Source organism: Castanea sativa, chromosome 12 (assembly GCF_040712315.1).
Source record: "Castanea sativa cultivar Marrone di Chiusa Pesio chromosome 12, ASM4071231v1".
Classification (NCBI taxonomy): Eukaryota; Viridiplantae; Streptophyta; class Magnoliopsida; order Fagales; family Fagaceae; genus Castanea; species Castanea sativa.
In genome coordinates, this window is record NC_134024.1 from 41,428,459 (window position 1) to 41,500,547 (window position 72,089).

The window sequence follows — 72,089 nt, forward strand, 5'->3', positions numbered from 1 at the left end:
TCTCAAAAAAAAATGTATTTATTATAATGGTTTTCATAATATTCCTCATTGTATATTTAGTGCTTTGGATCTTTTCATTAAATTGAAGCTTCCACGGCTAACGACCAGCTTAAGTATAAGTTATTTTATGTCATTATGAGGTTCTTACCTCTAAGCTATGGTATTAAATGCGATTAATTTTTTTTTTTTTTTTTTTTGAGAAATAGACTTGAAACAGGCCAAATTATTTTATTGCTAAGAAATCCAAAACACAAACCTTATGAATATCAGGAGGAATGGACTCTACCCAAACTAAAAGGGGAAAAGAAAGTCTCACTCTCTGGGCTAGAGCATGTGTAAGAGCATTGCCTTACCAACGTGTATGAAAGAAAGAGAAGAATTGAAAAGAACTAACTGAAAACATGATATCTTTAATTAAATGACCCACCGATAAATAGTGAAAGCACTGATTTTTAATCGCCAAAATTGATGATTCTGAATCTCCTTCCAAAATTGAGTCGTAGAAATCAAGTTCATGAAGAAAATGGACTACCCTTCTCAAATTTTGTTTATTTTTAATGTTTCATGTTTAGCCTTTATTTCTTTCTCAAAAAAAAAAAAAAAAAAGTCTAGCCTTTATTTTCTTCTCAAAAAAAAAAAAAAGCCTTTTTTTTTATGTTAATGAAGGACTTGAATAGATTAAAACGCTGAAAAATCATGTGATTATGATCATCAAGGACGGAACAATGATGTGAACTTGGGGGAAGCCAAAGCATATGATCCGAAGAAAAAAAAATTCTAGATAACTTTGATTAAATTGATAATTCAATAAACATATATTTATGAAAATTAATATGATAATGCAAGAGTGATTTCTTCATGTTGATATGATAATCCAATAGTATTTATGGACATAATCCGGATCATACTCTAACAAACTACAAAAAATGAGGGCTATAGCCGCGTTTATAAAACGCAGCTATAGACCCTAAAAATGTGGCTATGGTCTCATTTGGTCTATAGCTACATTTTCTATAACTGCATTTATATGCACGGCCTATTCACCGCGACTTTAGGTCCAACAGGTATATAACCATGTTTTTTTAAACGTGGCTATAAACGGAGATTTATAGCTGCGTTTTTGGAAACACAGCTATAGGCTGAGACCTATAGCTGCGTTTTTAAAAACGCGACTATAGGGTGAGACCTATAGCAACGTTTTTAAAAACACGACTATAGACTATGTTTGGGCTGCATTTAAAAACACAGTTGTAGGTACAGTTTTGGTTGCATTTTAAAACCATGGCTAAAGCCTCCTATAGCTACATTTTAAAAACGTGGATAAAGCCTCCTATAGGGTTTTTGTCTATAGATTTTTTTTTTTCCTTGCTAAATCACAAATTCATACCCAAATTGAAAACCAAAATGCAAGCATTCAAAGCCAAATACAAAATAGATAATTTACATAAGTATTCAAGGTTTTTGAAATGAAAAATTGAATTTCATTGCCAAAATTTTGCAAGTTCCCAACAAAAAATATATCAACTTGCAAGTTCCACTGACAAAAAATTTTGCAAGTTCTCATGCATCACAAAAGATCCTATACATCACAAAACGATCAACTTCTTTTATTTCAGGTTTAATTTTTTTTTTTTTTTTTTTTTTTTTTACAAATTTTCAAAAATTGGGATTTAACATTAGCTATTGATTTACTAATTAATTTGGAATAGTGGTATCCTAGAACAAGATTATTTCTTTGAATCTCTAGGGATTTTTCACTTGAAAATGGCTAGTAAGAAATGAGACAAACCTTGACTTTTGAATATTCATTTTTAATTGGAGAAAAAAATACTGTTTCACAACTTTGGAATAGTGGTATCCCCAATTATGCGTTTTTTGAATATATATATATAGACACACACACACACATGTTAGGAAAACTTGGTCCCTATCATTTACATCGTATTTTAAATTAGTCCCTATCCTTTCAATTTGTCATTTTGGTCCTACCCCTTCAGTGCCGTATCAATTTAGCCATTGTCAGTATCTTTTAGATGTAAATTGTTGAGGTGGCAAATGACCAAAACAAAAAAATTAGTTTATTGCCACATTAACAGAAGCTAATTTTTTATTTTGGTCGTTGGTCATATCAGCAATTTTCATCTAAAAGAAAATGGCAGGGACTAAATTGACACAACATTGAAATCTTAAAGACCAAATTTATTCAATTGAAATGTTACGAACCAAATTGAAATATGGTGTAAATAATAGAAACCAAATACGTAGTTTACCTAAAAATGTCATAAAAATATGTTACCAAACACATTTTTTTACATTATGAGCATTCAAACCTTTTAATGCCATGTCAATTGAGACATTTTTGTTATCTCTAGGATGTAAATTGCTAATATGACAAATGGCCAAAACAAAAAATTAGTTTATTGCCACATTGTAGAGACCTCATTTTGCACCCCGTTAATAAATTTTTGTCCCCGGCCCCAATGATGAGCTTGACATATGTCAACCAAGGGTAATTAAAGAGTTCACAATAATTTGGAAGTCATCACAACTCAAAAGTGCTCAAATCGCTTTGAAAATGATATTTACTCACTCTTTTAACCATAACATTTTATCCACAAAGTATTTTTAAGTACTATTTGTTTCATTGGAAAGTAGACATCCTAAACTTCAACTTGAATACAAATTTTGTCTAATTGGAATTTATATTGTGTAAGTTATGACCGTTTGAAGTTAGGTAATCAAAACTATCAGGAATTAGAGTATGCGTACGCATGAATCAAGTGTGTGTGCGCACCCTCAAAAGATGCATACGCACACACATTTTCTAGGTAGTGTAACTTCAATATTAAGAGCCTAAAACATCAATGTTTGATGTGGGCCAACCTCTAGACCCTTGGGAACATCCAAGACCATTAAAAATCCCCGGAAACCCTGATTTTAAGATATAAATACTCATCTTATGTCTGCAATCAAAACCCTAGCTAGGAAGAGTTATTTTTTGGCCTACATCTTCTCTAAAACCCTATTTTCTCTTTTCAAAGCCCTAACACAACAACTAAGCACTTTTTTACAAATAAAAAATCTCTTTTTAGTTAGTTCTAGGGGGCATAAAGTTTGTTTTCCAAATTGTTTTCTAAAACCTTTTCAAAACCTTTTGTTCTTGAGTTGTGATTACTAACAATTTCTTGAGCTGTAAGCACTGAGGGGTTGACTAAACAACTTCAAATCTGTGATTCCAAAGCAAGGTGAGTCTCTTTTCCATGATTTCCCACTTTGCTACATAGGATTCACATGATTCTTTGTTTGATGTTATCTTAAGAGTTCTTATCATATTTGATTGCTGTTATTATCTTTTTGATATGTTCTAATTTGATTTTAGGTTATTTATAATCTGTTCTTGTTGCTCTTGGTTTGTTATTTTAGTTTTATGTAAAGTTTAACATGTTTATTTATTTGATGCAGCTTATTACCTATTGATTTATTTCATGTTTATTTGTTTATGTAGATGCTTTGTGTTTTTGTTTTGGGTTAGTTTAGTTTTTAGGGTTTCTAACATACTTGTTTGATCTCATATGTTATATCTTTGTTTGATTAAATCTTTAAAAATATAATTTTTTGAATTTGTGCTTAAGTATGTGTACGCATCATCAAGTATGTGTGTGCATAGTTTAACTATGCTTACGCATAGTTGAGTATGCGTACGCACCCTGAATCTAGATTAGGGCAAAAATCTTGTTTTTATTATTTCAATAATTTTTTTCTTATGTTATTTGATTCTATTGGACTCTATATAGGTTAATTAATTGTGTTTAATTATTTTCCATGTTTGTTTGAGTATTTTTGCCATGTTTAGTTTATTTGATTTTTTTTCCTTGTGTGTTTTATTTAATTGTCAACTTGCCATGTTTAATTTATTTGTTTCCTTTTATATTGTGATCTTTAATATGATGTGTATGTTATTTTCTTAAGTGCATGATGTAGGTTTAGATTAAGAATTAGGGTTCTATGAATAAACTCTTTAATTAAATATGGTCTAGCAACACATAATGGAGGCCAGCCCACAAGCTGGACGGTCTTGGGTGCCTAACACCTGCCCAAGCTATACCAAACTCTGGACCCTTAATCAAGTATGTGGACCCTTAATCAAGTATGTGGACCCATGTATGTAAGTGATTGGCCCAAATGGCCCAATATGGTTCCTAGACCTAATTTAGGTGGCGACTCCACTTTCTCCGCCACCATCCACTCAACCGTGGCATACTCCCTCACACCAACACACATCAACAAAAACTTTTTTCTTTTTTTTTTTTGCCGTTAGCCATGTCAGCAATTTACATCTAAGAGATAATCGCAGTGACTAAATTGACATGGCACTAAAAGGTAAGAGACCAAATTCGCACAATTGAAAGATCATGAACCAAATTGAAATATGGTATAAATGATAAAGAACCAAATACGTAGTTGACCCAAAAATGTTATAAAAACATGTTACCAAACACTTCTTCTTCTTCTTTTTTTTTTTTTTTTTTTTTTGTATTATGACCACTCAAACTTTTTAGTGTTGTGTCAATTTAGTCATTTTCATTATCTTTTGGATGTAAATTGCTGACATGACAAACGGCCAAAATAAAAAATTAGTTTATTACTACATCTACGGAAACTAATTTTTTATTTTTGTCATTAGCCATGTCAACAATTTCCATCCAAGAGATAATGGCAGGGAATAAATTGACTTGACATTGAAAGGTTAGGGTCCAAATTTACACAATTGAAAGGTTATGAACCAAATTGAAATCTGGTGTAAAGGATAAGGACCAAATACGTAGTTTACTCAAAAATATTATAAAAACATGTTATCAAACACATTTTTTTGCATTATGAGTACTCAAAAGACATGTTTTTCGTACACTTTGAAATCACAATTTTGCCATTGTTTTGAAAACAAAAGCCACAATACTATTGAAAATGTTTTACTTTCTATTGTTAAGCTTTAAAAAGTATCTTTTTTTTATCCATAAACTATTGGAAAAAGTTCTTTTTCATCCCTATTTTTATTCCTAAATTATTATTTAAAAAAAAAACTCTTTTACAAAGTTTAAGGATTGAAAAGGAACTTTTTAAAGTTTTATGAAAAAAATTGTAAATCATAGGACCAAAATACTGTTTTTTAAAAATAAAAAAATAAAACTAATCTATATATATTAATAACCAAAAATTTGAGAAAATCCAATTAAATTTCAAATTGGAATTCAGCTAGAATCTAATTTTTCCCCATGTGTCTCATCTAATCTAAACCAAGTTAGTTAATTCAGTGTAGAAAATGAGGAATCCAATATAAATAAACTTAGGTGATATATATATATATTTTAAAACCAAATTTTAGAGAAAATTTGATTAGAATCAAAATTAGATTTTGCTTTTGTTAGCTTTCCAAATAAATTAAATTGTTTAGATTTTTGCTGGTATTTTTTTTTTTTTGAATTAATGAGTATATTTTTTTTATTTAGATATTTTGCATGTGACAATCGGAAAATGATAGTGAATTGATATTGTATATGTAGTGCCCAATAGTGATTTTCAAAATTATATACATAAAAGCAAAGCAATGAAAAACTTAGTGTAACCAATATTATTAAAATTGTAAGAAAAACTCAAACTAACATTAATAACACCACTACAATTCATTATTCATGTGCGTAAGTAGCAGTTACATATTACTTTCCATAATAAAAGAAACTAAATGCAACCCAAAACCTCATATTTGATTCCTTTCCACCGAAATCAAAAAACAAAACACAAATCCATTACCAAAAATACGCCATCAAAATTTCCAAAAAACAAAAATTTTTACAAACCGATTACTGAAAACACAAACCAACCCATAACCCAAATGCTCTTAAGTCCTCAACTAACTTTTTATATTTGCGTAGGCCCAATTCACTGATGTTGGGAAATTTAGACTCTGGTTGATAGAATTAACAAGTTTTAAGACAAAATTGTAAATAAGATCTCTTATGAATAGTCCTTGGCTAAAGAATCAAACATCAAAATCATGCGCACAATGGATAGTAAATAACACAAGATATGATGATTCAAGAAAACCAATAAAACAAACTAATTTCACTAGTTATAAACTTGGGAGGAAAGCTTACTAAAATAAAATCCTCTATAGTGAAGATAAGTTTAAAATCTAATACAAAATTTTGTTCCTAGACTCTGCAATTCCAGTAGATGACCTTACAGTAAAAACTTTATACCACATTAGAACTTCTAAACTCTTCAACAATTTTATAGATAATGCACTTGCAATCACAACCAAAACCTTCAACTTACTGTAAGAACTTATTGAAGGTTTTCTTCATAATAGCAAGTTTGTGATGATTGCTATGGCTTTAGCATTTTCTCCAAATGAAATTCAAATTTACTTTAAAACTCTTTGGTATGGTGAAATTGAGAGAACTTGCTTACAAAATCCCTAGCCACACAAATGAAGTTTTTCTTTCTCTAAAAAGCCTTCTAATATATGGTTTATAAAATCCTTTAAATATTGATTTAAATGGATCTCAAATCAGGCTTCAAACAGATAAGTTATAGGCTTTTCCGCGTTGCTGATTTTTGCTGAAAATGCAAAACTAAATAGATCAAGAGTTATCGAGCCAGCTATTGAGATTTACAAAAGGTGGCCTAAATGGATTTGGATAGATTGAGAGGTATTGAGGAGGTATCAATCTAGCTATCAAGATACACGTTGGAAATACACTTTTCACGAGTTTTTCTAAAGCAGACTTTGAGTCTTCAACTTGATTTTCAATTACAACTTTAAGTTACATCAAAACTCAATAAAAGACACATAATTTGGCATGGTTTGACATTTGGCACAAAAAGCTATAAAGTTTCACTAAGGAAACATAAAGATGATCAAAGGGGCACAAAGAATCCATAGACAAACATGAATAAATGACAACAAGAAGTTATGGATAGTAAGGTGACAACATATGCAAAATTTGAATGACACACACATGGAATGCAATCAAATAAAACTCCCCGTATAAAGAGCAAGGGTGGTAAAAACAACTTTCTCCCATTTAAAAAATTGTTAGGACATATGTGTTTCATGTTAGGAACATATGTCATCATGTATTGGCTAATCCTTTGACAAAACACACTTTTCTTATAATTGGGTAGATCTAGGATATGTTTAATACTTCAAAGAACAAGATTTCAAGTCTTGTATTGAAGCCATGCAAATTTGTCCAAGAAACAAGTGAAGAAGTGTTGGTTCATTAAAGCTCAACAGCTACTCAACAGATACTTTCTATCGAGCCTCGACAACTGCTTGACAAATACTATCTATCGAGAATTACGAAATCAGAATTTTCAGATCTGATTTTTCACTCATACTGACATGTATGTAACATCCCAGTCAATCAGATTGAAAAAAAAAAAAAGAAAAAAAAGAAAGTAAAAGTCATTTTTTTTTTAAGTGGACCACATGTGCCCCCCCCCCCTAACCCCCTTCCCCACCACTCATTTCACCCTCCTCTTTTCTCTCTTTTGGCTGGCTCTCTCTTTTCTTTCTTTCATCTTCTTTCTCTTCTCTTTACTTAAACACACACACTCACTTCCACACTCACCCACCGAACTCCACTCCAAATCACACCATCTCACCATCATTTTTCTAGCAAGATCACCGGAAAAATTCTTAGGAACCCCTAAACATCTTCATCCTTTTATTTGAGGTCAAAATTTCTAATCTCTTTGATGGGTTTTACACTTTTGCTTGAGGTTATTTATATCGAAGTTTTAATAATGATACCTATGTGATTTATGAGCATTAGAAGTGATATTTCTGTGTTTTCATGTATGAGTTTTGTAATGGTGGAATTATTTGATGAGTGGGTATATAATATGTGCTAATAATGACTACTTAAGGTTTATGTATGGTGAAAAATTTAGGGGTTTTAAGTTATAACATGTGATGGTTGGTAAATTTAATTTTTCCTTTGCCATTAGGTTTATTTGGAGTTAGTTGAAATCCTAAATCTCTCGTCTTGGAGGATATTTTGATTTTTTCATGGGTTTCTTAATGATGTAATGTAAATTTTATGGAAGCTAATTGTAATATTGGAGATGATATTAAATGGGTTAACTTAATAAATTGGAGTTGATGCATTGTGAATCAATTTGTTGAGAAACTTTGGAAGTGGTATATATTATTATTGATGGGGTTAAATGCTAGGCTTACCTAATTAAGTGCTTATTTGGCAATTCCTAAATTGTAACTAGATACAATTTCAAACTCTATGCTTATTGTGATAGGTTTACTTGATATTGTTTAGGTTCTAGCTAATTTCCTTGGACCTTGGAGAATTAGGATTTTGTAGTTGCAAGGTAAGTAGCTTCTTAATCGGATTTTTTGGAAAATAACTATGTTTCATAAATGATGTTTTTGGGTCAAACACATTTTGAAAAATTATATATGGATATATGTTTTCTTAAAAGGTTATGTTGAGACCCTATTATATATTATTATATATGCAAATGCATCATATTTGGTTACATTTGGGGAAATTCATGAATTGTTGACATGGAAATTATGAGCATTTTGTATTTAATCTTTGATAAGGAAATTATGAATTTTATGGTTTCTTAGAAAATCTAAAGATACTTGTCTTGTTATTGGGAAATTGATAGAAAATCTTTTTGATAAAAATGAAGTTGAAAACCTTACAAACTTTTTGGAAGTTAGATTATTTAAGGTTTTCCTGAAATTATCTAGATATAAATTATGTATTTGAAAGTAATGTAACCTGTGAGTTTTATGTGGTTTTAACACCATGCAATCTTTGATTATCCGGTGATCATCCGATTTGGTTTCCGTAATCTTTGTGATAACGGAATCAAATCCAAGTCAGTGTCTTTTTACTTTGGATGACGTGTTCTTCCCTGCTGTCCATTGGGGGAAGAGGCTCCTAGATTGTGTGTGGGTGATGCTGCTGCCCATGGGGCTAAGAGACCACATGCAAAAGAGGGCCTATTTGACGTGCTCTCTCTGCTGCTGATGGGGGGGAGAAAAACTTTAAGAGTATGAGTGAGGCTGCTGTCCATGGAGCCAAGAGTCAGCATACCAAAGAAGACAATATCATGCCAATTGTGAATGGGGGGATCCCCTTACCTATCTATGTGGTAGTGTGGTATATTTGTGATAATTTACCTTATGTTAAATATTATGGTTTTGAAAATTATATTGTTGGTGCTCACAGATTATAGTATATAGTTTCAAGGTATTTACTTTGAGAAACTTTATGTTTCATTATTTAATCATTCTTGTCATATTATTTTTACTGAAGATGAAACTTGCATTTCTCCCATCCCCATTAATTATGCTACTTACTGGATCTTGTCTCATTCCATTAATTTATAAACTTTTTAGAGTAGACAACAATCTTTTGAGACAACTTTTTGGTGGCTAACAATGGTTAGACTAACAACTGATGGAGGCTGAACTTTTTTAATGGAGACATTAAATGATGTACATCTTAGAATAGGCTTAACTCATTCTTTTGTATATTATAGTGGCTGTGACTTTATTACCACTAATGGAACAATCTGATGATATATAATTATTTATTTAGACCTCTATTCTTTTATGACCATTGGTCCTTGTAATTATTGCTTAGAGCTTTGACTTACTTTAAGAGTATACTCAATGGAATTATTATGATAATTCTTGGTGTTGGTACTTGATATGATTTTTGTGGATTGGATTGTCAAAAAGGAAAAAAATCTACAGGTATTTTAAGACTTTTTTCTCATGCTTTAGACCCTTTGGGGTTTGAGGCGTGACATGTATGTGTAAGGTTTCTTTTCTCACAATCCTAGACATTTATAAATCTTATTTTAAAGGCCGCCATATAAGAGAATACAAGGAGAACATATGTAAAAGGTAACTGATGCCTTATTCTCTCTGAAAGAAGCTACTGCGTCTTTGCGCCTTAGGGTTTTGTAACCAAGTGCTTCATAATCTTCATTGTTGATGAAGTGAAGAACTTTGCAGCCAACATCTTCTTCAAGTTGGTGAGTTAGTCACATACTGAGATTCGTGCATCAAAAGGGTGTTGTTCATATATTGAAGAGTTTAGAGGTTCTGAAGCGATAGAAGGTTTCTGTTGTAAGTTCATCTACGGGGATTGTTGAGTCTAGAGACAAAAGATTTGTACTAGATTTGAAACTTCTCTTCACTATAGTAAATTGCTTTTCGAGTAGGTTTCTTCCCAGGTTTTTTACTGTGAAATTAGTTTGTTTCATTAATTTTCCTAGGTCATCTTATCTTGTCTTATTTAATTTTTTGTTGTGCATGATATTGATGTTTGTTTGTTTTAACAAGTTTTATACATAATAAATCTAATTAACAACTTGGGTTTAAAACTTGTTAATTCTATCAATCGGGATCTAAATTTTCCAACAAAAATGACAAAACAATTGTTGGAGAAAAGTATTTTGAGAAGATAAAAAAAAATAAAAAAAATTGAAATTGCATTTAGAACACCAATATTCTCTCTTTCATTATTTGCAAAGCTTGACACTATGTGACCCATGTTCACATGCATGTAAACACATTCATGCATGCTCACTTAAAACTATAAAATATAGTTTGCAATGAAATAAAAATTCACACATTCAAGAGATTTTCATGTGTTAAAGTGTCTTGTAAACTTACATGAACCTCAAAAGTAGAGGAAAAAAAAAAGGAGTAAGAAAACAAACATTAACAAAATTCCAAGCAATCAAAGAGTATTCTCCTTTTCTTTTACATGGAGGTTTTCTTTGCATTTGCATATAATTTTTATCCACCCTATCTCTCCAAAAAAAATTATTTTCTTTTTCCAACCTATATCTCTCCAATAAGCATGATTTTCTTTTCCGTAGATTTTCATATCTCACTATTTAAAATAGAACTAAGATGTGAGAAGGACATAGATTTTCTTCCTTTCCATCTAACACTGCATAATAATCATATAGCAGCATTAGTTTTACTCATCCAGGCCTTCCACTTTGCATCTCAAGGTACCATGAGTTGTCTCTAGAGATCAATATATAGTACTCTGGAATACTTTTATGTGGCAAAGTATACGTTGGTTTTTACCTTTTCTTGTTACAGATGATATCAAAAAATTCACCTTCACGTTACCTTTTCTAGTATATTCTGTGCGGGATGAGGGGGATTAAACACACTCAAAAAAATAATCAGGTGCTTAAAGAGTTCTAGACACCTACCTAATTTTTTTTTTTCTAAAGTTAACTCAAACATATTCTCATGTTCATGTTACCACATTGAAGTGAAGTTTATGTTCTTATTCTTTCCTTCTTTTACTCATGTGAGAAACAAATATGCTCTTCTCTACTTCCTTTCCCCCTCTTAATTAAATTAACAAGAAAACACTAGCTAGTTTGGGTTTCGTGGGCACGCACTCCATCCACCGCATCCTCTCCGCTTGGCCTGAACCCAACACCTTCCTCGCTTTTCTTGACACTATATGTGCTTTGCTTTTCTTTTTTCTTTTTAAATTACATTATTTTTCATTTCATGGATTCAAATTTAAATCTCTCTCTCATAGACTTATATCTCATTGGATTCAAGTTTAAATTTGAATCCCATAAATGGAAGAAGATGAGTTCTTGTTCTAAGATTTTTTTTTTTTTTTTTTTTTTTTCAATCGTTATTAGGTTAGGCACGTTCAACCTTCTAAAAAAAGAAAAAAAAAAAAAGAAAAAAAAAAGGTTAGGCACGTTCAATGTGTTGTGTATAAATTTTTTTGGGTATCACACGTTAATTATTTCAGGATGAGTTGTAAACTTCTAAAGCTAAAAGCACTTGTTTTTCGTATAAGGTTTAGGGAATAGACTTGGGTTTAATGTTTATGTTACTTACAGTAGTTTTTCTTCCAAAAAAAAAAAAAAAAAACAGGTCTTCTATAACCACACGATTAGTCATAATTTGCTGGGATTGACTCGGTGTTAAAAAATTCACAATTATATTTAGATTCATTGCTTTTGCTACATCCCTCACCGTCCACCACGATGGAGTCTTGGAAAAGATGTTGTCAGAAGTTGGGTCCAACTTCAACGTATTGTTTTCTCTTTTTTTGGACTTTTAAAGTATTATGAGATTTGATTGTGAGTTGTTCTTTTATACTTTCTGGTAGCATATATTTTGGAATTGGGCTTGGTGTTAAATTCACATAAGGGAAAGATTTCAATGTACTTGTAATCACTTGATCTTGATTAGTGGATTTTTGAGAGTAGTGACCTATAATTCATTTGGTAGAGTTTTTGCTATTTGGAGGTTTTTCCCATTATTCAACAAATAATTGTGTCAAACTTCATTTCTGTTGTACTCTAGATTAAAATTGTGATTTATTAATGCCTCCATGATATTGTATTTAATTTAACCTAATTAATCAACTTGGGTAAATTAATTGAGGTCAATCTATAACCTAACAAAAACTAACATTTAATTTTAGAGTAAAAAATGAATTGAAGTTGTGGGTAATGGTTGGAAGTTGTGAAGAGACTCAATTAATCCTAATAGTCCATTTTTAGAAAGATACCTAATTAGATAATAATTTGGCATAATTGAATTGTAGACCATTTCCTTAAAAAATTGATTTAGGAAAATGGAAAGATTGGAAGTTGTAAAGATGCTCTATTAATCTCTAATAATCCACTTCTTTTTCTTATAAAAACATGATAATTTAACATAATTGATCTAAAGACCATTACCTAAAAAATATATAATTCCAAAAGAGAAAGGTACATAGTTAGATAAAATCTATATATATATATATATATATATATATATATTAATAGGCAAAGCTAAGAGAAAGTTCAATTAGAATTTCAAATTATATCTTAATTTTGTGCCATGTGTCCTAAATTATTTATTTTTAGAGAGAGTTTTGTTTCTTAATTCTATAATCAAATGTGGGAACCACATCATAAATATTCATACAAGTGAGTTATTGAGTACAAAAACCAAAGATTCAAGAATAAATGAATTGTATAGAAAAAAGTACTTCACAATAACAAAAGTTAAGAAGTAATAAATAAATAAAAATAGACATAGACAGTTTACATTTTATTAATAATATTTTTAGAATACTTGTTAAAGAGTTAACAAAATATAAGAATAGTCCCTAAAAAAAAACAAAATATAAAAATAACTGTTAATAGTATTTAAATTATATATATAGAAATAATAATAATATGCATATTATTATATATTTTTAAGTGTATCCATGTTTATGCATGTGGTTACAAGCTAGTTTGACATAAATGATGACAACAAATGTAAATTAAACTAACTTTAAAGCCATTAACTAAAAAATATGCAATATTGATGACAAAAAATGTGAATTAAAGTGATTTAAAGCCATTTAACTAAAAAATATGTAATATTAATGACAATAAATGTGAACTAAAGTGACTTTCAAGCCATTAACTAAAAAATATGTAATATAGAAGACACATGGCAAAGAAATTAATAAGTACCAATAAATGTTTGTTACATGGTGTTATCTTTCCATATCATTACAAATAGATGGAGGGAATTACAAAAAACTGCATGTGTTATTGTTTTATGCATTGTCAAAAGGACGTGTTAACATAGTGTGTATCTTCTAATTTGAAGATTAAACTTTTATAATATATTATAAACAGATACTGATTTTTGTACAACTAAGAGAAAGCTTGGGTCCTTCAAAAAAAGAAAAAAGGATTGCCAACACTTTAATACCTCGTAGCTTTGGTTCACTGTTAAAGCATTAACTAAAAGGACATTGCTCTAAATTATAAGAACCGCACTTCGTATATTACTAGGAAAATTTGTCCACGTTTTAATTATAATTGTTTTCAGTGGGAAGAAATTAAGTAATCCTAAGTACTTGTTTGGGAGGAAAGGAAGGAATGGAATTGATAATTTTAAAATATTCTTTCATTTCCTTGTTTGAGAGTTTTAATGAAAGGGAATGAAAAATTTATTTACTTATTTGAGAGTTTAAGTGAGGGAAAATGTAATTGGTAGAGAATAATACTCGTTAGTCTTGATTTTCCCAAATTTTCAAATTTACATCACCTCAAAATTGTGAGGAATTGGAGGGAATGACATTATATTTAATGAATTTTTTTATTAAAACTCTTAAACTACCCTTATATATTTAGTCATCTATTTTTAAATTAATAGTCTAATAGTAATATTGTCATAAAATGATTTTATTTTTTTTCTCTCTATATTACTCCCAAACAAGATTACTTACCTCCCATTCCTTTCCATTCTTTTATTTTAGAACATCCAAATAATGTTATTTAATATCATTCCATTCATTTTTTTTTTCTATTCATTTCTCGTACATAAATACATTATATTTCATTTCATTCTCTTTCATTCCCTTATAAACTTCCAAACAAAGCCTTAATACGTCTATGAATCTAAAATATTTGTGTTTATATAAGAACAAGAACAGTATATATGAAACCCTAGTAGCCACAAACGAGAAAACATATTCATTAGTTGAGAGCAGAGCAATATCGTCGCTGTAGCCATGGCTGTTGTTTTCAATCTCTTACTTCTTTCTTGCATTACTTTGCTATGCTTCACTACTAGTATTACATCCTTAGCCACCGCTAGTCCCACCATCACAAAACCTAAGCGGTTGGTCACCAAACTCATTCACCATAACTCGATTTACTCCCCATACTATAACCCTAAGGACACCATAGCAGATCGAGCTAGACATGCTATAGACAGTTCAAATGCTCATTTATACTACATATGGAAGGAGATTCAAGGGTTTCTCTAGACACAGATGATGTGCGCTCTAGTGTTATTGCTGAGACTAAGCATCAAGGATTTATGGCAAATATATCCATTGGTTCACCTCCTATTCCACAACTCCTAATTATGGACACAGGTAGTAGTGTATCGTGGACTCAGTGTCAGGCGCCCTACACTCACTGTTTTACCCAAGCTCTTCCAATTTTTAATCCACCCCAGTCAGCCACGTATAGATTATTACCTTGTTCGTCTCCCATTTGCCATCAAGCTCCTAGTATGATTTGTCTAGCTTCACGCTGTGAATACGAACTACGATACGGCGATGGCACCATTGTATCTGGGTATTTGGGCACTGAAAAGATGACCTTTGAGACTTCTTATGAAGGAATAACGTCCGTACCCAATTTAGTTTTTGGTTGTGCAACTAACGTGGGTGGTAACTTGGGTAGTTTGGGTGGCCAAACTAGCGGAGTACTTGGTCTTGGTGCTAAGATGACATCATTGGTGAATCAACTGGGTTCTAAATTCTCCTACTGCTTTGGTCCTACATGGGATCTTCAATATAGTCATAATCAATTGATTGTTGGAGATGGAGCAGTAATAGAAGGCCCTTCTACCCCAATTACAATTTTTGGTAGCTATTATTATGTAACTTTAGATAGCTTCACTACTACTATTTCACCTCAAGTGTTTAAAGTGACTAAACAGGGCACAGGTGGAGTCGTTATTGATTCAGGTGCAACACTTACTTATCTACCAAAAGCTGCATATGATCCATTAAAAGATGAAGTACTAAGCTTGATGGATGACTTGGTACTTTTCTTTAGTCTTCCGTATTCCGATTGCCCGCGAAAGTTTTTATTTTATTGGATTTCTAAATTTTGATAGATCCAATATGTCGGAACGCTCAATTCATGTCCCTGCTTCTGGGGGGGTTATTGATCGGGACCTTGTTGGGTTTCCAGTAGTTACCTTTACCTTCGCAAATGGGGTTGACTTGGCTTTAGATGTAAAGAGCTTTTTTGCCCCGGCAGGTCCACACAAGTTTTGCATGGCTGTGGCTCCGGGTACTGCCGCCAACTTGACATTAATTATAGTGTTGGCTCAACAAAGTTATAATATTGCCTATGACCTTCCTAGGAATATGCATGGTTTCCATACAGCTGATTGACTGTGCACTCTTAGAGGGAGAAGTTACTTCCATTTTTACATTTTCGAAAGTTTCTAATAATTAGATCTTATTTTTCTTTATTTTTTATATTTGGGGAGTTGGTAACTTTTTTTTTTTTTTTGGAAAGAAGGTTGTTGATTCCATTAAAGAGAAGCCAAATCAGCTAGGAGTATAGCATTGAGGTGTGGAGGAACATCCTCCATCCACACCAAAAAACCTGGCTACAAAATTGCTTGTATAGTGTGTGTAAGAGAAGCTAAGTGCTTGAAATGTCCCTGCAATCATCTTTGCTTCATAAATCAAATTAATTACCATAGGTGGCCAAAGATAAAAAGAAGAGTACGTGAAGAGGATGAAGATAAAAGAGTTTTAGTAGTAGTGAGACACAACGTCTTGTTCGTTGTAGCGAGTCCAAATTAAATGTTAAATTTTTATGGTAGTTTGTTGAGACTGATGTGTGAGCTTTTTGTGGGTTTTTAGCTACATTTTTAACCTCACGCTAGTTTGTTGAGGCTAATGTGGATGCTCTTAGACGAAAGGAAGTACCTACTAATCTTCCATTCTAAATATTCCTTACTTCTCTTGGCATATACTCCATCCCAAGAACTAAGTGAGTTAAGTTTAGAGGGTGTCCAACTTGGAATCTAACATTTACTTTTAAAGGAAAAAATGAATTGAAGTTGTGGGAAATGTTTGGAAGTTGGAAAGAGACTCAATTAATACCAATAGTCAATTTTTTAGAAAGATACATAATTAGATAATAATTTGGCATAATTGAAATGTAGACCATTACCTAAAAAAAATTAATTTATGAAAATGGAAAGATTGGAAGTTGTATAGAGGCTCAATTAATCTCTAATAATCCACTGCTTTTTTCTTCTAAAACATGATAATTTAACATAATTGATGTACCATTACCTAAAGAAATATAATTCAAAAAATAAAAAGATACCACTGCACACTCTTGGAACAATGGTCACTCCACAACTAAAAGTACTTATGGGGTGCTGGGGGGGGGGGGGAAGGGCCAGAATTTAAGTCTCCATGAGGGAGTTTCACAAACATATACACTTAGATTAAGCTAGAGTAGAATTTCTACCTTATATCAAAAACAAAAGTTATATAGTTAGATAAATTTTGACATAAATGATGACAACAAATATGGATTAAAGTGACATTGAAGCCATTAACTAAAAAATAAGTAGTATTGATGACAAAAAATTTGAATTAAAGTGACTTTAAAGCCATTAAAGTGATATTATGGTAGACCTAGATGAAAACTAATAAGAAGTTGGTCATATTAACTGTTTGTAAAAATATTGTAAAATAGTTTATGGTTGTAACACTACTCTTAAAAAATATGGTAATAATAATATATTAAGGTTTGTAACCAAAATAGTAATTTAATTATTACATTTTTTTCCTACTTCCTCACCTCAAATATTGTTAACTAAAAATTATGGGTTTTTTTTTTCCTGCTTCTTCACCTTAATTTTACTTTTTGAAGAGGATAAAAAAGTAAGTGATGGACACATCTGAACAAATAGGACAGCATTGGGCTGGTGGGCTGGTAAAGAACGGGTCCACCGTGTACGGATACTTAGTGGACAGTTATAAAAGCCACGTGGCCTTGATCGGGTTTGTTTAGTTTACAAGGACTCATAAATGGAGATGACTTGCGTCTCACGAGTAACTCTAAGAATCCCAATACGAGTAGAACTCTAATTAAGAAGGATTCTGTAATATATGCCATTGATGATGATCTTTCCTATAAGGAAAAGATCTCTAAAGAATACAGAATACCCAAAAGGTGGTACTCTCCTAGAAGGAAAGAATCTCTTGGCCAAGGCACGATGTCAACCCTACGCCACTATAAATACCTCAAAGCTCTCACAAATCAAGGTACGTACAATTCATCCTAGGTCTGGCACTCTAGAGTTGTGAAAAATTCTAACTTAACCTTCAGAGGGTTTTTGACCGGCACCACACCGGTGCTCTCTGTTAGGTTTTCAATTTTTATTATGTAGGTATTTTTTCAAGCTTGTGAGGACCGTATGACTAATAGGTGATTTTTTCATCATCATCAGTTGGCGCTGTCTGTGGGGAAGATTGATTGCTGAAACAAGCCATACATATCGCTTCCCTAACAAAAGTTGCATGGTACTCACTCATTCGATGGCAACAACCAACTATAATCAGGGTAACAAACCACATGCCACGGCCTTGGAGAGGCAAGTCCAAACCCTCGCAGCAGCAGTGGAGTGCCTAACCAAGCAAAATCATGATTTGGAGGAGCAATTGCGATAAAAGAATGCAGGCCCTGGTACGTAGGAGGAAGACCAAGAAGGAACATGCGTTGAAAGGAGAAACCAAGAAGGACCTGAGGGTAGCAACGCTCCAAGCAGACCAGAGCGGCAAGACACAAGCCGGCCATCCATGACTAATACTCTCCCACCTCACATAGTCGTCGAGATACAGATGATGAGGGAACGGATGGACATTATGATGAACGCCCTCAGAGGACGAGTATCCAGCGACCTCGATGACCTAGTCCAGCAAACTAATTCGCCATTCACAGCACCCGTCAGTTCATGCCCTCTTCCCCCAAAATTTCGCATGCCTTAGGTGAAAAGTTATGATGGGTCCAAGGACCCCTTAGACCACTTGGAATCTTTCAAGACCATAATGCACCTTTAAGGTTAATCAGACGAGATCATGTGCAGAGCTTTCCCCACTACACTGAAGAAACCCATGAGGATCTGGTACAGCAGACTGCCGCCCAATTCCATTGGCATTTTCAAGGAGTTAAGCGCTCAATTCGCGTCACACTTTATCGGAGGTCACAGGTATAAGAAATCCATCGCGTGTTTGATGAACATTAGGCAACGGGAAGACGAGACGCTAAGATCTTACATAGCTCGCTTTAATAAGGAATCTCTCTCAATAGATGAAGCAGACAACAAAATACTCGTGGCGGCGTTCACCAACAGGTTACGGAAGGGTAAGTTCCTATTTTCTCTATATAAGAACGATCCAAAAACTATGTTAGAAGTACTTTACAAGGCAACCAAATATATGAACATGGAAGACGCACCACTGGCCCGAGAAGAGAAGCCTAGAAAAAGGGATAGACAGGAAGATACACGACTGGACAAAGGATGGAAGATGGCCAAGACCCAAGAACAGCAGGATGACAGACGCTCCAAACCACCCACGGGGAAATTTACTAACTTCACGCCGCTGATAGCCCAGGACGATCAAATGCTGATGCAAATTAAGGACGAAGGAGCCTTAACTTTCCCTAGCAAACTGAAAGGAGATCCTAACAAAAGGTTAAGGGATAAATATTGCCATTTTCATAGTGATAACGGCCACGATACGGCTGACTGCTATGACCTGAAGCAAAAAATTGAAGCTCTTATTAGGCAAGGAAAGCTGCAAAGGTTCGTCAGCAAGGATAAGACAGACCCACCATGAGACCTGGTTCCCCGATGGGAAAACGAGAGCCTAAGACCACCGATAGGAGACATAAGCAACGTTTTTAAAAACGCGATGCTGTCCTATTTGTTCAGATGTGTCCATCACTTACTTTTTTATCCTCTTCAAAAAGTAAAATTAAGGTGAAGAAGCAGGAAAAAAAAAACCATTATTTTTAGTTAACATAATATATTAGGAAAAAAAAATGTAATAATTAAATTACTATTTTGGTTACAAACCTTAATATATTATTATTACCATATTTTTTAAGAGTAGTGTTACAATCATAAACTATTTTACAATATTTTTACAAACAGTTGATATGACCAAGTTCTTATTAGTTTTCATCTAGGCCTACCATAATATCACTTTAATGGCTTTAAAGTCACTTTAATTCAAATTTTTTGTCATCAATACTACTTATTTTTAGTTAATGGCTTTAATGTCACTTTAATCCACATTTGTTGTCATCATTTATGTCAAAATTTATCTAACTATATAACTTTTGTTTTGATATAAGGTAGAAATTCTACTTTAGCTTAATTTAAGTGTATATGTTTGTGAAACTCTCTCATGGAGACTTAAATCCTGGCTCTTCCCCCCCCTCCCAACACCCCATAAGTACTTTTAGTTGTGGAGTGACCATTGCTCCAAGAGTGTGCAATGGTATCTTTCTATTTTTTGAATTATATTTCTTTAAGTAATGGTACATCAATTATGTTAAATTATCATGTTTTAGGTAATGGTCTACAATTCAATTATGCCAAATTATTATCTAATTATGTATCTTTCTAAAAAATTGACTATTGGTATTAATTGAGTCTCTTTCCAACTTCCAAACATTTCCCACAACTTCAATTCATTTTTTCCTTTAAAATTAAATGTTAGATTCCAAGTTGAACACCCTCTAAACTTAACTCACTTAGTTCTTGGGATAGAGTATATGCCAAGAGAAGTAAGGAATATTTAGAATGGAAGATTAGTAGGTACTTCCTTTCGTCTAGGAGCATCCACATTAGCCTCAACAAACTAGCGTGAGGTTAAAAATGTAGCTAAAACCCCACAAAAAGCTCACGCATCAGTCTCAACAAACTACCATAAAAATTTAACATTTAATTTTAACTTGCTACAACCAACGAGACATTGTGTCTCACTACTACTAAAACTCTTTTATCTTCCTCCTCTCCACGTACTCTTCTTTTTATTTTTGGCCACCTATGGTAATTAATTTGATTTATGAAGCAAAGATGATTGCAGGGACATTTCAAGCACTTAGCTTCTCTTACACACACTGTACAAGCAATTTTGTAGCCAGGTTTTTTGGTGTGGATGGAGGATGTTCCTCCACACCTCAATGCTATACTCCTAGCTGATTTGGCTTCTCTTTAATGGAATCAACAACCTTCTTTCCAAAAAAAAAAAAGTTACCAACTCCCCCCAAATATAAAAAATGAAGAAAAATAAGATATTATTATTAGAAACTTTCGAAAATTTAAAAATGTAAGTAACTTCTCACTCTAAGAGTGCACAGTCAATCAGTTGTATGGAAACCATGCATATTCCTAGGAAGGTCATAGGCAATATTATAACTTTGTTGAGCCAATACTATAATTAATGTCAAGTTGGCGGCAGTACTCGGAGCCACAGCCATGCAAAATTTGGGTGGACCTGCCGGGGCAAAAAAGCTCTTTACATCTAAAGCCAAGTCAACCGCATTTGCGAAGGTAAAGGTAACTACTGGAAACCCAACAAGGTCCCGATCAATAACCCCCCCAGAAGCAAGGACATGAATTGAGCGTTCCGACATATTGTACCAAGTCATCCATCGAGCTTAGTACTTCATCTTTTAATGGATCATATGCAGCTTTTGGTAGATAAGTAAGTGTTGCACCTGAATCAATAACGACTCCACCTGTGCCCTCTTTAGTCACTTTAAACACTTGAGGTGAAATATCTAGCTTTTTCTCACCCACGCTGATGCTATCGAAAGTTACATAATAATAGCTACCAAAAATTGTAATTGGGGTAGAAGGGCCTTCTATTACTGCTCCATCTCCAACAATCAATTGATTATGACTATATTGAAGATCCCATATAGGACCAAAGCAGTAGGAGAATTTAGAACCCAGTTGATTCACCAATGATGTCATCTTAGCACCAAGACCAAGTACTCCGCTAGTTTGACCACCCAAACTACCCAAGTTACCACCCACGTTAGTTGCACAACCAAAAACTAAATTGGGTACGGACGTTATTCCTTCATAAGAAGTCTCAAAGGTCATCTTTTCAGTGCCCATATACCCAGATACAATGGTGCCATCGCCGTATCGTAGTTCGAATTCACAGCGTGAAGCTAGACAAATCATACTAGGAGCTTGATGGCAAATGGGAGACGAACAAGGTAATAATCTATACGTGGCTGACTGGGGTGGATTAAAAATTGGAAGAGCTTGGGTAAAACAGTGAGTGCAGGGCTGACACTGAGTCCACGATACACTACTACCTGTGTCCATAATTAGGAGTTGTGGAATAGGAGGTGAACCAATGGATATATTTGCCATAAATCCTTGATGCTTAGTCTCAGCAATAACACTAGAGCACACATCATCTGTGTCTAGAGAAACCCTTGAATCTCCTTCCATATGTAGTATAAACGAGCATTTGAACTGTCTATAGCATGTCTAGCTCGATCTGCTATGGTGTCCTTAGGGTTATAGTATGGGGAGTAAATCGAGTTTTGGTGAATGAGTTTGGTGACCAACCGCTTAGGTTTTGTGATGGTGGGACTAGCGGTGGCTAAGGATGTAATACTAGTAGTGAAGCATAGCAAAGTGATGCAAGAAAGAAGTAAGAGATTGAAAACAACAGCCATGGCTACAGCGACGATATTGCTCTGCTCTCAACTAATGAATATGTTTTCTCCTTTGTGGCTACTAGGGTTTCATATATACTGTTCTTGTTCTTATATAAACACAAATATTTTAGATTCATAGATGTATTAAGGCTTTGTTTGGAAGTTTATAAGGAAATGAAAGAGAATGAAATGAAATATAATGTATTTATGTACGAGAAATGAATGGAAAAAAAATATGAACGGAATGAAATTAAATAGCATTATTTGGATGTTCTAAAATGAAAGAATGGAAAGGAATGGGAGGTAAGTAACCTTGTTTGGGAGTAATCTAGAGGGAAAAAAAATAAAATTATTTTATGACAATATTACTATTAGACTCTTAATTTAAAAATAAATGGCTAAATATATAAGGGTAATTTGAGAGTTTTAATAAAAAAAATTCATTAAATATAATGTTATTCCCTCCAATTCCTCACAATTTTGAGGTGATGTAAATTTGAAAATTTGGGAAAATCAAGAGTAACGAGTATTATTCTCTACCAATTACATTTTTCCCCACTTAAACTCTCACATAAGCAAATAAACTTTTCATTCCCTTCATTAAAACTCCCAAACAAGGAAATGAAATAATATTTTAAAATTATCAATTCCATACCTTTCTTTCCTCCCAAACAAGTACTTAGGATTACTTAATTTCTTCCCACTGAAAATAATTATAATTAAAACATGGACAAATTTTCCTAGTAATATACGAAGTGCGGTTCTTATAATTTAGAGCAATATCCTTTTAGTTAATGCTTTAACAGTGAACAAAAGCTACGAGGTATTAAAGTGTTGGCAATCCTTTTTCCTTTTTTATTTCTTTTTTTGAAGGACCCAAGCTTTCTCTTAGTTGTACAAAAATTAGTATCTGTTTATAATATATTATAAAAGTTTAATCTTCAAATTAGAAGATACACACTATGTTAACACATGTCCTTTTGACAATGCATAAAACAATAACACATGCAGTCTTTTGTAATTTCCTCCATCTATTTGTAATGATATGGAAAGATAACACCATGTAACAAACATTTATTGGTACTTATTAATTTCTTTGCCATGTGTCTTCTATATTACATATTTTTTAGTTAATGGCTTGAAAGTCACTTTAGTTCACATTTGTTGTCATTAATACTACATATTTTTTAGTTAAATGGCTTTAAATCACTTTAATTCACATTTTTTGTCATCAATATTGCATATTTTTTAGAGTCACTTTAATTCACATTTGTTGTCATCATTTATGTCAAACTAGCTTGTAACCACATGCATAAGCATGGATACACTTAAAGATATACAATAATATGCATATTATTATTATTATTATTATTATTATTATTATTATTATTATTTCTATATATATAATTTAAATACTATTGATAGTCATTTTTATATTTTGTTAACTCTTTAAAAAATATTGTAAAAATATTATTGGGTATAAAATGTAAACTATCTATGTCTATTTTTATTTATTTATTACTTCTTAACTTTTGTTATTGTGAAGTACTTTTTTCTATACAATTCATTTATTCTTGAATCTTTGGTTTTTGTACTCAATAATTCACTTGTATGAATATTTATGATGTGGTTCCCACATTTGATTCTAGAATTAAGAAACAAAACTCTCTCTAAAAATAAATAATTTAGGACACATGACGCAAAATTGAAATCTAATTTGAAATTCTGATTGAACTTTCTCTTAACTTTGCCTATTAATATATATATATATATATATATATATATATATATATATATAGATTTTATCTAACTATATACCTTTCTCTTTTTTGAATTATATTTTTTTTAGGTAATGGTCTTTAGATCAATTATGTTAAATTATCATGTTTTTATAAGAAAAAGAAGTGGATTATTAGAGATTAATAGAGCATCTTTACAACTTCCAATCTTTCCATTTTCCTAAATCAATTTTTTTAAGGAAATGGTCTACAATTCAATTATGCCAAATTATTATCTAATTAGGTATCTTTCTAAAAATGGACTATTAGGATTAATTGAGTCTCTTTACAACTTCCAACCATTACCCACAACTTCAATTCATTTTTTACTCTAAAATTAAATGTTAGTTTTTGTTAGGTTATAGATTGACCTCAGTTAATTTACCCAAGTTGATTAATTAAGTTAAATTAAATACAATATCATGGAGGCATTAATAAATCACAATTCTAATCTAGAGTGCAACGGAAATGAAGTTTGACACAATTATTTGTTAAATAATGGGAAAAACCTTCAAATAGCAAAAACTCTACCAAATGAATTATAGGTCACTACTCTCAAAAATCCGCTAATCAAGATCAAGTGATTACAAGTACATTGAAATCTTTCCCTTCTGTTAATTTAACACCAAGCCCAATTCCAAAATATATGCTACCAGAAAGTATAAAGGAACAACTCACAATCAAATCTCATAATACTTTAAAAGTCCAAAAAAAGAGAAAACAATAAGTTGAAGTTGGACCCAACTTCTGACAACAAATTTTCCAAAACTCCATCGTGGTGGACGGTGAGGGATGTAGAAAAAGCAATGAATCTAAATATAATTGTGAATTTTTTAACACCGAGTCAATTCCAGCAAATTATGACTAATAGTGTGGTTATAGAAGACCTGTTTTTTTTTTTTTTTTTTAGAAGAAAAACTACTTTAAGTAACATAAACATTAAACCCAAGTCTATTCCCTAAACCTTATACGAAAAACAAGTGCTTTTAGCTTTAGAAGTTTACAACTCATCCTGAAATAATTAACGTGTGATACCCAAAAAAATTTATACACAACATATTGAACGTGCCTAACCTTTTTTTTTTTTTTAGAAGGTTGAACGTGCCTAACCTAATAACGATTGAAAAAAAAAAAAAAAAAAAAAAATCTTAGAACAAGAACTCATCATCTTCCATTTACGGGATTCAAATTTAAACTTGAATCCAATGAGATATAAGTCTATGAGAGAGAGATTTAAATTCGAATCCGTGAAATGAAAAATAATGTAATTTAAAAAGAAAAAAGAAAAGCAAAGCACATATAGTGTCAAGAAAAGCGAGGAAGGTGTTGGGTTCAGGCCAAGCGGAGAGGATGCGGTGGATGGAGTGCGTGCCCACGAAACCCAAACTAGCTAGTGTTTTCTTGTTAATTTAATTAAGAGGGGGAAAGGAAGTAGAGAAGAGCATATTTGTTTCTCACATGAGTAAAAGAAGGAAAGAATAAGAACATAAACTTCACTTCAATGTGGTAACATGAACATGAGAATATGTTTGAGTTAACTTTAGAAAAACTAAAATTAGGTAGGTGTCTAGAACTCTTTAAGCACCTGATTATTTTTTTGAGTGTGTTTAATCCCCCTCATCCCGCACAGAATATACTAGAAAAGGTAACGTGAAGGTGAATTTTTTGATATCATCTGTAACAAGAAAAGGTAAAATCCAACGCATACTTTGCCACATAAAAGTATTCTAGAGTACTATATATTGATCTCTAGAGACAACTCATGGTACCTTGAGATGCAAAGTGGAAGGCCTGGATGACTAATGCTGCTATATGATTATTATGCAGTGTTAGATGGAAAGGAAGAAAATCTACGTCCTTCTCACATCTTAGTTCTATTTTAAATAGTGAGATATGAAAATCTACGGAAAAGAAAATCATGCTTATTGGAGATATAGGTTGGAAAAAGAAAATAATTTTTTTTGGAGAGATAGGGTGGATAAAAATTATATGCAAATGCAAAGAAAACCTCCATGTAAAAGAAAAGGAGAATACTCTTTGATTGCTTGGAATTTTGTTAATGTTTATTTTCTAACTCTTTTTTTTTTCTCTACTTTTTAGGTTGATGTAAGTTTACAAGACACTTTAACACATGAAAATCTCTTGAATGCGTGAATTATATTTCATTGAAAACTATATTTTATAGTTTTAAGTGAGCATGCATGAATGTGTTTACATGCATTTGAACATGGGTCACATAGTGTCAAGCTTTGCAAATAATGAAAGAGAGAATATTGGTGTTCTAAATGCAATTTCATTTTTTTTTTTTTTATCTTCTCAAAATACACTACAACAAAATGTAACTACAGTGACGAATTTTAGTGAGGAAAAGTTTTTCGTCGCAAAAAAGTACCATATAGCGACGAAATTTATATTTCGTCGCTATTTATAAAAAAATGGCTGACCTTTAGCGACGAAATATGGATTTCGTCGCTATAGGGATGCTGAATTAGTGGCGCGGATCAAAAGGGCTGGCGCGAAACCAAAATGGATCTATAGCGACGACTTTGTTCGTCGCTAAAAGTTCTACTCTTTTGCGACGAAAAACTTTCGTCGCTAAAGGTGCTGGTAATTATGCTTTTAGTGACGAAATAGTTTTCGTCGCTGAAGGTGACAATTAGCGACGAAATAATTTCGTCGCTAAAAAGAAATACCCAAAATTTGTGTGGAGCAATAGTGACGAAACTAAATTCGTCACTAAAGGCGATAAATAGTGACGAAATATAATTTCGTCACTATAGAGGTGGCTGAATTAGGGGCGCCAATTGGAAATGTAGGCGCGAAACAAGTGGAGCTACAGCGACGAATATATTGCGTCACTAAAAGTAATAGTTTTTGCGACGAAAAAATTCGTCGCTAAAGGTGCTGCTGTCATACTTTTAGTGACGAAATAATTTTCGTCGCTGAAGAATAGAATTAGCGACGAAAAGTGTTCGTCACTGAAAACAAAGCATGATTTAGCGACGAAAATATGCGACGAAAATAGAATCGTCGCTAAAGCTAATATATAGTGACGAAATGGAATTCGTCGCTATAGCTATCATATATATTCTTCTTTAGCTCTCTTTGTTTTCCTCACATATTCAACATTACCCAACTCATTCAGCATTACCCATTGATACCCATTCCCTCACACCAATACCCACTGATACCCATTCCCTCACAACCCAAATCTCACCTTCAGCGACGCTCCAGAACCGGCGACGCTCCAGAACCGGTGACGCTCCAGAACCGGCGACGCTCCAGCACCGGCGAAACATCGCGACGGTTCGCATCGCGTCGCGACGCTCCAGCCCGGTGATGGTTCGCGTCGCGACGCTCTAGCGCCGATTCGCGACGCTCCAGCGCCGATTCGCGACGCTCCAGCGCCGATTCGCGACGCTCCAGCACCGGTTCGCGTCGCCGATTTGCAACGATCCTGCGACCGCGACGGTTAGCGTCGCGACGGTTTGCCGATTCACAACGATCAGCGGCTCCCGTGACGCTTCAGCGACTTCCGGCGACGCTTCAGCGACTCCCGGCGACGCTCCCGCGACGAAACCGGCGACCCTTCGGCTTCCGTCTCCATAGGTAATTTCCTGTTCTTTTTTATTTTATTTTTTGGATTTTTGTCATTTATTTTTTATTTTCTTTTCTGGGTTTCTTTTTTTATTTTCTGCTCTATTTTTTTTTTCTTGAATCCCCTTTGAGCCGTGTAAGTTCTTTCTTTTCTTATGTTCTGTTTGGTTCCTGGGAAAAAAAAAACATATTTATTAAGTTTAGGTTCCAAGATTTGAAATTTTGAATTCTCAAACTGCTTAAGCCGCCAAACAGAGAGAAAGTTGTTAATGTGTTTGTTTGAGTGGATTAATTCTATTCAGTATTGTAGAAACTAATTCATAAATTTGAAATTCACAGTTAGTTAATCCATCATTTTTAAACCTTGCTTTAGTTTTTTTTTAATATTTTTAGATAGAGATTTTATTAATTGATTATTTAAATTTAAGTTGCGGGTTGACTATTTAGAATGAGAGACACTGAGCATTTCCACTGCTATGTTGACAAGTCTTATATTCTAACTGTGTTCATAGTAACTTAATTTTTTGGTTATTGGGTGTGGAAAATTTGTCAATTATCGTTAAATAACGAATCTTTCTTTTCCAATTGAATAACACACGTCTAATTTCTTGCTAAGATCAATGGTTTGTATGTGTTAATATAATATTATTGCTACTATATATAGTTGCTATTAGAATTTTCAAAATGACCTTAATTAATTTGAATCTTCAAGTACCGGTTGTAAGTTGCAAGCATTGTATTAAAGTGATTGTATTCTGTTGGTGGTTGGGATTTATTTTATCAATGTGTGTATTTGAGTTCATAATGATGTGTGTATTTGGGTTTATTTTTTTGGGGGTTTTTGGTTTTTGCAGACTAAGGATAGAATTTACCTTGTTTTGGAGTATTGTGATGGTGGTGACCTTGCGGCTTATATTAATAAACATGGAAAAGTTTCCGAGGCCATCGCTAGACATTTTATGAGGCAATTGGGTATTTATGATCACCCTTGCATTTACTTTTTTGGCTCTTGAATTACAATCAAGTTCATGTTGTTTTTATTTTTTTTTTAAATGTTTAGGCGATTGGGTATGTGCATGACCTTAGAGATACATAAAGTTAACGATTTTAGTCTGTGTAAAAACGTAATCAAATTAATGTCTTTAATGATTAAGCTCGTGGGGTATTTTTAGAAGTGTCAATTTTTAATAGTCTACATGTTAGTTGTTACTTCCCATGTTTACCTTTGTTGCATGTGTTTACAAAATAGAAGAAGTTTGGACTTTTAATTGTTCAATTTTGTTTGTCTTCTTTTGCAGCGGCAGGAATGCAGGTGCTTCAAGAAAAACACCTCATTCACAGAGATTTGAAACCTCAGGTATTTATGCTTCTCCTCAAACTGGAATTTTGAAGATAAGCTTAGATGATTGATATGATGTTATACTTTGAAGTCATATGTAGACCATGTAACCATGAGTGCCTTTGTGCTGGACATGTATGTTTGTCAGAAATTAGAATGCTATGCTGATGATTCATATCGTAATTAATTTGTGGGACTCTCGTGCACTTTTGTTTAGGACAGTTTTTGCACGTGCATGGCTTCTGTTTTATGGTTAACTACTACTAGAGGAGTACCTGTTCTCCTTTCCACTATATTATCCTCTCTTTTTTTGGGTGTTTGTGCATTTAGTTATTTGAAAGTGAAGGGGGATCTTTGAATGAAGTGAACTTAATAATCAATTGGTATTTAATAGAGATGTTTTGGAAGTGCCAATGTTGTTAGGGGAATTATTGCGTCAAAATATTTTGTCTTATAGGTTGAGTTTTAAGTAGTTTAGCTTATTTAATTACTTTTTGCACCTATAGTTTCAATCAACTGAACTACTTCTCATTTTTTTTCCTTCAATCTTACTATTTAACTCTAAATTCTAATAGTAATGAAATTGGGCTGAATGTTACATTGTCTAAACTCAATGACATGCCACCTGTATGTGATTCAGAGAAGCTACAACTGGTATGTATTCAAAAGACGTGCTATGCATCATGAGTTCAATTTATTGTTTTCACCAAAGAGAAGTTATCATTAGGGACTCAATTTTGTTATGTCTTCCAGTTATGACGTTATTTATTTATTTTATTTCTCCTTTACAGGCTAAATATACATTGTTTGCAATAATTTTGGATTTTTTCTGAAAGTTGTAAGCTTAGCTTGAGCAAAGTAAGTAAATTTTAGTTAAAAACTTATAAACTCTATACTTGTGATGTTGGAAATTGGATTTATGGTGGGTTTTTTTGTTGGAGCAAGCGGGTGGCTTGCATGGTGTGATAAGGTGGTTTAAATTCACATTGGGAGTGTTTTTAGTTTCTTGCAAATGTGAATGGAATTTGTTGATTAGATGTGATGAATAATGCTTCAATTGATTTCAATACTTGTAAACACTCTATACTTGTGATGTTTGTGATTGGTTTTGTGGTGGGTTGTTATGTTGAAGCAAGCGGGTGGCTTGCATGGTGTTATAAGGTGGTTTAAATTCATATTGGGAGTGTTTTTTTAATTCTTGCAAATGTGAATGAGTATTGTTAATTAGATGTGATGAATATTACTTTATTAGATTCCAATACTTGTAAACTCTATAGTTGTGATGTTGGAAATTGGATTTGTGGTGGGTTTTTGTGTTGGAGCAAGCGGGTGGCTTGCATGGTGTGATAAGGTGGTTTAAATTCACATTGGGAGTGTTTTTAGTTTCTTGCAAATGTGAATGGAATTTGTTGATTAGATGTGATGAATAATACTTTGATTGATTTCAATACTTGTAAACACTCTATACTTGTGATGTTTGTGATTGGTTTTGTGGTGGGTGGTTATGTTGAAGCAAGCGGGTGGCTTGCTTGGTGTTATAAGGTGGTTTAAATTCATATTGGGAGTGTTTTTTCAATTCTTGCAAATGTGAATGAGTATTGTTAATTAGATGTGATGAATATTACTTTATTAGATTCCATTACTTTATTAGATTCCAATACTTGTAAACTTTATACTTGTGATGCTGAAAATTGGATTTGTGGTGGGTTTTTGTGTTGGAGCAAGCGGGTGGCTTGCATGGTGTGATAAGGTGGTTTAATTTCATATTGGGAGTGTTTAAGTATTAATATAGATTTATGCATTCATGAATGAGATAGAATTTTATCTAAGTAGCTTATAGACTTAGATGTTAGAATACATTATGAATAAGTTGTCCTTATTTTACTAAAGTAGCATTCACTTTGCAATTGTAGTCGAACATGGATAAAAGTTGGATGACAATTGGTAAGACACCGGATGGCAGATTAAGTCGTCCATATATTGAAGGGGTCAATGCATTTCTTAATTTTGCAAGAGCGGTTGTGGATTGTAGTGGTAATATTCCGTGCCCGTGTATTCACTGTGTGAATTGCTATCGACAATCTCTTCAAACTGTGCGTATACATTTACTTCATCGTGGGATTATGCAATCTTACATTAATTGGTATAATCATGGAGAACCACGTGTATTAAACGAGAACATTCATGATAATGAAATGTCGGATGATGATCATATGGATGGTATCGATGCCTTGGTAGGTGATCAAATTAGAGGGGACTCATTGATGGGAAATGGACTAATAAGGATTGGCTGGTAAGTTATTTATGCGTATATTTTTATTATCCAATGTTTACTATATTATGTTGTCAAATGATTAACTTAATACTTAGATGAAGTTAATGTATATTGTTTTATTCATGATTTATTAAGTATCTTGAATGTTTTGTATTAGGAAAAATCAAGAAAGAACTCTGAAAATAGGAAGAAAACTTCAGGCAAACATAGATGCGGGACAAAGGCACTTGCTGTTAGGGTTGATGAGGAGGTGAATGTTTTTTTTCATTTCCTTAAACCTCGATATATTACATGTTGTGATTAATTAACTATATCTATCTAACTCTCGAATGTTAATTAATCAGACAAATAATAATGGCGGTCAAGTTCCTGAATTGGCAAAAATCTTCAAAGATGTTCATTTCAATCCAAATACGAATATGTGGATACACCATGAGGATGAAGTGACATATGTATGTGTAGCATTCCATCCCTATCATTCCATTTCTATCATGTTTGTAAAGCTATAACATATGTAGTATTAATGTTGTGATTGTTTGTTTCTTTCTCTCTTTTAAATGATAGGAAACTATTCTCAAAGTGCAAGAGGATCATTGTCAAGATCCTAATGCAATTCCCCTTACACAAGAGGAGATTTCAAACTTGGTTTTTAAGAAGAAGTCCGGTATTGTAAAAGGACTTGGCATGAGACCTTCTTCTTCTCTAGTAACCACCGCTTCATCTAATTCCTCGGTGGAGTATATCCAACGGCTAGAAAATGAGATAATTGAGCTCAAAGAGGCAAGAGCTAGGGACCAAGAGGAGCGAGTTAGGGACCAAGAGGAGCGAGTTAGGGAGCGAGCTAGGGAGCAAGAGGCACGAGCTAAGGAGCAAGAGGCACGAGCTAAGCAAGAAGAGGTCCAACAGAATATTCTTAACTTTTTGAGGAGCAAGGGTTATGATGATGCTCTTACCTATGGGGGTGGTTCATCTTCAAGTTAAAACACTTATTGGTTAGTACTTTATATTACATTTGAAAATCTATATTTGCTTTCTACAACTTATAAATTAGGAGTTGTGATTTTAATTCATTGGTGTGGCTACTCTTAATGCATTGTTAGAAATGTTTCTTATAACATAGTTAATGTTTTTACTTTAAGATTTTAATGTAGTATTGTTTTTATATTTGTGCAGATTTCTTATTGGTGGCTTTTAGGAGATTTACTTTTGGCATTACTTGAAGACATATGAGGACATCTTTCATTAGTTCAAACGCATGATTATGCTACACTTTTTGTATTGTTATAAAACATCTTGAGTTATTGTATGTATTGCAAACTTTTATTGTATGGAAGTTGTTTGAATTGGATGCTTCTTTTATTTTTTACTTGTGGAATGTATAGATCTTTTTTTATAAATGTGTTGTTCAAATTTGAGGTTTTAATAATGTAATGACAGGTTACAGGTTAATATCAAAGCTATGAAAAAAATAAAAACAGGAAATAAGTTTTAGGGACGAATTTTTTCGTCACAAATATTGCAACAAAAAATTGTTTTAGTGACGAAATATTTCGTCACTAAATGTAGCAAAATTTTTTAAGAAATGGTTTTAGTGACGAAAATTTTCGTCACTATATGTGCCTAGATTTTCTTAAAAATAGTTTTAGTGACGAATTTTTTCGTCGCTATATGTACCCGAAAATAGTTTTAGTGACGAAATTATTCGTCACTAAATATCAATTTAATAAACTGAAGTGTTTTTAGTGACGAAATATTTTCGTCACTGAATAGTGTTTTTAGCGAGGAAAACATTTAGCGACGAAATATTTTCGTCGCTAAAAGTTTTTTCTTTTTAAAACAAATCAGACTTTTAGTGACGAAAATTTTCGTCGCTAGGACTTTTAGCGACGGGGTTTCAGCGACGAAATGAGTTTCGTCACTAAAAGTCCGATTTCGTCGCTAAAGGTTCTTAGTGACGAAAAACTAGACTTTTAGTGACGAATTTTTTCCTCACTAAAAATACATTTTGTTGTAGTGATACTTTTCTCCAACAATTGTTTTGTCATTTTTGTTGGAAAATTTAGATCCCGATTGATAGAATTAACAAGTTTTAAACCCAAGTTGTCAATTAGATTTATTATGTATAAAACTTGTTAAAACAAACAAACATCAATATCATGTCAATATCATGCACAACAAAAAATTAAATAAGACAAGATAAGATGACCTAGGAAAACTAATGAAACAAACTAATTTCACAGTAAAAAACCTGGGAAGAAACCTTCCCGAAAAGCAATTCACTATAGTAAAGAGAAGTTTCAAATCTAGTACAAAACTTTTGTCTCTAGACTCAACAATCCCCATAGATGAACTTACAGCAGAAATCTTCTACCGCTTCAGAATCTCTGAACTCTTTAATATATGAACGCTACACTTTTGATGCACGAATCCCAGTATGTGACTAACACATCAACAATGAAGATTAAAAAGCACTTGGTTACAAAACCCTAAAGCGCAAAAATGCAGTAGCTTCTTTCAGAGAGAATAAGGCATCGGTCACCTTTTACATATGTTCTCCTTGTATTCTTTTATGTGACGGCCTTTAAAATAAGACTTATATATGTCTAGAATTGTGAGAAAAGAAACCTTACACATACATGTCACGCCCCTAACCCTAAAGGGTCCAAAGCATGAGAAAAATGTCTTAAAGTACCTGTAGATTTTTTTCCTTTTTGACAATTCAATCCACAAAAATCATATCAAGTACCAACATCAAGAATTATCATAATAATTCCATTGAGTATACTCTTAAAGTAAGTCAAAGCTCTAAGCAATAATTACAAGGACCATTGGTCACAAAAGAATAGAGGTCTGAATAAATAATTATATATCATCAGCTTGTCCCATTAGTGGGAATAAAGTCACAACCACTATAATATACAAAAGAATGAGTTAAGCCTATTCTAAGATGTACATCATTTAATGTCTCCATTAAAAAAGTTCAGCCTCCATCAGTAGTTAGTCTAACCATTGTTAGCCACCAAAAAGTTGTCTCAAAATATTGTTGCCTACTCTAAAAAGTTTATAAATTAATGGAATGAGACAGGACCCAGTAAGTAGCATAATTAATGGGGGTAGGAGAAATGCAAGTTTCATCTTCAGTAATAATAATATGACAAGAATGATTAAATAATGAAACACAAAATTTCTCAAAGTAAATACCTTGAAACTATATACTATAATCTGTGAGCACCAACAATATAATTTTCAAAACCATAATATCTAACATAAGGTAAATTATCACAAATATACCACACTACCACATAGATAGGTAAGAGGATCCACCCATTCACAACTGGCATGATATTGTCTTCTCTGGTATGCTGACTCTTGGCCCCATGGACAGCAGCCTCACCCATACCCTCAAGGTTTTTCTCTCCCCCCATCGACAGCAGAGAGAGCGCGTCAAATAGGACCTCTCTTGCATGTAGTCTCTTGGCCCCATGGGCAACAACATCACCCACACACAATCTAGGAGCCTCTTCCCCTTATGGGCATCAGGGAAGAATGCGTCATCCAAAGTGAAAGGGCATTGACCTGGTTTTGATTCCGTTATCACAAAGACTACGAAAACCAAATCGGGTGATCACCGGGTAATCACAGATTGCATGGTGTTAAAACCACATAAAACTCACAGGTTACATTACTTTCAAATACATAATTTATATTTAGGTAATTTCAGGAAAACTTTAAATCTCAATAGCTGGCTCGATAACTCTTGATCTATTTAGTTTTGCATTTTCAGCAAAAATCAGCAACGCGGAAAAGCCTATAACTTATTTGTTTGAAGCCTAATTTGAGATCCATTTAAATCAATATTGAAAGGATTTTATAAACCATATATTAGAAGGCTTTTTAGAGAGAGAAAAACTTCATTTGTGTGGCTAGGGATTTTGTAAGCAAGTTTTCTCAATTTCACCATACCAAAGAGTTTTAAAGTAAATATGAATTTCATTTGGAGAAAATGCTGAAGCCATAGCAATCATCACAAACTTGCTATTATGAAGAAAACCTTCAATAAGTTCTTAGAGTAAGTTGAAGGTTCTGGTTGTGATTGCAAGTGCATTATCTATAAAAATATTGAAGAGTTTAGAAGTTTTAATGTGGTATAAAGTTTTTACTGTAAGGTCATCTACTGGGATTGCAGAGTCTAGGGACAAAATTTTGTACTAGATTTTAAACTTATCTTCACTATAGAGGATTTTATTTTAGTAAGGTTTCCTCCCAAGTTTATAACTAGTGAAATTAGTTTGTTTTATTGGTTTTCTTGAATCATCATATCTTGTGTTATTTCCTATCCATTGTGCGCATGATTTTGATGTTTGATTCTTTAGCCAAGGACTATTCATAAGAGATCTTATTTACAATTTTGTCTTAAAACTTGTTAATTCTATCAACTAGAGTCTAAAGTTCCCAACATCAGTGAATCGGGCCTACGCAAATATAAAAAGTTAGTTGAGGACTTAAGGGCATTTGGGTTATGGGTTTTGTTTGGTTTGTGTTTTCAATAATCGGTTTGTAAAAATTTTTGTTTTTTGGAAATTTTGATGGCATATTTTTGGTAATGGATTTGTGTTTTGTTTTTTTGATTTCCGTTGAAGGGAATCAAATATGAGATTTTGGGTTGCATTTAGTTTCTTTTATTATGGAAAGTAATATGTAACTGCTACTTACGCACATGAATAATGAATTGTAGTGGTGTTATTAATGTTAGTTTGAGTTATTAAATGTATAGGACATTAGTTCGACAAGGACATTTGAAGGTATTAAAATGAGTTTTTCTTACAATTTTAATAATATTGGTTACACCAAGTTTTTCATTACTTTGCTTTTATGTATATAATTTTGAAAATCACTATTGGGCACTACATATACAATATTAATTCACTATCATTGTCCGATTGCCACATGCAAAATATCTAAATAAAAAAATATACTCATTAATTCAAAAAAAAAAATACCAGCAAAAATCTAAACAATTTAATTTATTTGGAAAGCTAACAAAAGCAAAATCTAATTTTGATTCTAATCAAATTTTCTCTAAACTTTGGTTATATATATATATATATATATATATATATATATATATATATATATCACCTAAGCTTATTTATATTGGATTCCTCATTTTCTATACTGAATTAACTAACTTAGTTCAGATTAGATGAAACACATGAGGCAAAATTAGATTCTAGTTGAATTCCAATTTGAAATTTAATTGAATTTTCTCAAAGTTTTGGTTATTAATATATAGATTAGTTTTTTTTTTTTTTTTAAAAACAGTATTTTGGTCCTATGATTTACAATTTTTTTTCATGAACTTTAAAAAGTTCCTTTTCAATCCTTAAACTTTGTAAAAGATTTTTTTTTTTCTTAATAATAATTTAGGAATAAAAATAGGGATGAAAAAGAAATTTTTCCAATAGTTTATGGATAAAAAAAAGATACCTTTTAAAGCTTAACAATAGAAAGTAAAACATTTTCAATAGTATTGTGGTTTTTGTTTTCAAAACAATGGCAAAATTGTGATTTCAAAGTGTACTAAAAACATGTCTTTTGAGTACTCATAATGCAAAAAAATGTGTTTGATAACATGTTTTTATAATATTTTTGAGTAGAGTAAACTACGTATTTGGTCCTTATCCTTTACACAATATTTCAATTTGGTTCATAACCTTTCAATTGTATAAATTTGGACCCTAACCTTTCAGTGCCATGTCAATTTATTCCCTGCCATTATCTCTTGGATGGCAATTGTTGACATGGCTAATGACAAACATAAAAAATTAGTTTCCGTAGATGTAGTAATAAACTAATTTTTTATTTTGGCTGTTTGTCATGTTAGTAATTTACATCCAAAAGATAATGAAAATGACTAAATTGACACAGCACTGAAAAGTTTGAGTAGTCATAATACCAAAAAAAAAAAAAGTGTTTGGTAACATGTTTTTATAACATTTTTGGGTAAACTACGTATTTGGTTCTTTATCATTTATACCATATTTCAATTTGGTTCATGATCTTTCAATTGTGCGAATTTGGTCTCTTACCTTTTAGTGCCATGTCAATTTAGTCACTGCGATTATCTCTTAGATGTAAATTGCTGACATGGCTAACGGCAAAAAAAAAAAAGAAAAAAGTTTCTGTTGATGTGTGTTGGTGTGAGGGAGTATGCCACGGTTGAGTGGATGGTGGCGGAGAAAGTGGAGTCGCCACCTAAATTAGGTCTAGGAACCATATTGGGCCATTTGGGCCAATCACTTACATACATGGGTCCACATACTTGATTAAGGGTCCAGAGTTTGGTATAGCTTGGGCAGGTGTTAGGCACCCAAGACCGTCCAGCTTGTGGGCTGGCCTCCATTATGTGTTGCTAGACCATATTTAATTAAAGAGTTTATTCATAGAACCCTAATTCTTAATCTAAACCTACATCATGCACTTAAGAAAATAACATACACATCATATTAAAGATCACAATATAAAAGGAAACAAATAAATTAAACATGGCAAGTTGACAATTAAATAAAACACACAAGGAAAAAAATCAAATAAACTAAACATGGCAAAAATACTCAAACAAACATGGAAAATAATTAAACACAATTAATTAACCTATATAGAGTCCAATAGAATCAAATAACATAAGAAAAAAAATTATTGAAATAATAAAAACAAGATTTTTTCCCTAATCTAGATTTAGGGTGCGTACGCATACTCAACTATGCGTAAGCATAGTTAAACTATGCACACACATACTTGATGATGCGTACACATACTTAAGCACAAATTCAAAAAATTATATTTTTAAAGATTTAATCAAACAAAGATATAACATATGAGATCAAACAAGTATGTTAGAAACCCTAAAAACTAAACTAACCCAAAACAAAAACACAAAGCATCTACATAAACAAATAAACATGAAATAAATCAATAAGTAATAAGCTGCATCAAATAAATAAACATGTTAAACTTTACATAAAACTAAAACAACAAACCAAGAGCAACAAGAACAGATTATAACAACCTAAAATCAAATTAGAACATATCAAAAAGATAATAACAGCTATCAAATATGATAAGAACTCTTAAGATAACATCAAACAAAGAATCATGTGAATCCTATGTAGCAAAGTGGGAAATCATGGAAAAGAGACTCACCTTGCTTTGGAATCACAGATTTGAAGTTGTTTAGTCAACCCCTCAGTGCTTACAGCTCAAGAAATTGTTAGTAATCACAACTCAAGAACAAAAGGTTTTGAAAAGGTTTTAGAAAACAATTTGGAAAACAAATCTATGCCCCCTAGAACTAACTAAAAAGGGATTTTTTATTTGTAAAAAAGTGCTTAGTTGTTGTGTTAGGGGTTTGAAAAGAGAAAATAGGGTTTTAGAGAAGATGTAGGCCAAAAAATAACTCTTCCTAACTAGGGTTTTGATTGCAGACATAAGATGAGTATTTATATGTTAAAATTACGGTTTTCAGGGATTTTTAATGGTCTTGGATGTTCCCAAGGGTCTAGAGATTGGCCCACATCAAACAATGATGTTTTGGGCTCTTAATATTGAAGTTACATTACCCAGAAAATGTGTGTGCGTACGCATCTTTTGAGGGTGCGCACACACACTTGATTCATGCGTACGCATACTCTAATTCATGATAATTTTGATTACCTGACTTCAAACAGTCATAACTTACACAATATAAATTCCAATTAGACAAACTTTGTATTTAAGTTGAAGTTTAGGATGTCTACTTTCCAATGAAACAAATAGCACTCAAAAATACTTTGTGGATAATATGTTATGATTAAAAGAGTGAGTAAAGGTCATTTTTCAGTATCGTTTTCAAAGCGATTTGAGCACTTTTGAATTGTGATAACTTCCAAATTATTGTAAACTCTTTAATTACCTGTGGTTGACATATGTCAAGCTCATCATTAGGGCCGGGGACAAAAATTTATTAACGGGGTACAAAATGAGGTCTCTACAATGTGGCAATAAACTAATTTTTTATTTTGGCCGTTTGTCATATTAACAATTTACATCCTAGAGATAACAAAAATTTCTAAATTGACATGGCATTAAAAGGTTTGAATGCTCATAATGTAAAAAAAAATGTGTTTGGTAACATATTTTTATGACATTTTTAGGTAAACTACGTATATGGTTTCTATTATTTACACCATATTTTAATTTGGTTCATAACATTTCAATTGAATAAATTTGGTTTTTAAGATTTCAATGTTGTGTCAATTTAGTCCCTGCCATTTTCTTTTAGATGGAAATTGTTGATATGACCAACGACCAAAATAAAAAATTAGCTTCTGTTAATGTGGCAATAAACTAATTTTTTGTTTTGGTCATTTGCCACCTCAACAATTTACATCTAAGAGATACTGACAATGGCTAAACTGATACGGCATTGAAAGGGTAGGACCAAAATGACAAATTGAAGGGATAGGGACTAATTTAAAATACGATGTAAATGATAGGGACCAAGTTTGCCTAAGATGTGTGTGTGTATATGTGTGTGTGTGTGTATATATATATATATATATATTTTTTTTTCAGAAAACACATAATTGGGGATACCACTATTCCAAAGTAGTGAAACAGTATTTTTTTTTCTCCAATTAAAAATGAATATTCAAAAATCAAGGCTTGTCTCATTTCTTACTAGCCATTTTCAAGTGAAAAATCCCTAGAGATTCAAAGAAATAATCTTGTTCTAGGATACCACTATTCCAAATTAATCAGTAAATCAATAGCTAATGTTAAATCCCAATTTTTGAAAATCTGTAAAAAAAAAAAAAAAAAAAAATTAAACCTGAAATAAAAGAAGTTGATCTTTTTGTGATGTATAGGATCTTTTGTGATGCATGAGAACTTGCAAAAAATTTTGTCAGTGGAACTTGCAAGTTGATATATTTTTTGTTGGGAACTTGCAAAATTTTGGCAATGAAATTCAATTTTTCATTTCAAAAACCTTGAATACTTATGTAAATTATCTATTTTGTATTTGGTTTTGAATGCTTGCGTTGTGGTTTTCAATTTGGGTAGGAATTTGTGATTTAGCAACAAAAAAAAAAATCTATAGACAAAAACCCTATAGGAGGCTTTATCCACGTTTCTAAAATGTAGCTGTAGGAGGCTTTAGTCATGGTTTTAAAATGCAACCAAAACTGTACCTACAACTGTGTTTTTAAATGCAGCCCAAACATAGTCTATAGTCGTGTTTTTAAAAACGTTGCTATAGCACTCTAGAGTGGTACTCTCCTATAAGGAAAAGATCTCTAAAGAATACAGAATACCTAAAAGGTGGTACTCTCCTAGAAGGAAAGAATCTCTTGGCCAAGGCACGATGTCAAACCTACGCCCCTATAAATACCTCAAAGCCCTCACAAATCAAGGTACGCACAATTCATCCCAGCTCTAGCACTCTAGAGTTGTGAAAAATTCTAACTTAACCTTCAGAGGGTTTTTGGCTGGCACCACAACAGTGCTCTCTGTTAGGTTTTCTCTTTTTGTTGTGCAAGTATTGTTTCAAGCTTGTGAGGACCGTATGACTAATTGGTGATTTTTTCGTCATCATCAGTTGGCGCTGTCTGTGGGGAAGACCGATTGCTGAAACAAGCCATACATATCGCTTCCCTGACAAAAGTTGCATGGTACTCACTCGTTCGATGGCAACAACCAACTATTATCAGGGTGACGAACCACATGCCACGGCCTTGGAGAGGCAAGTCCAAACCCTCGCAGCAGCAGTGGAGTGCCTAACCAAGCAAAATCATGATTTGGAGGAGCAATTGCGGTAAAAGAATGCAGGCCCTGGTACGTAGGAGGAAGACCAAGAAGGAACATGCGTTGAGAGGAGAAACCAAGAAGGACCTGAGGGTACCAACACTCCAAACAGACCAGAGCGGCAGGACACAAGCCGGCTATCCATCACTGATACTCTCCCACCTCACATAGCTGTCGAGATGCAGATGATGAGGGAACAGATGGACGTTATGATGAACACCCTCAGAGGACGAGTATCCAGCGACCTCGATGACCTGGTCCAGCAAACTGATTCACCATTCACAGCACCCGTCAGTTCATGCCTTCTTCTCCCAAAATTTCGCATGCCTCAGGTGAAAAGTTATGACGGGTCCAAAGACCCCTTAGACCACTTGAAATCTTTCAAGACCATAATGCACCTTCAAGGAGTATCGGACGAGATCATGTGCAGAGCTTTCCCCACTACATTGAAGGAACCCGTGAGGATCTGGTACAGCAGACTGCCGCCCAATTCCATTGGCACTTTCAAGGAGTTAAGCGCTCAATTCGCGTCACACTTTATCAGAGGTCACAGGTATAAGAAATCCATCGCGTGTTTGTTGAACATTAGGCAATGGGAAGACGAGACGCTAAGATCTTACATAGCTCGCTTTAACAAGGAAACTCTCCCAATAGATGAAGCAGACAACAAAATACTCGTGGCGGCGTTCACCAACAGGTTACAAAAGGGTAAGTTCCTATTTTCTCTATATAAGAATGATCCAAAGACTATGTCAGAAGTACTTTACAAGCCAACCAAATATATGAACATGGAAGACGCACCACTGGCCCGAAAAGAGAAGCCTAGAAAAAGGGATAGATAGGAAGATACACAATTGGACAAAGGATGGTAGATGGCCAAAACCAGAGAACGGCAAGATGACAGATGCTCCAAACCACCCACGGGGAAATTTACCAACTTCACCCTGTTGAAAGCCCCGGACGATCAAGTGCTGATGCAAATTAAGGACGAATGAGCCTTAACTTTCCCTAGCAAACTAAAAGGAGATCCCAACAAAAGGTCAAGGGATAAATATTGCCGTTTTCATCGTGATCACGGCCACGATACAGCTGACTGCTATGACCTAAAGCAAAAAATTGAAACTCTTATCAGGCAAGAAAAGCTGCAAAGGTTCGTCAGCAAGGATAAGACAGACCCACCATGAGACCTGGTTCCCCGATGGGAAAACGAGAGCCTAAGACCACCGATAGGAGACATAAGGATGATTGTTAGGGGCACAGCGATTGCGGGGTCTTCCAAAAAGGCCCGTAAAAAATATCTAAGGATGGTTCAGAGTGTCCAGATGACGGGTTCTGTACCAAAAATGACGTGGCTTGATAATCCAGTCGTCAAGTTTTCGGAGGAGCATGCACGACGTCTTCACCACCCGCATGATGATGCACTTGTCATCAGTCTTCGAGTAGGAGATTACAACATGCACCAGGTTTTGGTTGACAACGAAGGCTCGGTTAATATCCTCCACTATCACACATTCCAGCAAATGAGGATTGGTAGAGAGCAACTGGTTCCAGCGAACGCCCCACTCGTCGGCTTTGGAGGGACAAGGGTATACCCCCTTGGGGCCATTAGATTGTTTATGACGGTGGGTGATTACCCCCAGTAAATCACTAAAGACGTGGCATTCCTCGTGGTCGATTGCTCATCGGCATACAATGCCATCCCTGGACGACCCACTCTCAATTCATGAAAGGTTGTGACCTCAACCTACCATATGATGGTCAAGTTCCCTACTGAGTATGGAGTGGGAGAGTTACGCGGGAATCAGGTAGCTACGCGTGAATGCTACATAGCTATGATGGAGATGGACGACCACCTACAAACGATAAACATAGAAGAACAACGGACAGTAGTAGAACCAATGGAAAAGTTAGAAGAAGTACCCCTCGATGATTCTAGGCTTGAACGGACCACAAGAATTGGTACTTTGGCCAACCAATCAATCCGGCAAGAACTTGCAACGTTCTTAAAGAAAAACAAGGACATGTTTGCATGGAGTCCGGAAGACATGTCGAGGATCGTCCCGTCAGTCATAGTCCACATGTTGAATGTATCACCCTCATTCTCTCCCGTCCGACAGAAAAATCGAGTGTTCGCCCATGAGTGAGACCGAGCCATAGTTGAGGAAGTGCAGAAGTTACAGGAAGCAGATTTCATATGTGAAGTATACTATCCGGATTATGGAAAGTAGCAGAACCAATGGAAAAGTTAGAAGAAGTACCCTTCGATGATTCTAGGCTCGAACGGACCTCAAGAATTGGTACTTTGGCCAGCCAATCAATACGACAAGCACTTGCAACGTTCCTAAAGAAAAACAAGGACATGTTTGCATGGAGTCAGGAAGACATGTCGGGGATCGTCCCGTCAGTCATAGTCCACATGTTGAATGTATCACCCTCATTCTCTCCCGTCCGACAGAAAAATCAAGTGTTCGCCCCTAAGTGAGACCGAGCCATAGCCGAGGAAGTGCAGAAGTTACAAGAAGCAGATTTCATATGTGAAGTATACTATCCGGATTGGTTGGAAAACATGGTGATGGTCAAGAAGGCCAACAGAAAGTGGAGGATGTGTGTAGATTTCACAGATCTAAATAGGGTCTGTCCTAAGGATAGTTACCCACTCCCACGAATTGATACCCTGGTAGACTCGACCGCAAGACATGAACTTTTAAGCTTCATGGATGCGTTCTCCAGCTACAACTAGATCAAATTGGATGAAGTTGATCAAGAGAAAACCTCGTTTGTTACAAGTCAAGGGCTCTTCTGCTACAAAGTAATGCCCTTCGAACTCAAGAATGCAGGAGCCACATATCAGAGATTAATGAACCGGATGTTCATGCACCAAATTGAAAGAAATGTGTAGGTTTACGTAGACGACATGCAAGTGAAAAGCGTTCAGGAGTCTGACCACTTAAGCGACCTCCAGGAGACTTTCAACACTCTTCGATCTTACAACATGAAACTAAATCCGAGCAAATGCATGTTCGGAGTAACCGCAGGAAAGTTTTTGGGATTTATGGTATCCCATAGGGGTATCGAGGTCAACCTGGAGAAGGTGAAGGCGATAATGGAATTGGCTCCCCCAAAGATGGTAAATAAGGTACAAAGCTTGAATGTCAAAATAGTAGCCATAAATAGGTTCATATCAAGGGCGACGGATAAATGTCTCCTTTCTTTCGCACGATAAGGAGATCATTTGAATGGAAAGACGAATGCTAGAAGGCATTTGAAGATTTGAAGGCATATCTCTCTTCTCCACCATTACTCAGCCCATCCAAGACGGGAGAAGAGTTATTTCTATACCTGGCCATTTCCCCAGCGGTCGTCAGTGTAGCTCTTATTAGAGAAGAAGATAAGGTGCAAAGGCCCGTATATTTATAAACCGAGCGCTTAGAGGAGCAGAAGAAAGGTACCCTTAGATGGAAAAGCTAGCTTTTGCATTAGTGTCCGCGGCACGAAAACTCAAGCCATACTTAAAATCACACACCATAAATGTCTTGACAGATATGCCCCTATGAAAGCTATGAGTAGCCCCGAAGCTGTGGGACGGATGGCATTATGGGCTGTCGAGCTGAGTGAGTTCGACATTCGGTACCAACCACGACCTGCTATGAAGGGACAAAGAGTAGCTGACTTCATCGCTGAATTCACCTTCGTGAAAGACCAGGGGCAAAGGAAACTCCGTGTGGAGCATCCACACAGAAGTATCCTCCAATAGATACGTAGATGGGGCCGGCGTTGTGCTCCATACCCTAGAGGGAGATAAGATTGATTGTATGATCCGTCTGGATTTTTCCACAACCAATAACGAAGCAGAATATGAAGCCTTGATAGTAGGACTAGACCTCGCAATAGCAGCAAGAGCTAGGAGTGTGGTTGTTTACTCCGATTCCCAAATCGTAACCAATCAGGTTAATGGCAGTTATGAGTGCAAGAATGAACGAATGAAAAGATACCTCGAGGAAGTGAAGGGTTGAAATAATAATCTCCAAATGAAATTGATTCAAATCCCAAAGGAGGAGAACCAATGCGCCGACTGACTTGCTAAAGCAACTTTAGCAGAACCTATGATAGTCCCCAACCAGGTATTATCCTTCATTCAACTCTCATCACTAATAGAAAACACCGACTTGCAGGAGATAAGAGATGGACACAGTTGGATGGCCCCAATAGTTGCCTACCGGAAAGACATCAAGCTACCAGACAACAAGGAGGCCGCGAGGAAGTTGAAAGTTAAAGTGGCCAATTCATTTTTATTAAAGACATCTTATACAAGAGGGGCTTCTCCTGACCCTACCTAAGGTGCCTCGCCTCTGAAGAAACAGACTATGTTATAAGGGAGGTCCATGAAAGGATTTGTGGAAATCACTCTGGATCGCGGTCTTTGGTGCATAAGCTAGTCCGGGCAGGATATTACTGGCCAACCATGCAAAAGGATGCTGACGCATACGTCAGAGCTTGTGACAAGTGCCAGAGGTTTGGTAATCTCATAAGGTAACCAACAGAAGAGCTCACCCCTATGACGGCCCTATGGTCGTTCGCACAATAGGGGTTAGATATCATGGGCCCCTTCCCGACAACGGTAAGGCAGCTAAAGTTTCTAGTAGTCGGCATTGATTACTTCACCAAATGGGTGGAGGTAGAAGCTTTGGCCACTATCATGGATAAGAATATATGAAGTTTCGTGTGGAGGAACATCATTTGCAGGTATGGTATTCCAAGGGTGCTCATCTCAGACAACAGAAAGCAGTTTGACAATGATGCATTTCGAAATTTTTGTTCACAACTAGGGATCAAGAACCACTACTCGTCTCCCACCCACCCACAGGCCAACGGGCAGGTTGAAGTCACGAACTGATCCTTGCTCAAAATCATCAAGACTTGGCTTGAAGGGGCAAAGGGCATATGGCTGGAAGAATTACCAAGTGTTTTATGGGCATATAGGACAACAGCAAGGACACCAACAGGGGAAACACCGTTCCGACTGACAAATGGTAGCGAGGCCGTCATCCCAGCAGAAGTAGGGCTTACGAGTTACTGGGTTAGGAATCATGACGAGAGCAAGAATGATGAAGCCATGCGCTTAGAACTCGATCTGGTGGACGAAGTCAGAACAACGACCGAGCAAAGATTAGCACGGTACTAGAACCTTATGGCGAAGCATTACAACTCTAAGGTAAGGCACAGGGACTGCCAAGTTGGAGATCTTGTCTTAACGAAAGTAACCGGCGCTACAAAAGATACCTCCCAGAGGAAGCTAGGACCTAACTGGGAAGGACCATACAAGATCACCTCATGGCATAAGAAAGGAACATACTACCTGGAGACACTAGAAGGGCAAAAGTTGAATCACCTATGGAATACAGAGCACCTAAAGAAGTACTACCAGTAGACGATGAACAAAGACAACGATAACATCACACTCCTCATTCCTAGTTTATCTTTTTTAGCAAATAATTGTAGTTTTTATTTTCTACGGTACTCCTAGAGCCCAAAGGGAAACTTTCTTGTTTTTTTATGAACAATATTCTACTCATCCATCATAATAAGAGGAGTTTAATCAAAACTTAAATGTTTTCCGCTGACATGCATCTACCAAGTCTACAAAGTGGACGGATCATCCTATGAAGGATGAAATTCAGTAGTCCACAAAGTGGACGGATCATCCTATGAAGGATGAAATTCAGTAAAGTCCACAAAGTGGACAGATCATCCTATGAAGGATGAAATTCAGTAGTCCATAAAGTGGACGGATCATCCTCTGAAGGATGAAATTTAAAGTCCACAGAATGGACGGATCATCCTATGAAAGATGTAATTTACTAGTCCACAAAGTGGACGAATCATCCCATAAAGGATGAAATTTACTAGTCCACAAAGTGAACGGGTCATCATCTTATGGAGGATGAAAATTATTAGTCCTTAAAATGGATGGATCATCCATAAGGTAGACGGACACATATTTAACACCATATGGACGGGTTAGATGGTCAAACTTTAACTGTGAAGTGAACGGATTCACCAACAGGATGAATCACCGACCCCACAAATGGACGGGATCTAACCGTATATATGAATCCACATGTGGATAGACCCTTACAGCCTAATTAAAATGTCTATGGGACAAACCCTAAATTAGAGGTTATGTGTTGGATAAAAGCCAATCAAACATACAAGTAGACGGATAAAAACAAGCAATTTAATCACTTAAGCTCTACAAAAGGGAACATGTCTAAATACAAAAAGCATGATAGACAGAGCTGTCCTTAATATCCTTAAAAAAAAGTAAAAAAGACTACTGCTGCTGGGGAGTGCTTTCAATCTTCTTTTCATTGTCTGGTTGATGGACATCACCTTCGATGGGCTTCGCTTGACTTTCAACAGGAGTCGGGTCTTCGTTCACCACAGAGGGTCATTGATGGCAAACAAGTCATCTGTACTCTCAAAATGGACGGATTGGACTAAAGTCTACCCCTGAACATCAATAGAGACATGGGACACATCTAGATCTGGATATGAAGCCTTGACCTAACGGAAGGCATCATCAAAACCTTTAGCAAAGGAGCTACCAAGCTCTGCTAAGAGGAGGTCGGAGTCACGGTACTCATGTATCGCCTCCTCTTTAGCCTGACGGAGCTGACCCTTGGCATCCGTGATCTCTTTTTCCTTATCTTTTAGGATCTGCGTCAGCTACTCCGTCTGCTTTTCTAGCTCTCCCTTGACCTGTTTAGAGCAGACAAATTTTTTCTCCATGCCCACCTTCTAGACCTTCAAATTGTTTAGCTCATCCTCCATCGCGTTATTCTTTTTCCTGAGACGGTCCAAGGCCGTCTCATGGTTCAGACAACGACCCATCAGTCCCTTCATCATCAACATCGCCTAAAAGCAAAGTTATAAGTATCGTAAAAATAATAATGATAATAATCAAGGAGAGATGGATATGAGGTACCTGAGCAATGCTAAAAAGATCCGTCTCTCCCATTGTCTCAGTAGCATGGTTGCTAAGATCCTTGTAGTCGTCGATAGTGATGATAGACGAGAGCTTTTCCAATGCGTACTCAAAGTCCTCTTGGAGGAGGATGGGTGGTTTTTCATAGACGGTAGCTGGACCCTTCATCAAACCTTTGCCTTTTCCTGCCCTAGGGGAGTGACCGTTCTCTTAGTTTCCGCTTCCAACCCTACGACGAGCTCAAGGATGGTTTTAGGCTTCTTAGGTTGACGGTCAGATTTCTTCTGCTGCTTCCTTTTAGACGGGATGGCTGAACTCGTACCCTTGGGAGGTTGACTAGCCTCTTGTTTCTTTTTGGCCGCTTGCTGTTTGATGAAGGCCCTTCTTTTAGCATCATCCATTTCTGCAAAAATGGCTGGATATACAGCATTGGAAATATAAAGCAAAAAATAAATTAAAAGCAATAGGTGACAAAATTACGCTTGCGAACTCTAGCGTCGTAACAATGGGCAGCTACAGTGGGCTCAGGACCTTCACAATACCAATAGAGTGTGTCAAGGGTAACCAATTTAGCCCACGTCCTCTCTTCGAGCTTGGCCTCACTGAAAATTTTCTCTAAGAAGCTCCATTGCTCCAGCGAGACTTGTGGACGGTCCCAAGCTGCAAAAAAAAAAAAAAAAAAAAAAAAAGAGATGGTTAGGGTAGTGTGTCAAAAGTAAAGCAAGGTTTGAATATATGCAGGTGAAAACCAAACGAGTGCATTCCAGACGGAGGCATTATGCCCCATGTTGTGTCAACAAGCATATATTCGTTATCACCTAGACGACACATCCACTCGTCCTCTTCTATGAAAAAATATCTACTCTTTCAGTTCCTATTAGAGTCAGGGGTATCGCGCACGAGCCTCAACAACTAGCTCCTGGCCACAAAGCTATACATACCCCTAGATTGTGTAATAATAGTGGGACGATAATAATGAAAGAATTCTTTGACCACCAACCTTCGCGCACCCTCAGACATGGCCTCATACAAGACCTCCATGCCAAGGAAAACCCTCCAAGCGTTTGGGGAGATTTGTGTGACGGACAAACCTAGGTACTAAAGGAGGTGACGGTGGAGAGAGCTTAAGGGAAATCTGAGACTTGCCTTTAGCATCTGCTCATAAATCCCGACACCTTCAACACCCTTATAGTAACACTTCTCTGACTTACGGGGTAGACGGAGACAAATGTTGTCGGGAATTTGGTACTTAGCCCTAAGAGTTTTGAAGTGAGATTCTTTGACCGAGGACCTAAAATCATTGACCGTCCACAAGAGTAGCATTACGAACTCCCTAAAGAAATCAAGACAATGATGGATTGGATTGGGGGATCAACGCCGTCTAGGCAGTCACTAGAGACCTCTTTTGGCCTATCTGTCTCCAAACCCTCATCATCTAAGGAAGGAGAAGTAGCGGACGGATTCCTTTCTTCACTTGAAGTGTCAGGGTCTTTCTGACCTGATGGGAATCCTTCATCGTAGCCCACCCCGTCGCGGACAAATGAATGATTACTCGACGCACTAGACATCTATCACCTACATGTGATGACAAACCCTAAAACACTGACGGATTTAAAAAGACGGAGATTAAAGAAAGAAGAAGAAAAAGTTCAATGAAAAGAGTACATACCGGTTGAAATTGAGTAGTATGAGGTGATAGACGACAGACAAACTAGCTGAACGGTATAACTCCCTGCAAAGGTGACGGTGACGCTCCAATTTCAAGATTTCTATGAATAGTTAAGAATGAGGGGAGGAAAGGCGAGTTTATATAGAACAAACGGCACAAAATACGAAGGGGCGCTTCGTTTTGTGTGACCAGCTAATGGGTGAATGCCACGTGTCCAACATCATAAATAACCCCCAACCAGCCAGCCTATCACGAGAGGTTTGGTTTCTAAGGAACAGAAAGACCGTCACTCCACGGGTCCGTCTAGTTTGTAGTCACAGACCTAAGGAGTGAAGGGGCAGCTGAAGAGGATAAAAAAGTAAGTGACGAACACGTCTAAACAAATAGGTCGGCATTGGGCCGGTGGGCTGGTAAAAAATGAGTCCATGGTGTACGGATACTGAGTGGACGGATATAAAAGCCACGTGGCCTTCATCGGGTTTGCTTAGTTTACAAGGACTCATAAATGGAGATGACATGCGTCTCATGAGTAACTCTAAGAATCCCAATACGAGCAGAACTCTAATTAAGAAGGATTTCGTAATATACACCATTGATGATGATCTTCCCTATAAGGAAAAGGTCTCTAAAGAATACATAATAGGGGTGTGCAAAAAACCGAGGAACCGAACAAACCGATTGAAACCGACCGAACCGTTGCCAAAATTTCGGTTTGGTTTCGGTGCGGTTCGGTTTCGGTTTCATTTTTTAAAAACCAAAATTTTCGGTTTTGGTTTCGGTGCTGGATTTTTTACCCCGAAACCAACCGAACCGAACCGATATATATATATATATTTATTTACGTAACTTTAAAACATAACTCTTCAGTGGCTTAGTGGTATGCTCCTTAAGTTTTGGCTAGCAGTTCCAGAGATCGAGTCTTCGCGTGGGCGTGAGTGATTTTTTGCTATTTAATTTTTTAAAACCCTAGAACTATAGCATGATATAAATAACCCTACTTTCTTCTTCTCTTTCATTTCTTTCCAGCCGCCCCTACCCCTAACTTCTTCTTCTCTTTTCTTTTTTTCCAGCTGCCCCTATCCTTCTTAATTTCTTCTTCTCTTTTCTTTTTTTCCAGCCGCCCCTATCCTCCTTAATTTCTTCTTCTCTTTTCTTTTTTTCCAGCCGCCCCTATCCTCCCTATTTTCTTCTTCTCTTTTCTTTTCATCAGCCTTTCTCACGTCTACCTCAGCCTCCCCACTTTTTCATTTCTTTTTGTTCTCTATGAGTCCCATGGACCATGGCCATGCCTTTCTCTTCTCTCTGAGTCACATCTCTATACAGAGAACGAAAAATCAATGGTAGGCTCAAGCATGGTGGTAGGCTCTTGCTATGGTGTGGTAAAGTTCAATTTTTTGTTTGAATCTATGTGTAAATTGTTGAACAAATATTGTTGGAAATTTTTCTTTCTTTGTTGTTCTGATTTGTTCAATAGCTCCCTCTCTATTGCTCTATTTATTTGTTCTTTATATGTGATTAAAGTTAGGGTTTTGAAAATCTCAATAACCCTTTCTTTGAAAAACTGAAAACCGACCGAAACCGACCGAAACCGAAATACACCGAAACCGTTCGGATTCCAGCCATTTCGGTCGGTTTCGGTTGAGAATTTCACAAACCGAAATATTCGGTTTCGGTTGGCCATACCCATAAAAACTGACCAAAACTGAACCGAAACACCCCTAATACAGAATACCCAAAAGGTGGTACTCTCCTAGAAGGAAAGAACCTCTTGGCCAAGGCACGATGTCAACCCTACGCCACTATAAATACCTCAAAGCCCTCACAAATTAAGGTATGCACAATTCACCCCAGCTCTAGCACTCTAGAGTTGTGAAAAATTCTAACTTGACCTTCGGAGGGTTTTTGGCTGACACCACACCGGTGCTCTCTATTAGGTCTGCTCTTTTTGTTGTGCAGGTATTGTTTCAAGCTTGTGAGGACCATGTGACTAATTAGTGATTTTTTCATCATCATCACTTTTCAATCATTTATTTATTTATTAAATCTTATAATTAGAATTTAAAAGAGTATTTAAACAAGCTTATAGTGGATATTTATTATAAAAGTGAAATATATTATTAACACATGACAAAGAAATTAACATTTTACCAATAATTGCCTACCATACGATATTATCTTTCCATATCATAACAAATAGACGAAGGGAGTTACAAAATATTGTATGTGTCATCATTTTATGCATTGTCAAAAGGACACATGTCACTTTAATGTGTATCCACCATTTTGAGAATCCAACTTTTATAGTATACTAGTAAGTTGACAGTGCGATGCACTGATAATTTGGCAATATTTTATATAAAACAATTTTAGATAGTGTTGTACATATATTATAAAAAAAAATGTAAATTAAATTAGAGTAAAGAAATATATACATTTTGAAATATTAAAAATTAGTTTAGTAGTTTTTCTGCATATTTAAAGCCTTTTCAAGGTAAGATTAATTTTTTTTAAGATCATGAAGCCAAAAATAAATGCAAATGAGTAACGAGACTATAAAAATCAATTAATTTGTGTTGTGTTCACATATTTCATACTTTGAAATTAATGAAAGTATGTCAAACTCTCTCACTGTCTTCCACTCATCGACAGTGCAACATTAAAACAAGGTGTGGGCAAGTGTGTATACATTTGTCTTATAGATGATTTAAAATCATGGTAAAATATGGCTTTACATTGCGTAACAAATATTATCTCTACTTATGTACCCAAAACAAAAACTATCCAGCCAAATTATCCAAACCTAAATCATATTTAAGCCCCTAATTTAAAAAGGAAAAAAAATACCCGTAAGGGTTTCGGCGTCTTGATGGTGGTAAGAGACCAATATGACAGAGGCGACGGCCCCTCAGATTACTCTCTCTCTTTCAAATGTTTTGTCAATCTCAGGTCTTTTATTTTGGTAATACGTAGTGAAACAATACGTTTTATTTAACAAACTGCAACATTTTTATGTCTCTCTATCTCTCTCTAGGGCTTTATATAGTTAGTTATTACTATCAGTCCATAATTATTATTTTTTTGCTTTTTTTTTTAAATATTAAAATGGTGAGTATGCTAGAAGACATGAAGAAGAAAGAAATGTGTGGTGTAAGCTTAGGCAATTAATGAGAGACTAATGAGATAATAGTAAAATAAATTAATGTAAATTTTTTGGTAACAGTAAAAAAATTCTTAATGAAAGAGGTAAGAAAATGCTAAATGCAAAATTAGAGAGCCACTTGGCAAGACCTCATGAACTCTCGCATGAGGTCTCTGCTTTTATATATATTAATGATTAATGATTATAGATAGATAAATAGATAGAGAGATTCTGATTTTTGTATCACTTCAAAAAAGCTTGGATGCTTTTAAAAAAAAAATTAGAAAAATAAAAAGCCATGCCAACACTTTAACACACTTAGCTTTTGTTCTCCGCTAAGGCATTAACTTAAAGGAAATTGCTCCAAGAGCATGCTTGGTAGATTGTAATAAGCAATATAATGTAATAGTTATTCCTATGATTTAACAATTTTTTAGTTTAGTCATGTTTTTATTACAATCTTTTAAAAGAAATGTTTTTATTACAAGGAATAATCATTTATTATGAATAGTTATTTTTTCAAAATGAGGAATATTGACTTCTCTATAAAAGGGTTGTAATATTTACTCATTAGTAGATGCAGTAATTTTTTAAATTAATATATTTCCAAATAAACATTTTTTTCATATACACATTACAATTATAAAAATAAAAATGGTAAAAAAATAACTTATCTTACTCTCAAATTTAAAAATATTATTTTTAAGAAAATATAATTGTATGAGTGAGATATTTAAAAATAAATCTTAAATTTTATTCTAATATTACAACTCACATCCAAACTTATGAATATGTTTACTTATTCCATTACACACATTTTATTTCCAGTAATAAAGATTACAATTTATGTTGTAATCTTTAGTGTACCAAACATGCATGCCTAAATTATAAAAACCACAATCACTGATAATGCCGAAAAAATCACCAGTAAGCTGCAAACACTCTTCAAACCAAAGCAACACCTGCAAAAAGAAAATAGAGGACCTAAAAGAGAGCATCGGTGTGGTACCGGCCAAAAACCCTCCGAATGTCAAGTTAGAGTCTTATTTTTACAACCCTAGAGTGCTAGAGTCGAGATAATTATGCGTACCTTGCTTTGTGAGGATTTTAGAGTATTTATAGTAGCGTAGTGCCTAAATTCACGCCTTAGTCAAGAAGTTCTTTCCTTCTAGGAGAGTGACTCATGGATCTTGCGTATCTCTTAGAATTCTTTTCCATATAGGAGTCTTTTTATTATGGTCAAACGTGCAACGCAAGAACTCTCGGTGTGCACGCTTGTGTGGAGATAAAGCAAAGCCATGTCAAACATATCGTGTGACGTACAATTAAGAATTTATGACAACTAATCATACTGGACGGATACCAAATGTTGGATCCGTCCATTATGTATCCTTGCGATATCAATCCGTCGACCATACTCCGTCGTTCATCTTGAAGAAAGATCCGTATCATATTTTTATCCTCTTCAATCACTATATAAGTAAGAAAAATTTTCCATGTTTTAATTTTTTTAATTTTAATTATTTTCGGTGGGAAGAAAGTTAAGTAATCCAAAACGTTGTGGGAGTACGCCTACGAAACTATAATACTTGTGTCTATATAAGAACAATATACAACAAAGGAGAAAACATGTTCATATTACTTAGTTGAGAGGAAAGCAATATCGCAGTAGCCATGGCTGTTTCTTTTCAATCTCTTTCTTCTTCCTTGCTTCACTTTGCTATGCTTCACTACTAGTACAACATCCTTAGCACCACTAGTCCCACCATCAAAAAACCTATGCGATTGGTCATCAAACTCATTCACCATAACTCAGTTTACTCTCCATATTACAACCCTAAGGACACCATAGCAGACCGAGCTAGACATGCCATAGACAGTTCAAATGACTGAAGAGGGCACAGGTGGAGTCATTATTGATTCAGGGTCAACACTTACTTATTTAACAAAAGCTGCGTTCGATCCACTTAAATATGAAGTACTAAACTTAATGGATGGCTTGGTACAATTCGTCGGGACGCTCCATTCATGTCCTTGCTTCACGAGGGATATTGATCGTGACCTTGCTGGGTTTCCAGTAGTTACCTTTACCTTTGCAAATGGGGTTGACTTGGCTTTAGATGTAAAGAGCTTTTTCCGGCCGACAGGTCCAAACAAATTTTGCATGGCTGTGACTCCGACTATTGCTGCCAACTTGACAATGATTGGAGTATTGGCTCAACAAAGTTATAATATTGCCTATGACCTTGTTGGGAATACAGTTTCCATACAACGGATAGACTGTGCACTATTAGAGTGAGATGTTATTTATATTTTTAAATTTTCCAAAATTTTCTATAATAAGTTGTTATTTTTCTTTATTTTCGATATTTGGGGGAGTTGGTAATTTTTTTTTTTTTTAGAAGATGCCTGTTGATTCTATTAAAGAGAAGTCAAATCGCTAAGAGTACAGCATTGAGATGTGAACGAACATCCTCCATCCACACCAAAAAACATGGCTATAGAATTTCTTGTAAGAATTGATGATAAATTTCGAGTCGCCTTCTAGAATAGCTGAGGAGAAACTAATTTTGGAGGCAAAGCTCAGAGCTCTCATTGTTGCTAGTGCTTCCCTTTCAACAATAGAATTGAGGGGGGGGGGGGGGGGGGGGGTGTTCAATTATTGGATAACGAGGCGATGGTTTGCTCATTAGGGGGAGTTGGTAATTAGGTCAAACTAGATAATTTCCCACACAATATGCAAATATTTTGCAAATTAATTTGAACCCTATATATAATACTAATTTTGCTGTATAATATTTATGTTTTACCAAAATATTTCAAAATGCTATGAAACTCAATTTTCTAATTAATTCATATTTTATAAATAAATAAAAAATTGTCATAGAATTGGTTCCATAATATTGAGTGGAATTGCTCTACTAATCTAAATTTTTGAGGTTGGAATAGTCAAGTTTTTCAACATTTGTAGGAGACTAACATATTACTTATTTTTAGACTTTATTTTTTAAAATTAATTTAATGATTTTGAAATTTGGAATTTATAAATATAAATTCAAAGTAAAATACTTTCATATCCTAAAAGTCAAAAATTCCTGTAACCTCCCAAATACTTCCTCAACTATTCCATTTTCACAACCAAATATTGAGCATCATATCTCAAACACTCATTTCATTATCTCAAAAAAAAAAAATCATTTGTAATTACCGGCATATAGAGAATGTGATAAAATAAATAAAAAATGATTAAAAACATTTTCATTAATCAAGATTTAATTGCCTTTAGCAAGGCTTCCACATTAAAAAATAAAGCAAGACACTCTAAAATTACCATTAACTTTTACTTTTATCATCACGGCTCGTATCAATATTGAACTAAATAAAAAAAAAATAATTACAACGAAACTTATATATTATGAGTTCTAAAACATAATAAAAAAAGAGTAACTAATCTCATCAATAATCACTTAGAAAGTTTCTATTTCTTTTTAGTTCTAAACCAAAATACAACCACTGCGCACCCTTGGTGCGATGGTCACTCTACAAGTATAAGTGCTTGTAGGGTGTGGGGGAGGCAAGAGCCGAAGTTCAAGTCTCCAAGAAAGAGCTTTACACACATACTCACTTAAATTAGGTTAGACTAGAACTTCTATCTTGTATCAAAACAAAAAACAAAATACATTTATGGTATTCCCACACCAAACACCCAAAGACTCAAAGCAATTATATGCTTTATAGAACCCACAATATCTTACCTCAACATCAAAACCATAATCTGCTATTATCAAATAAAAATAAAATAAAATAAAAAAGCAAGTTGTCTTCCTCTGTTATAGTAAACTCATATGGCTTAAGGTTAGATGGAACAACGAAGTTGGAGCTAGATAGGTGTCATTGAAAGGTTGAAGATAATTGACATCATTTTTCGTCTGGATATATTTAAGATGAAATGGCATGAAGGGTTGTTGGCTATATATATAAAGGAGTAGAAGTGCAAGGGATTTATCTTGAAATATTGAATCAAAGAAGACAAAAAGTCTAACAAATAATCTTTATTCTTTAATAATAATAATAATAAAAAAAAGTCTTGAAACATTGAACCAAAAACACAAGAAGTCCATATTTTTTTGTTCTTATCTTGTGGCTTAAGTGTATTTCAATTCTCTTTTCAAAGAGTGTGCCACATAACAGAAAATCATGTTCTCTCACATAAAATCTCTACTAATATATATATATAGACACACACATATTGATTATGAGATCTTTTTTTCCATTAGTCTAGTCTTGTTTAGTGTACTTATTTTTTATAATAGTTTTCAGAACATTTCTCATTGTATATTTAGTGCTATCATCCAAAGCGGATGTTATAGATCAAAATTCTTCATAAAAAAAATAAATAAATAAATAAATAAAAAAGATGCTTTGGATCCTTGAATTAAAGTGAAGCTTCCACGGCTAATGATCTACTTAGGTATTAACCACGTCCTTAACTTTTTTTCTTCTTTTTTCATACTTTATTTGCTGCCAAAACACTCCCACAAACTTAAACCCCTAATTCCTGTCTCATTTTCCACCAACCAAACAAACTTTGTAACAAATTCACAATAAAAATAAATAAATCTAACTTTGCAACCAAATAAACTATAAAGAAAAAAAAAAGTAGAGAAGATTTGATTGACCATTCCATATTTCGATTGTGCCCAATGGGAGATTAAGTACAACCAAATTTGGAACTCAATACCCCGATTTCACTCTTAAATTTTCTCATAAATCAAAAAAAAAAAAAAAAAAATTCCACATAAAAATAAACCACAAAATAAAAATTTCAAATACTTAGTACCCTAAGAGTATTCACATCAATTTCCTCAAATGTTTAGCTAAACTAATCCAAAAAACTCCACTTTCTCTAATTTAGCTATCTATGTTTTTTTTTTATAGTCATACATTAGTCTCAATATACTACATCACTTTTTTCAATTAAATATTATTTTTTATATTCATATTTTTAACCTCAAAATCCACCACCACCCATCACAGCAACACCACCACTGATCTGGATTTTTAATTTTTTTATAATATCATTAAGCAATATAAAACTCTGGGTGTGCCTATGTTGATGAATAGGCATTTTAGTGGTAGTAGAAGTTGATGAGTAGTGTAAAATGGTCATCCATAAAGTGACCATCATTACTAAGGACGATTGTCATTACTAAAGACGATCGTTATTACTAAGGACTATCATAAGTACACATTAATGCTCAGATATAAATTCATTACTTAAATGGCACAAGTGTAACGGAAGTACAGCCTTTCCAACCATCAGCTCACAGCTGTTACAATTATCTTAAGCTGACCATTACACAGCCATTACAGACATTGAATGGAGAAGTTAAATGGCTATTAAATGAGTCATTTAACCCTCTAGCTCAACCATAACTAATAGATAGTGATAAAATGTTCATCCATATTGCAAACCATCCATGTTAATGACAAGTAAAAGTATGGACGAGAATAAGCGCATTAGTTCTAGACAGCATTTTATGTCCAAATGATAAATGAGCACAGAGCCATTACTACCGTCCAATTATGCGCATTTAATGGCCGTTACAGACGTTAAAGGACTAAGGATAAATTATCATTATTAGGCCATAAATCCTCTAGCTATGGTACAATGTTAGAGATGCCAGTAGACTGAACATTTACTCACATAAAGGCTATATAAAGCCAGGAGAGACAAGTAAGTGAGACATGTTGAACACACACACAATTACTCTACAAATTACATATTTCTAAAGAGTTTAAGTTAATTTAAGCATTAGAGGGTCCTTGGTAGGCCCCAAACTGATGCCTTTGTCTACTTAGTACTTTCTTTGGTACAAAATCTCCAGGTCATCCATAGTACTAATGAGGAACATACTAACTAGCTCCAAGTCATCCATCGTACGGACGAGGAATATACTAACAAGGTGAAATTCTGCTTCATCAGAAGTCATTCTAAAAACATTAGACAATATTAGTTTAGGAACAACTAACATTAGACAATATCACTTTAGTAACAACTAACATTTTATACTTCGATTTGGATCTAAGGAAACAGTTTTGAATCGTTCCTCGTAGCTGTGGTGGTTCCTGACAGAAAGGCATTAGAGGATTGGGCAACAAACCATAATGTCACTGGTGATTTTAATTTATTATCCGAAAACTTGAAGGCAAGGAAATACATTTTTAGTTTAATAACACTGGTCACAAAAACCACCTACGAGGTTTTGAGAAGTTAAGAACAGTCCAATTGGAACCAAATCCCATTGACATGGAGAGGGATCTGATAACTCCAACATTCAAATTGAACAGACCACAATTGCTCAAGTACTACAAAGACATTGTTGATCAGTTGTACATTGAAGCCAAGTGAATAAGAGTGTGAGAACAGCATGGCAGCTATAACCTGGAATCCAGATATTACCAATTTGTGGCAGTTTGCCAAAGTTTTTTTTATTTTATGTTTTATGTCTAAGAACTTGTAGAAAAAGTGTTCATATCAAAATCAAATCATATGTACCCACTACCCAGCAGTGTATGGATAAACAGATTCTTGTCCTTGTTTAATTATAAATAAAAGATACTTTGACATAAAAAATAAATAAAAAATAAAAAGGAGAAAACTCGTATACTTCATCAGTTCATCCTTGACTAAGGTGATGTAGATCAGTAAGCAGAACAACCCAACAACACCCACCTTGCACAACTGCACACCTAAGTAGAACAACTCAACAAAACCCACAACAGCCCAGCAGGCCAGCACAACCCACAACCTACAAACCTCAACCACCACAACTCTGCCATGGCTGCCTCTACCCACAAGACCCAGCAACCACTTCCTAGAGACCACCCCACAAAAACCCAAGACCTCATGTAACAGACCCATCCACGCTAATCTAAACCCAGCAATCACCCCACAAAAATCCAGTCACCTTCGGACCCAACCAAAACCCAGCCAAAATGCAAATCAGACCAGACCACCTAGCCAAAACACAGCCACCGCCAAACCCAACCACCGTTGCCAATTACCACACCCACCGTCAAACCCTACATAGAGAGTCAGGTGACGAGAGAGAGAAGTGAGAAGAGCCAACAGGGAGAGGAGATAGAGAAGAGAGAAGGAGAGAGAATATCCCCTATTTTTCCTTACTTCTCTTAGTATATACTCCATTCCAAGAACAAAGTGAGTCAAGTTTAGAGGGCATCCAATTTGGAAACTAACATTTAATTTTAAAGGAAAAAATTAATTGAAGTTGTGAGTAATGGTTGAAAGTTGTAAAGAGACTCAATTAATCTCTAATAATCCACATCTTTTTTTCTTAAAAAAAAAAAAAAAGATAATTTAACATAATTGATGTAACGACCATTACCTAAAAAAATATGATTCAAAAAATAGAAAGATATTATTGCATACATTTGGTGTGATGGTCACTCTACAAGTATAGGTGTTTGTGGGAAGTGAGAGACAAAGGTCGGGGTTCAAGTTTTCCAGAGGGACCTGCACATACATTTACACTTAAATTAGGTCAGGGTAAAATTTCTATCTTATATCTCAAAAAAAACTTTATATATATATATATATATATATATATATATATATATATATATATATATATAGTTAGTTATTAGATAAACTTGTCATAAATGATGACAACAAATGTGAATTGAAGTGACTTTAAAGTCATTAACTAAAAATATATATAGTGTTGATGACAACAAATGTTAATTAAATTTACTTTAAAGTCATTAAAGTGATGTTAATAGTGGACCTAAATGAAAATCAATAAGAAATTTGTCACATTAACAGTTTGTAAAAATTTCATAAAATAATTTGTGAAATTGTAGAATTACTCTTTAAAATATGGTAATAATAATATATTTAAGGTTTCTAACAAAAAATAGTGGTTTAATTATAACATAGTTTTTCCACTTCTTCACCTCAAACATTTTTAATAGAAAATATTGGTTTAATTTTTCTTCTTGTTTCTTCACCTCAATTTTTCTTTTCAATATCATTCATTTATTTCTTAAATCTTATAATTAGTATTTAAAGGAGGTTATACTAGATATTTATTATAAAAATGAAATAAAAAATTCCTTCAATCTTTTTTTTAAAAAAATAAATAGAAAAATAAAAAGACATGCCAACACTTTAAAACCTCTTAGCTTTTGTTCACTGCTAAAGCATTAATTAAAAGGATATTGCTCTAAGGGCATGTTTGGTAGATTGTAATAGACAATATAATGTAGTAGTTATCCCTAGAATTTAACAATTATTTTAGTTTGGTTATATTTTTGTTACAAGAATTATTTTTATTATGAATAGTTATTCTTCAAATAAAAATATTAAGTATTTTAACACACACACAAGGGGAGAGGTGAGAATGTCTTAAAGAAACTGACAGTCATGTATATTGGAATATGAGTATGAGTTAAAGAAGTTTAAAGTATGTGTTGTATATCCAAAAGTTAGGCTCTTTTAGTTATACATCACTGTCAATTTGTTTAAGACATTCTTTCCTCTCTTCGTGTATGTATGCATGTGTTAAAATACCATGTATTCTCAAAAGAAAAAAAAAGTGAGTTAATCCTACATATGAAAATGAGTGTGAATTAAAAATGTTTAAAACTTATACTATGTATCTAAGAGTTAGCCTTTTAGATATACACTACTATCTGTGGGGTCATGGATTTTGGGATTTGGCCGAGAGCATGTGGTTTTGGCAGAGAAGCATGGGTCGTCCAAGTCCGAGGAGTACTATCTCCTCAGACTAAAGTTAAACGCAAATCTAGTATAGATCCTAATGATTAAAGATGACCTTTCAGGAAGTTCTAATGATAGCAACGAGCACCATGAATGTACAAGAGGGATAAGGGCTCAAAAATATCTAAGGGGAAGCTGCTACCACCGCATTAATGAGGAAGTGACCTCTGAACAGTATTATGGCAGCCTTACAGCCACCCCAGAAGACTTTTAGAGGGGGTTGATGGGACAAGTATCAGCATTAACCATCAACTGTCCACATGTAGTCCACATGTAGGGTAAGGATGAAGGGAGAGATGTAATATAAATAAGGGTAGAGATCCCAGAGAGAGGAGGAGGAAAAAAAGAGAAGAGAAAGCACTATAGCAATCTCAACAACTCCTGTAACCATGGTCATCCAATATACGCTAGAACTGAGCTCCTCGGACTGTGCCGAGAACCAACTTTCTCGCACAAACCGAGTTCAATTCTTGTTGGCTCATCATCCAAAACCATACTAACTATTATCCAAGTACTAAAGCCTAGCTCTTTGACCCACTCTCTACAAATTTATTGTACTGGATTCACTGGACCAAGATCCCTTACATTTTGGGCTTGGTCTGAAAATTGTGTCCCCACAATTGGCGCCGTCTGTGGGGAGAGCTTATGTGATAGTGAGTGCAACGGTTAAATATGATACAATTAGGCTCCCATCAGTAAGAGTCCCTGGGGAAAGCCATTATGGTGGCCAGTTTGCTATGTGAGCAAGTCACTACATGAGGCACACAGTTGTTGTCCTAACTTAGCTTCCGCTCAGGTCTATACTACAAAGTGTGGATTATACGGGAAGGATTGCTAAATGGGGCACAGTTCTGGGGGCTTTTGACATCAAGTACATGCCTCGTACCTCTGTCAGGGGTCAGGTCCTCGCGAATTTGGTGGCTGAGTTCGCTGAACCTCCATTAGAGGAAATGGCAGCAACATAGGAGCAATTTAATGGGGCTTTGCGACGGGGCTAGTCCTTGAAGGTATATATATTGATATCTTCTAATCTTTTGAAATGGTTAAACAGAACCTTAGCTATGCCGGGTCCTCGGACCTCATGCTTTGGGAAAATTAACACACACTGACATCTATTGAAGTGGTTAAACAGAACCTTAGCTACGTCGGGTCCTCGGACCTCCTGCTCTGGGGAAATTAACACACACTGACATCTATTGAAGTGGTTAAACAAAACCTTAGCTATGTCGGGTCCTCGGACCTCCTGCTTTAGGGAAATTAACACACACTGACATCTATTGAAGTGGTTAAACAGAACCTTAACTATGCCGGGTCCTCGGACCTCCTGCTTTGGGAAAATTAATACACACTGACATCGATTGAAGTGGTTGAACAGAACCTTAGCTATGTCGGGTCCTCAGACCTCTTGCTTTGGGGAAATTAACACACACTGACATCCATTGAAGTGGTTAAACAAAACCATAGCTATGACGGGTCCTCGGACCTCTTGCTTTGGGGAAATTAACGCACACTGACATCCATTGAAGTGGTTAAACAGAACTTTAGCTATGCCGGGTCCTTGGACCTCCTGCTTTAGAGAAATTAACACACACTGACATCTATTGAAGTGGTTAAACAAAACCTTAGCTATGCCAGGTCCTCGGACCTCCTGCTTTGGGGAAATTAACACACACTAACATCTATTGAAGTGGTTAAATAGAACCATAGCTATGTCGGGTCCTCGGACCTCCTGCTTTGGGGAAATTAACACACACTAACATCTATTGAAGTGGTTAAACAGAACCATAGCTATGACGGGTCCTCGGACCTCCTGCTTTGGAAAAATTAACACACACTGACATCTATTGAAGTGGTTAAACAGAACCTTAGGTATGTCGGGTCCTCAGACCTCCTGTTTTGGGGAAATTAACACACACTGACATCCATTGAAGTGGTTAAACAGAACCATAGCTATGACGGGTCCTCGGAACTCCTACTTTGGGAAAATTAATGCACACTGACATCCATTGAAGTGGTTAAACAGAACCTTAACTATGCCGGGTCCTTAGACCTCCTACTTTGGGGAAATTAACGCACACTGACATCCATTGAAGTGGTTAAACAGAACCTTAACTATGCCGGGTCCTTGGACCTCCTACTTTGGGGAAATTAATACACATTGACATCTATTAAAGTGTTAAAAGAGTCTTAGCTATGCCGGGTCCTCAAACCTCATGCTTTGGGGAAATTAACACATAATAACATTTCTCTTCAAAGTGTTTAAACTATAACGCAATCATGCCTCGGTCCTCGGACTAGATGATATGAGAAAAATTAACACGTCATAACATTTATCTTCAAAGTGTTTAAACTATAACTCAATCATGCCTCGGTCCTTGGACCAGATGATATGAGAAAGTTAAAACTTCATAACATTTTTCTTCAAAGTGTTTAAACTATAACTCAATCATGCCTCGGTCCTCGGACCAGATGATATGAGAAAGTTAAAACTTCATAACATTTCTCTTCAAAGTGTTTAAACTATAACTCAATCATGCCTCAGTCCTCGGATCCAATACTTTTGGGAATTATCATTCCACAAGATCTATTTTTTTCTCACTAAGTGTCAAGACAGGCCCAATATTATAACCAAATCCTCAGATTGGTAGCTCTGAAAGAAGCAATTCACAGTATAAATATGGGGCGCATGAAACAACACTCCCTCAGGTGTAAATCAAAGGATCAAAGCAGAATCGACTCTTAAGAATTCAAAACCCCACTTTTCTCCTCGGATGCGAGGAGAAAACCGGAGTTTTGAGGGGCTATTGTGGGGTCATGAATTTTGGGATTTGACCGAGAGCATGTGGTTTTGGCCGAGAAGCATGGGTCGTCCGAGTCCGAGGAGTACTATCTCCTCGGACTAAAGTTAAACGCAAATCTAGTATAGATCCTAATGATTAAAGATGACCTTTCAGGAAGTTCTAATGATAGCAACGAGCACCATGAATGTACAAGAGGGATAAGGGCTCAAAAATATCTAAAGGGAAGCTACTACCACCGCATTAATGAGGAAGTGACCTCTGAACAGTATTATGGCAGCCTTACAGCCACCCCAAAAGACTTTTAGAGGGGCTGATGGGACAAGTATCAGCATAAACCATCAACTGTCCACATGTAGTCCACATGTAGGGTAAGGATGAAGGGAGAGATGTAATATGAATAAGGGTAGAGATCCCAGAGAGAGGATGAGGAAAAAAGGAGAAGAGAAAGCACTATAGCAATCTCAACAACTCCTGTAACCATGGTCATCCAATATACGCTAGAACAGAGCTCCTCGGACTGTGCCGAGAACCAACTTTCTCGCACAAACCGGGTTCAATTCTTGTTGGCTCATCATCCAAAACCATATTAACTGTTATCCAAGTACTAAAACCTAGCTCTTTGACCCACTCTCTACAAATTTATTGTACTGAGTTCACTGGGCCAAGATCCTTTACATTTTGGGCTTGGTCTGAAAATTGTGTCTCCATATTATCAGTTTCTTTAAAACCTTATTTTTTAAATTTATATATTTCAAGTAAACAATTTTTCCATATACACGTTACAATTATAAAAATAAAAAATGGTAAAAAATAACTTATCTTTCTCTCAAATTCAAAAAATATTATTTTTAAGGATATATTATAATTTAAGTACAATATTTTAAAATAAATCATAAATTTTATTCTAATATTACAACTCACATCCAAACTTATGAACATTTTTAATTATTCCATTGCAACACAATTTATTCCCAATAATAAAGATTAAAATTTCTATTGTAATCCACAATATGCCAAACATGCCTAAATTATAAGAACCTCATTCTGTATATCGATAAGAAAATTTGTCCACATTTTAATTTTTTTTAATTTTAATTATTTTCGGTGGGAAGAAAGTTAAGTAATCCAAAACGCTGTGGGAGTATGTCTATGGATCTAGAATATTTGTGTCTATATAAGAACAGTATACAACAAAGGAGAAGACATATTCATAATACTTAGTTGAGACCATCCATAGCAATATTGTTGTAGCCATGGCTGTTCTTTTCAATCTCTTTTTTCTTTCTTGCTTCACCTTGCTATGCTTCACTATTAATACTACATCCTTAGCCACCAATAGTCCCACTATCACAAAACCAAAGCGATTAGTCACCCAACTTATTCACCATAACTCGGTTTACTCTCCATACTACAACCCTAAGGACACCTAGCAGACCGAGCTAGGCATGCCATAGACAGTTCAAATGCTCGTTTTGACTACATATGGAAGGAGATTCAAGGGGTTTCTCTAGAAACGGATGATGTGCGCTCTAGTGCTATTCCTGAGACTAAGCATCACGGATTTATGGCAAATATATCCATTGGTTCACCTCCTGTTCCACAGCTCCTAACTATGGACACAGGCAGTAGTCTATCGTGGACCCAGTGTCAGCCTTGCATGCACTGTTTTACCCAAGCTCTTCCAATTTTTAATCCACCCCAGTCAGCCACGTATAGATTATTACCATGTTCGTCTCCCATTTGCCATCAAGCTCCCAGTATGATTTGTCCAGCTTCACGTTGCGAATTCGAACTACGATACGGCGATGGCACCGTTGTGTGTGGGTATTTGGGCACTGAAAAGATCACCTTTGAGACTTCTGATGAAGGAATAACATCGATACCCAATTTAGTTATTGGTTGTGCATATGACGTGGGTGGTAACTGGCGTACTGACGGTGGCCAAAGTAGCGGAGTACTTGGTCTTGGTGCTCTGGTGACATCATTGGTGAAACAACTGGGTTCTAAATTCTGCTACTGCTTTGGTTCTATATGGAATCTTCAATATAGTCATAATCAGTTGATTATTGGAGATGGAGCAAGAATAGAAGGCCCTTCCACTCCAATTACAATTTTTGGTGGCTACTACTATGTAACCTTAGAAAGCATTAGCGTGGGTGAGAAAAAGCTAGATATTTCGCCTAAAGTGTTTAAAGTGACAAAAAAGGGCAAAGGTGGAGTCATTATTGATTCAGGTTCAACACTTACGTATCTACCAAAAGCTGCGTTCAATCCACTTAAAGATGAAGTACTAAGCTTGATGGATGGCTTGGTACAATTTGTCGGAACGCTCCAATCAAGTCCTTGCTTCAGTGGGTTTATTGATCGTGACCTTGTTGGGTTTCCAGTAGTTACCTTTACCTTTGCAAATGGGGTTGACTTGGCTTTAGATGTAAAGAGCTTTTTTTACCCAGCAGAGCCAAACAGCTTTTGCATGTCTGTGGTTCCGAGTACTGCCGCCGACTTGACGTTAATTGGAGTGTTGGCTCAACAAAGTTATAATATTGCCTATGACCTTGTTGGGAATACGGTTTCCATACAACGGATTGACTGTGCACTCTTAGAGTGAGATGTTATTTATAGTTTTAAATTTTTGAAAGTTTTTATAATAAGATCTTATTTTTTCTTAATATTGATATTTGGGGGAATTATTTTTTTTATTTTTTATAAGAACGCTGCTTATTCCATTAAACAGAAGCCAAATAGGTTAGTTGTACAACATTAAGGTGCGGAGAAAAATCCTCCACCCACCTCAAAAAACCTTGTTACAAAATTGCTTGTGCAGCGTGTGTGAGAGAAGCTAAGTGTTTGACAAGTCTCTCCAATCAACTTTGCTTCAGAAATCAAATTAATTACCATAGGTGGTCATAGAAACATCTGCTTTCTTTAGAGAATTGATAACAAATTTGGAGTCGCCTTCAAGAATAGCTGAGTAGAAACAAATTTCGGAGGCAAAGCTCAAAGCTCAAATTTCTAGGATAAGGAGGTGATGGCTTGCCCATTAGGGGGAGTTGGTAATTAAGTCAAACTAGATAATTTCCTGTATGATACGCAGATACTTTGCAAATTAATTTGAGACAAATTTTATGTTTTTTAAGACCTATTTATCATACTCATTTTGATGTGTAATATTTATGTTTTACCAAAATATTTTTAAATGCTTTGAAACTCAATTTTCTTAATTCATATGTTATATATAAAAAAAAAAAAATGTCATAGAATTGTTTTCCTAATATTGTATAGAATTGCTCTACTAATCAAAATTTTTGAGGTTGGAATAGTCAATTTTTTCGACATTTGTTGCAGACTATCATATTATATTATTTTTAAACTTTATTTTTAAAACTAAATAAATGATTTTGAAATTTATAAATTTAAATTCAAAGAAAAAATACTTTCATATCCTAACATTCAAAAATTCAAGCAATATCTCAAATACTTCCTCAACTATTTCATTTTCACAACCAAATATCGAGCCTTATATCTCAAACACTCATTTCATTATCTCAACAAAAGAAAAATCATTTGTAATTACCAGCATATAGAGAATGTGATAAAATAAAGAAAAAATTGATTAAAACATTTCCATTAATCAAGATTTAATTTCATTTAACAATGTTAGAAATGCTATAAGCATATGGATAATAATTGTTGTATTGAGATTTAATTAGTTAGTTAGTTAGAATTCCAAGCATGTTAATCACATTTAGCACATGTTAGAATTATTAATGCACATGGTTAATCACATTTAGCACATGTTGAAATTATTAATGTACATGGTTAATCACATTTAACACATGTTGGAATTATTAATGCACATAGAAAATAATAGAACCAATAGGATGAGGCTATGTGGGCCAATGAGATTAGAGCTAGTCTCCTATAAATACATGATTGTAATCCAATATGAGATATGAATTGAAGAATAAACCAACTTCTTAGTGCATTAATGCATCTTTCTCTCTCTCTCTTAATCTCTATTTCTCTATGGAGGGTGACTACCTCGAATTAAGTCAATTTTCCTACAATTCCCATCAATCCTCCTATAATTCACACTCATCCCTATTAGGAACCTCTAGGTTCCTAACATATTGTGGTCACATTCACTCTCACACCATTGTCTCACTATAACTCCATCATTGAGCCTCGTGCTCGTTTTCTTCTTTCTTTGATGGAGGATCTTACCATCGACTTTCGCTCTCACTTCATCACATCTATTCTAGATGTGTATCAGGACACTCCTACTTGTGATAAGCTCATCTTTCCTTTAGCTATCACGCAGATTCTTCAGCACTTCTCCATTCTCATTCCTCTCTCTCTCTCTCTCCTCTCTTCACCATCATGGGTTCCATATGCCCTGGTTCTATCTAGCGAAGCGAGGCCCGACTTCTACCAAAGCGGCCACGAGTGGAGATGACAAATCCTGCAGCTTTTGCTACTCCACCCTCTTCCTTAGCTTCGTTTACCTCCGCTTCCTCCTCCGCAGCTGGTGTAATTCTCAATGCCATCATGGAGTAGTTGCAATGGATGCATGCTGATTTTGGTGGTCGTCTTAACTATCTCATCAATGAGATATGTCAGATGAACACTAGGATAGGATGCATTGCATGCCGACATGCTTGCAGCGGTGGCTATGGACCTTCTCCCTCCCCTTCTCCAGAGCATCCTGTAGTTTCTCCTTCAGAGGATGATGAGGATGATCTCTTCTGATGATGACGAGATGACAACCTCTCAGTAACTTGCCCTTTGTCATTTGTGACAAAAAGGGGAAGTAGTTTTGGTTTTGAGAGTAGTCTTATACTTAGGGGGAGAGTTAGTATATGACATTTTTGATAGGGAGAGAGTATCTAGTATTGAGGGATGTAGTGAGGACTTTATGTATTTTCTTTTACATTAGCTTCATGTACACAGGTCTTGTGATCATTTTATATACATACATTGTACTTTATCTTTTGTAGATGATGATGATGTCTGTTTTCTTCACCTATTTCTACATGTGTTGTTTCTTTTCTATCTTTATACACATGTTTCTTTATGTATGCAATCATTATTTCTGTTTTACACATGATTCCTTGATGAGTTTTGTTTAAGTGTTTCAGAAAGACAAGTTGTGAAAGTCTATCTTGCCATGAACTCTCTTCTTGCAAAGTTTTTCAAGAGTTTGTAATAGGAATAGATTTTTTTTGTGATACAACAAGTTGTTATGAGTTGAGTGATTTAAGACTTTTCTCATGATTATTTGTTTTTATTGTGGTTTTGTCACGAATTGTCAAATGGGGAGATTGTTAGGGACATATTTTATGTCACTTTACTTGTAATTGGGTAAATCTAGGATGGGTGACTTCAAGAAACATGTAGTTCAAGTCAAGTGTTAAAGTCATGAAGAGATCTGATTAAGAAACAAGTGAAGAAGAGTTGTTCATTAAATCTCGACAGCAATCTCAACAGAAAGACTTCTATCGAGATTTAATGTTGAATCTCGACAAAAGCTCGACACAAGCTGTTTCTGTCGAGTCTTACAAAATCAGAATTTTTAGATCTGATTTTCAACCCATGCTTGTATATTTGTATAGGGTTTCTTTTCTCACAACCCTAGACATATATAAAACCTATTTTAAAGGCCGTCATACAAGAGAATGCGTGTAGAAAGTGCCTTAGTTCATTATTCTCTCTGAAGAAGCTATTGCGTCTTTACGCCAAAGGTTATGTAACCAAGGAACTTCCTGATATTTATTGTTGATGAACTGGAGAACTTTACAGCCAACAACCTCTTCAAGTTGGTAGAGTTAGTCACGTACTGGGATTCATGCATTGAACTAAAAGATTGCCGCTACAATACATGTCCAATTGGGTATTGGGGTAAAGGTTCAACTGTAGGTTGGTATTTCAAGATAGGCCAAATGGTTTAGTAAGATTCCTTATACTTGTAACCACTGGTAATTGATAATAGTGGATTCTTGGGAGTGGTGACCTTAAAATCACCCGGGGGGTTTTGCCTTGGTGGTTTTTCCAATTCGTAGACAAATCACCTGTGTCAAATTTAATTTCTGCTGCATTTAGTTTAGTTGGTGATTTGTTTGTGCTGTCATGTTATTGCATGAAATTTGATCTAATTAATTAACCTGGGTTATTAATTAATTAATTAATTAATTGCAAGGTAAATTTGAGGTTTGTTTGGTGAAAAACTTAAGAAGCATTTCAAAGTAAATTTGAAGTTCATTTGGTGAAGAACTTAAGCAATAGCAACCAACATAGACCTGCAACGGTAAAGAAAACTTTCAATAAGTTCTTGGAGTTAGTCGAAGGTTCTGGTTGTGATTGTAGGTACATCATCTGTGAAGGCGTTCATATATTAAAGACTTCAGAGGTTCTAATGCAGTATAAAGTTTTTACTATAAATTCATCTATTGAGATTGTAGAGTCTAGGAACAATGTTTTGTACTAGATCTTAAACTTCTCTTTACTATAGCGGATTTTCTTTTGAGAAGGTTTCTTCCCAAGTTTTTTTTTATTAGTGAAATTAGTTTGTTGTATTGGTTTTCTTATGTTATCATATCGTGTTTCATTTACTATTCGGTTGTGCATGATTTTGATGTTTGATTGTTTAGCTAAGGACTAATCGTAAGAGATCTTATTAACAACTTTGTCTTAAAACTTGTTAATTCTATCAACTGGAGTTTAAATTTCACAACATCAGTAAACCAGGTTTATGCAAATAGAAAAAGTTAGTTGAGGACTTGAGGTCATTCTAGCTACTACTCGGCGTCAAGTGCATGTAGCAAGGAAGTCCACTGAAAAAATTGGAGCAATCATTTTGGCTACGATGTCTACAGGGTGTGGCTCCCTCATTTCCAACAAAGTGCTTCAGTTTGCAAGGATTGGAGTAGTCCAACGATTAAGAAGATTTCTGCTCAAATTCGGGTTATGGGTTTTGTTTGGTTTTGTGTTTTCGGTAATTGGTTTGTGAAATTTTTATTTTTTTGAAAATTTGGATGGCGTTTTTTCAGTAATGGGTTTGTGTTCTGTTATGTGATTTTGGTCACATTAGAGGAATAAAATCAAATATGAGGTTTTGGGTTGGGTTTAGTTTCTTGTATTTGAAAATTAGTTTTTTTTTTTTTCAAAAAATAGTATTTTGGTCCCTGAATGCTATGTCCACAATTTTTTCACAAAAAATTCTAAGTGGTGGGTTGTTATTAGTTGCTGTGGGTGAGCAAAAAAGTTATTTATGTTGTAGATTCAAATTAGAATCAATAACAATTTATGACCTATGATTTGTTGTGTTGTGGACGTAGCACTCTTCCTAAACTTAACAAATTTAGGGATGAAAAAAGGAATTTTTTAAAGTTCAACAACAAAAAATAAAACATTTTCAATAGTTTATGCTCTGTTTGGTAGGAGTACTGTGGTTTTGGTTTTCAAAACAATATGAAAACTGTGATTTAAAAATTGTACTAAAAAGTAAAAACAGATATTTTGGGTACTT

At 34.8% G+C, this 72,089-nt stretch overlaps 6 protein-coding genes across 6 annotated transcripts; 5 read left to right on the forward strand and 1 right to left on the reverse strand.

The window, feature by feature from the left end:
• Nucleotides 1-14,830: 14,830 nt before the first annotated feature.
• Nucleotides 14,831-16,004, forward strand: LOC142620685 (aspartic proteinase nepenthesin-2-like). The gene is made up of 2 exons (XM_075794011.1): nt 14,831-15,666; nt 15,722-16,004. The coding sequence occupies exons 1-2, from the start codon at nt 14,831-14,833 to the stop codon at nt 16,002-16,004; spliced, it is 1,119 nt and encodes a 372-aa protein (XP_075650126.1).
• Nucleotides 16,005-18,719: 2,715 nt separating this feature from the next.
• Nucleotides 18,720-19,481, forward strand: LOC142620686 (uncharacterized). The gene has a single exon (XM_075794012.1). It carries the CDS (start codon nt 18,720-18,722, stop codon nt 19,479-19,481), a length of 762 nt encoding a protein of 253 aa, XP_075650127.1.
• Nucleotides 19,482-21,241: 1,760 nt separating this feature from the next.
• LOC142620687 (aspartic proteinase nepenthesin-2-like) lies at nt 21,242-22,123 on the reverse strand. Its single transcript, XM_075794013.1, has one exon. It carries the CDS (start codon nt 22,121-22,123, stop codon nt 21,242-21,244), a length of 882 nt encoding a protein of 293 aa, XP_075650128.1.
• A 5,584-nt stretch (nt 22,124-27,707) lies between these two features.
• LOC142618306 (uncharacterized) lies at nt 27,708-32,721 on the forward strand. The gene is made up of 8 exons (XM_075791214.1): nt 27,708-27,722; nt 28,565-28,682; nt 29,009-29,067; nt 30,963-31,342; nt 31,482-31,574; nt 31,669-31,776; nt 31,889-32,316; nt 32,498-32,721. Exons 2-6 carry the CDS (start codon nt 28,670-28,672, stop codon nt 31,769-31,771), a joined length of 648 nt encoding a protein of 215 aa, XP_075647329.1. The 5' UTR covers nt 27,708-27,722; nt 28,565-28,669; the 3' UTR covers nt 31,772-31,776; nt 31,889-32,316; nt 32,498-32,721.
• A 22,124-nt stretch (nt 32,722-54,845) lies between these two features.
• On the forward strand, nt 54,846-55,259 carry LOC142620688 (protein ASPARTIC PROTEASE IN GUARD CELL 1). The gene has a single exon (XM_075794014.1). The coding sequence runs from the start codon at nt 54,846-54,848 to the stop codon at nt 55,257-55,259; it is 414 nt and encodes a 137-aa protein (XP_075650129.1).
• A 10,869-nt stretch (nt 55,260-66,128) lies between these two features.
• LOC142620689 (aspartic proteinase nepenthesin-2-like) lies at nt 66,129-67,172 on the forward strand. Its single transcript, XM_075794015.1, has one exon. It carries the CDS (start codon nt 66,129-66,131, stop codon nt 67,170-67,172), a length of 1,044 nt encoding a protein of 347 aa, XP_075650130.1.
• Nucleotides 67,173-72,089: the final 4,917 nt, after the last annotated feature.

What these genes read in the sequence shown, in the direction of transcription:
- LOC142620685 (XM_075794011.1), top strand. Translation starts at nt 14,831, where the DNA reads ATGGAAGGAGATTCAAGGGTTTCTCTAGACACAGATGATGTGCGCTCT. An exon ending in GTACTTTTCTTTAGTCTTCC is followed by an intron (nt 15,667 to 15,721) that starts GTATTCCGATTG and finishes AAATTTTGATAG; the next exon opens with ATCCAATATGTCGGAACGCT.
- LOC142620686 (XM_075794012.1), top strand. Translation starts at nt 18,720, where the DNA reads ATGTGCAGAGCTTTCCCCACTACACTGAAGAAACCCATGAGGATCTGG.
- LOC142620687 (XM_075794013.1), bottom strand. Translation starts at nt 22,123, where the DNA reads ATGGAAGGAGATTCAAGGGTTTCTCTAGACACAGATGATGTGTGCTCT.
- LOC142618306 (XM_075791214.1), top strand. An exon ending in ACAGAGATTTGAAACCTCAG is followed by an intron (nt 29,068 to 30,962) that starts GTATTTATGCTT and finishes TTGCAATTGTAG; the next exon opens with TCGAACATGGATAAAAGTTG. An exon ending in CTGTTAGGGTTGATGAGGAG is followed by an intron (nt 31,575 to 31,668) that starts GTGAATGTTTTT and finishes TTAATTAATCAG; the next exon opens with ACAAATAATAATGGCGGTCA.
- LOC142620688 (XM_075794014.1), top strand. Translation starts at nt 54,846, where the DNA reads ATGACTGAAGAGGGCACAGGTGGAGTCATTATTGATTCAGGGTCAACA.
- LOC142620689 (XM_075794015.1), top strand. Translation starts at nt 66,129, where the DNA reads ATGGCAAATATATCCATTGGTTCACCTCCTGTTCCACAGCTCCTAACT.